General features: G+C 42.0%; 3 protein-coding genes across 6 annotated transcripts in view; 2 read left to right on the top strand and 1 right to left on the bottom strand.

The window, feature by feature from the left end:
- LACTB (lactamase beta) overlaps positions 1-5,200 on the top strand; it is a 22,218-nt gene extending 17,018 nt beyond the window's left edge. The window contains exons 6-7 of one of the 3 annotated variants that reach the window (XR_009455619.1): positions 1,427-2,032; positions 4,874-5,200. Coding sequence is in view for 1 of the 3 variants with exons in the window: in XM_019477506.2 (XP_019333051.2) it covers positions 1,427-1,958 (532 nt within the window). In the remaining 2 variants the exon portion in view is untranslated. Of the gene's footprint in view, positions 1-1,426; positions 4,738-4,873 lie in introns of those variants that run through there. The other 2 variants (XR_009455618.1, XM_019477506.2) reach the window with 2 other exon arrangements.
- A 1,336-nt stretch (positions 5,201-6,536) lies between these two features.
- RPS27L (ribosomal protein S27 like) lies at positions 6,537-10,927 on the bottom strand. 2 transcript variants are annotated; one of them, XM_006277300.4, is made up of 4 exons: positions 10,837-10,927; positions 10,065-10,173; positions 8,918-9,028; positions 6,537-7,814 (listed from the first exon to the last, which is right to left on the bottom strand). In XM_006277300.4, the coding sequence occupies exons 1-4, from the start codon at positions 10,840-10,842 to the stop codon at positions 7,786-7,788; spliced, it is 255 nt and encodes an 84-aa protein (XP_006277362.1). In that variant the 5' UTR covers positions 10,843-10,927; the 3' UTR covers positions 6,537-7,785. The 2 variants fall into 2 exon arrangements, with proteins under 2 accessions (XP_006277362.1, XP_059570755.1); XM_059714772.1 differs by lacking the exon at positions 10,837-10,927 and adding an exon at positions 10,542-10,680.
- A 10,622-nt stretch (positions 10,928-21,549) lies between these two features.
- RAB8B (RAB8B, member RAS oncogene family) lies at positions 21,550-61,872 on the top strand. The gene is made up of 8 exons (XM_014597363.3): positions 21,550-21,723; positions 45,839-45,899; positions 47,403-47,463; positions 51,619-51,696; positions 52,842-52,931; positions 55,043-55,108; positions 55,849-55,899; positions 57,996-61,872. The coding sequence occupies exons 1-8, from the start codon at positions 21,600-21,602 to the stop codon at positions 58,086-58,088; spliced, it is 624 nt and encodes a 207-aa protein (XP_014452849.1). The 5' UTR covers positions 21,550-21,599; the 3' UTR covers positions 58,089-61,872.
- The last annotated feature ends 9,257 nt before the right edge of the window (positions 61,873-71,129 follow it).

Genomic DNA, 71,129 nt, shown 5'->3' with positions numbered 1-71,129 from the left:
TTGTTCATTCAATTTCTCCTAGAAGAAACATGCACTCTCTGGGAAAAGCATCTTTCAGGTTGACCCCTAGAAGACCTCCCCTGCAAAAGAAGTTTCCTCACAAGAATGAACATGTGTACATTTTTGCTTCACTCCTCTGGCATCTGGGTGAAGCAGGCAGGAGCTTCTCCAGTGCCTTCTCCAGACTGGGGAGATGCCTGTCTGGGGAAGGTTTGGGGGGAGGGAGCATTTCCCTACAGCTAATCTCTTCCCATGGAGGATTTGAGCTGCTACTGCCCTCCCCACAACCTTCCTGAGACCAGGAACACCCCAGTCTAGAGCAGGTTTGTGGGGAGGAGGCATTGTCCCACTGTTCCACTCCCCTCCCCACCTTCTGCAGTGTCTGTGCTGGGGGAAGTCTATCAGCTTGTCCCTGCATGGGTCCTGGCTTTGAACATGCTGTACAGGGAGAAGCCAGTTTTGCTCTTCCACCATATAGTACCAGCAGAGCCACATGCCTGCAGCCCCACATGCAGATCACCCTGGTCTGGGGAATGTTCAGAGTGCAGGGGAGAGAGGGCAGCTGCAGGTTTGAACCCCTGTATTGCTTCCTCACCCTGAAAAGTCCCTAGAAATGTCCACTGCTAGAAATGAATGTCTGTTTAAGGCCTCAAAGTCTGTTCTAGAGGCTTCTGCAATTCTGGTTGGTGCTTCCTCCATCCTTGTGACTCTTTATCTGCTACTAAATCCAGGCATAGTACATTAGTTACAGAAAAGAGAGCTGGCATTTTTGGTGCAATTTGCTTTGTGGGTATGTTAGACCTTGAAGAGGAGTAAAACTAAGCTTTAGATACTGAAATGCATCCTTAAAATGAGCTTGCCATACATATAGCACTCTTAACAAAGTTCAGTGTTTGTTGGCCTTCCACTTCTGTTGGTAAATATGTTTTGGAAATAAATACAGTCTTTGGCTACTGTCAGACCTGTGGCTCCATTCACTTTGGCGTTTCCCATACTTTTTCATTTACTATCTGTGTGTACACACATTTATCCATAGAACTACAATCCACATCCCTTACCTTTTTTTCCTAACCAAGCTTCTGTATTGCTGTGCAGAAAGCTACTACCTGACTTCCAGTTTTCTGCCCAGACTGGAGCCATCTGCTGCATTGGTGGGTTTTTGCACTTCGGGTGAATAAGTTTGGTCTTTTGGATCCCTTTCCAACCCATCTTTTTAACAACTGTAGACTCCTTGCTGCTGGAAATACACTGGTGTCTAATCTGGCAATTCCCATTCTTAGCATTAGGTTTAGACTCTGTCTTGCAGTTTCTTTTAGTGTGAGCTGTATTATAATTAGACACTGTTGCCCAGGTAATAAATAAAAGTCAATCTAAAAGGAGTTCTCTTTGATATCTGAGTGGTAATAAATATTTTCTTTAATTCTAGGTATTATGTTTACAACAAAAAAGGACGTCTGGTCAACGCCCCCTATGTGAACAACTCCTACAAATGGGCTGGTGGTGGCTTTCTATCTTCAGTGGGCGACCTTCTGAAATTTGGAAATGCCTTGCTGTACAGTTATCAAGTTGGGCAGTTTAAAAACACTGTCAACAAACTACTTCCTGGTTACCTCGAAGCAGACACTGTTACAATGATGTGGACCCCAGTGTCAAACACCGAGGTATCATGGGACAAGGAGGAAAAATATGCAATGGCTTGGGGTGTTGTAGAGAAGAAGCAAGAATGCGGTTTTTGCAGACAGCAGCGACGCTATGCATCACACACAGGTGGTGCAGTGGGGGCAAGCAGTGTCCTGTTAATTCTTCCTGAAGAGTTGGACTCTAAGCTCACAAATAGTGAGTTAGTGGCCCCACCTAGAGGAGTAGTTGTTACTATTATCTGTAATATGCAGTCGGTGTCCCTGAACACCACTGCCTTAAAGATTGCAATGGAATTTGATAAAGACAAATGGGCATGATATTTCAAGTAAAATACAAGAGGTCTGAATAATTTAACTACAGTATTGAAATATGAACAAGCCAATGGAAAAAGGTATGTATGAGCTCCAAAATTGCTAGGAATACATGTCTCAGAGACAGAGGAAGTTGTTTGACTTTTTGGGGGGCAGTGCTACATTGTGTGTGCAGCTGGAAGCAGAGCAGCTCTATAGTTCTTAGTTTATGGGAAAGGAAAATGTGTAAAATCACCATTATACTAGCAGTATTTTTTTTTTCACATCAAGCCAAGATGCAGACTAAGATTAAGTAAGCATCACTGGTCTTTGTCAAAAATAGGAGTGGTGCTTACTCCCATGTTTTAGGCTGTGAGACATGCAGTATCAAGTAAATACTTTCTTTTAAATATAAAAAAACCTCAAAATAGTCTCTCATGTTATGATGCCTTGATGCTAGAAAGACTATTTTTTCTTGAAACTTTTGAATTTTAATGCTTGCCAAAGCTGTGTTTTTTACTAGTATTCTAAAAACCAAAATCTGTATTTTTCATGATGGTTTAGAAATATTGAGTGTAAATTGGTATTTTAGTGATTAAAAACAGACACAAACACTAAACTTCATGTGAAACAGCCCCCAGGGTAAGAGAAAATTACATGCTCAATTTCTTCAGAAGTGCACTTTCAAGCTGTAGCATTCTCATTCTTCAAAATTTTCTTGGGAGTTTGAACAGAAGTCAGGGCAGAATGCACCTTTATAGATAAACTTGGGGCTGACTTCAAAATAGCTGGGGCTGCATGCCACAAGTCAGTGGACCTGGGCTACATACTGAGCAGGCTGCATGCTGTGGGGGCCACATGAGATGCGTAGGACACCTGCCATATGCAGTGTGAGCCTCCTACTGTTATGCCCTGGAGGCAGTGAGCCCTCCACTACCATAGCTTGGATGATTTACTCCTTTTCCCCTCTCGCCTGCTGCCACTACCATGCAAGGTGAATTCCCCCGTCCCCGCTCCACATGAGCAGCACAGGTTCCCCATCCAAGTCACCCTGCTGCTGCTACATGGGCAGCAAGCTCACAGCCTTCTACTGTGCTGCCCTGCCCAGAGACCCTGCAGCAGCTGAAACAGTGAAGTGGCAGCTGAGAACCTGTGGGCTGTACTTAAACCCCTTATGGGCCAGATGTGACCTGTGCACTGCCAGTTGGACAGCCCTGGATTAACTAATTCAGAGATGCATGAGCTTTTGTAAGCAACAGCTCACTTTGTCACCCAGATGGCATCTGACAATTTGGGTTACAAAGTGAGCTGTTACTTACAAAAGCTTATGCATCTCTGAATTAGTCTACAGCAGGGGTTCCCGATGTTTATGTGCCCAAGGGCACATTCAGATTTAAAAGAGAAAGCAGCAGGCACCAATATGAATATTAAACTCCTGGATATGCGCATGCACATAGTTTTATTTGGGGAGGAAGCAGTAAGCACCACTCCGCCAGTCAGACTAACTTGGTCTCATTTTCGTGGCCGTTGCGTACAGCCTGTGAAAAAAATGTTGAAGTGTTGCTGTTCTGAGTTTGGTTGACAGTGATAACACTTTTTGTTGGAATAATGATTTTTACTGATCATGGAAATGTGCACGGGCACCTGAATAAACCGTGAGGGGCACCATGACACCTGTAGCCACTGCGTAGGGAACCGCTGGTCTATGGGGTACAGCTCTGCCCTGCCTTCTGCCTGAGTTCAGAATAATACAGCTGACAGTCACACTCTGAAAGGATAAAACTAAGTAAAGAAAAGATCACATTATCTTCTAGAGATACCTTTTTCCTTCAATCTGACTGGGAGCAGAAGACAGCATATGAAACGAATCTGCTCACCTAGGGTCTTGATACACTTTGTGGTAGTTCACAATTCAAAACGTTTAGTATTCTCTTGATTTTGCTTATCTTACAAAGTCAGTAGTAAAAATTCCATTGCCCCTATGAAGAGTAATTCCACATCAAACTTTTTTTCTTCCACGTCATATGCTGTTGAGTGAGCCTTGCTCAATAGTAACCCCTCTAGATAAGCAAGAAGCATTACTGAGAGGTTTCCAAAGGGCTTTCATATACTTAAACTCCTCTCTGCTGTAGGGGCTTGAGGATTATTGGATCAGGAAATCTGTGCTCTAAAACATTTTTTGCCCTTCTTTCCAGAAGGGGCACTGAAGAATAGCTAAGTGAGCTCTCCCTGTATTTAGTCATCCCCTTCCTTAACAGAAAACAAAAACTACATGCTTTCAATATCACCAAGCAGTTTTCCATTTCAGAATATGGACTGTGAATATCACCAGCATGGGCCAATACATTCCTTTTCTTGGCTATTCTAATAGCCAAGGTTATTCTAATAGCATAAAAGATGATCTGCTAAACTAGCTTCTTGTTAACATTAGACATTTTTGATAACCAGCGCTGTTTGTTGAAAAACAATTTTCTGTTCTCTTACACAAATACCACTAAACTTATCCAAGCCCTTTCACACCATGCAGATTTCTGATCTGTTTCTAATGTCTGTCCCCTTGCCAGCTTTTTATCATTTTAAGTCTTTTTCTTATTTATACAGATTAAATGTGTTCACATTTTCTAGCCTAAATGGAGATGTTGGACCTCTGGAACTGCTCAACTAACTTCTTGTTTTTGTTCCCTTCATGTGCAGCTTTTGAATATATTTCTTCCCAGGCAGTCCTTTGCTCTACTTCTGAGTCAGCAGGTCATCTTTGTACAGTGCCAAGCATGCTGCCTCATCTCAATAAAAGAATTGAATTTGACTTTATAATTGTTGAAATGCTGTTTTAAAATATATTTTTGCTGTGGCACGAGTAAATTATTTTTATAAAATTATGGATGACTTCATGACTATTGCAGAATTGAGGGGTCACTCATGTTCCTGTTGTTCTAATGTAGATGTTAATTCTGGACAGATGGCTGTTTTCCCATGTGCACAGACCTGTGTTGGATGCACACAAACCATTGCTAACTACTGCCAGGAGGCTACTCCATGTGTTCTTAGGTAATTATTCGGTTGTAGCACCACTGTTGCTATTACTGATTTTTGGGTAGATCTGTTGCAGCCTAACCTGCCCTTGTATGGTTCATTGGCAATCAGAAGATTGCAGAAAGAGGAATGGCATTCATTTTGTCCCAAAACTGTTTTCCAGTCTGATTGCACTTTTCAATCTGAGAGAAAATACACACCCTCACCTTCCATCATAAAGTTCCTTCAAAAGTAAACACTTGTATGTGGTATGTCCACATTGCTTTAGAAATTTTGCTCCTCTACATTGAAGGATAGGATGTTATAGTTGGACAAAGATGAGCTTTCCTGTCTCTTTCCCCCCAACTAACTGTAGTTAATTTCTGCAGTGCAGTGAGGAATGTGCATCCAGCGGTTAGCACAGTTCTCATTATACCTATGATAGTTGCTGCTTTAAGTTGTGACAAGCAGAAGTGTATTGTAGTTCTTCGTGGATAATTGGAAGAATGATCAGTGTTTTATATAGATCCCTGACTATAAAGGTAAAATGCCTGTTCAACATGTTTTATGAATATACCAAGCCATCTTCTACTTTAAGCAATACAAGCTTCCATTTCAGTGAGCTACTTGCTGTAAGCAGGGTTACTTCATTATAGTTTTCATAGCTAATCCAAACTGCACTCTCTCTATTGATTTAATATGTAGTCCTTTCAATATTTTAGAAGTGTGTAACTGGTTACAAATAATTGAAATGAAAAAGAAGACTTTGAGTTGGTGCAAGAAACTAGCCCCATTATGACTTGAGGTAGAGTCATACAGTCATTTTACAAATATTCACTTACACACAAAATTTCACACAAGAAAAAGTCTCCATTGTAAGGATACTGGAGATGTTCCAATTATAACCTGTTACAAATCAGAATATTCTTTTATGGACCTATTTAGTGTCTTTTGAATATATAACAGCAAACATCATAGCTTCTGTTTTGTAAGCACAACTTAACTGAATAATTTGCCCTAGATTTGTTTACATTTTGCCAGGGTACTTGAACAGGATATAATGTAAATATAACCCATCCAACAAACTCTAAAGGTAGTGCTTCCACTGTAGCCTGCTAAAACTTGTTTTTCTCTCTGTGGTACTCTGGAAATGGTATACTGTTTAACAACTCTTAAAAGCAACTTGACTTTCTTTTGGGGTGGAAGGGAACTGTATCTACTGAACATAACACTGGACTAGTGCCTGATCTCATTCCAGTTGTATTTAAGTTAGTATGTTGCTAAGCCTACTGGATATGCAGTGTTAGAAAATTTAGGTACATGGTCATGAGAATGCCTCTAGCAAAATGGCTGAAGACAACTCTAAAAATAAACTATTAGTGAGTAACGCTGAACTCCACACATAGAAGTTTCTTTTCTATTGCCAATGAGAATACTGTTACTTACCACTAGTATAATTTCAGAAGTTGTTATTCTTTTCACAATCCTCTTCTTTGGAGATAACTTATCATTAATAACCTTCCTGTATAATACTCCAAAATGAGAAGCATTCTAAGAAGCATTTTAAAGCGGTAAGACATGTTACAGACAAACTATATTTTCAAACAATTTAATTAATTTGAATCTGACAGACTTGGTTTTTACAATCTACCATGAATACAGTATCAGTTGTGAAAGAAACAATTTTTCAATTACCCTTATATCAGTAAAAGATAAACTAATGCATGTAATGGCTTCCCTTTTTATACAAGCAAAACCTTTTATTTTAAAAAATATATATATTTTAAAGCCCAGATTTGATGACATGGTAAACTCATAGGAGCAAACCCCCCTGAAATGTTAATTCAGATATTCTTGCATTGCAGCTTTGAAATGGCTTGCACTTTCTTTGAAACCAACTTAGCTACTTGTTGGGGTTTTTTTTACTCCAAAGGGCTCTCCAACTTCTATGCTTGGTAGGTATTTCATATTATAGTGCTGAAAATATTACACATGAACTTGTTCCAAAATCATTTTAGTTCCACTCTTATCGATTTGAGTCATCTTATGATATGCTAGTTCTAGTCTCAACTTGCTGTGCAATAAGTGTTGTGGTATATGAACCTTTTGTATGCAGAACACTTTTCTTTAAAGTTTGCTTTCGATAAAAAAAATACGCCTGTTTTTCAGTACAATGCCAAAAGAAATTTTTGAATTTTTAGAATGGCAGCAGTGGGTAAGAGAAAGTGCCACACATTCCAAAGAACTCATAAAATGGGCTTGGCTCAGCTCAGCTAGCTTCATTTGAGAAATGGTAAGCTGTCTCAGACCATCTGTGCATACCCACAGTAAATTAGTGGAACTACTGTAATGCTGAAAGTCAGTGGGTTGAAGTTGCTTTGTATAAACCACCTAGTAATTTTAACTTCCAAGTTTCACAGTAAAGTGACTCTGGTTAAGTATGAGATGCATTCTTATAGCAATCCCCAATTGTAACTAAACTAGTACGCCTTTCATTTCTATAGCTGATGGAGCAGCCGCAATTAAATCAGTTAATAATTAAGAAAAGGAAATGTGTTACAAGTCTAAAGTTCTAATTCTCTTCTCATTGGGAATGGCACCACCCATTCAGAATATGTTGTATAATAACAAAGCTATAAAAATAGAGCTCAATTACCCAGGGACTTACAGGAAAAAATTGCACATAATTAAGACATGTATTGAAAAACAGACTAGCTAGTATAGCACTGATGGGGTTTTTTTTGTTTGTTTTTTAATATCCAACAGTTGTTAACCAGCATTTCTGAACAGATAAGGCTTCCAGAAACACATAATGTGACAGTCATGTTGGTAAAGGGACCAGTTAGTGCTGCTTTCTTCTAAATGAGCAACCTGTAAAGAAAACATAAGGATATCAAAGTGGGTAGTCAAGTCATTAAAATAGACAGCATTAGAACATTTAGTTGCTCTGGCAATTTGAGTTGTTGAATTAACATCACAAAGGGATTCATATTTTGTCACTTCTCAACGTTCAATACACTTAGTCTCCACTCTGAATTCTTATCTAATTTTCATGGCACGATTATATTTTATACCTGATCTTATAACAAGAAGACTTACTAGCACAATCGAAACTTAAGTTTCACTACACATGTTTTGAAGATTAGCTCTTTTGCTCTTGTAGGATCACAAGCCCTCAAAGTAACTTTTCTGGCAAGGTGGGTTAGTCTGCAGCCTAGCCTGCCTCAGTCTCATTAATGTAGACTGTTGCGTGTACACATGTACATACAGATCCACCATATCCTTAGTCACAAATGAACTTCTGGGATCATGCTTTTATTTGAAAAGAGATAAATATAACCCAGATGCATCTTTTACATCTTAGCTGCATAGAGGTACTTTAATAGTAAGGAGTTCACACTGTTATTCACATAACTCAACCAATAATTTGCTCATGTGTAATTTGTCAAACACAAGACTTATTCAGATGGAATGATGCTCAGAAAATTGTTTTCTGGTACGACTTCAAGTTGAAGGCCACCCCGGACTGGAATGCCTAATATAACATGTACCCACTGTTGATACTGTGGGTTATATAGCTAAGCAACTTAAAACCCCATACCCTTGAGCTCAGAAGTCAATAGGCCAAGCTTTCTATTACTATTTAAAAGTAAGTACAGATCAAGGGGACAGGAAATAACTGAAATGTGCATGTTGGTTGCTTCACTGCCTGTCACCAGCACACAATCCTTTTATATTGGGGAAGACAAGTAGAATGCTGTATTGCAATGGTCTCTGCAGCTTATCCAAAGTCAGCTTTCCCCAAACATACATTCAAGTGCTAAAGGATGTGAAAGATAAGTTATTCATTTTCAGTCTTTCATTGTTGTTGTTTTTAAAGCAAAGACTGGAACTTTTAATGTTCATCAAATTTAGTAATGCATGGTCTTTAAGGGAAGGAATGTTAAAGCCTGAATGTTAAATCTTCCTTTTACCTTCTGTAAGCCTGGCCTTTCCTCCTGTAGGCTGGCACAAGACAGTTGAGCATCCTACACACAGAACTACTGTCTGGGCATGACTGAACACTGTGGTGATCTTGTAGCAGCCTAAAAGACAGCAACATTACAGGTGTAAGTTTTTCTTACTGTACTGTACCTTGATTAAATGCACAAAACTGCACTTGTCATTTTGATAAAGTTGAGTATTTTGCAAGTAAGTTGTTCTCTTCTGCTTTGCTTGTAACTGATTAGGGAAAATAAGTGAAGTAACAGTCTTCACTTGTGGACACTTTTAATCACTGCTCATATCTTGTCCTTGATACTGTAGTAGTAAAAAATAGTCAATACACTTTTTCTTGTACTAGTTTAACAATTTCAGCTAAGGATGCAATTTCTTTTAACCATCATTAGATATACTTCTGTAGCATACAAAAAGCACAAACCATGCACGAGGACTCTACTGTGCAAGACACGTGAACTCTGACCATATATCACTACAACCCCCAAATGTGGATGCAATTATACTGGTTTAGAAAGATGAATATATTAGCATAGCTTATTTGAGAAGTCTATCCTATATCACTATGACTACACTTATGCAAACAGTTGGACTAGTATTTCTTAATCATTATATTCTAACAATGAAAAATGTGTGTAGACCAGCTCTTATCAGACTACCTGCACTTAAGGAACAGCCTGTCACTCAAGCTATTTATATTCAAATTTAATGCAAATATTATTTCACTCTAACAACATGCAAGAAAAAGTCACAGCCATTGCGAAGAGTGATATAGCTCTTGTGCCTGTTTTCATGACAGAACAAACTAAAAGCCTGATCTTTCCAATAAAAGTGCCTAGAAGGGAAAACTTACATAACCCCATCCCATTTTCTTCCTTAACCCCACAATCCTTGTACCACACTGAGGTACAATTATAGTGAACCTTTGCTTATAAAAGCTATGAGTATAAATAGAGACATAGGAAGACAAGGTTCTTTGGCTGAATCTGATATCTTTTATTAGACCAGCTTAAATAGTTGGAGAACAATTTTTAAGCAAGCTTTTGGTTCAAAAATCCTTTTTCAGGCTAAGTAAGTTTCAGCAGTTGATGTGTAAATAGAGATATCACGCCCCTGAACACTTACCTGGACACTTCACATCCATGAAATAGGAATTTGGACTCTGGACCAACCGTTTCTTTTTGTGTTTCTTCTTTTCCTCCTCCAAGGAGGGGTGCACCAGATCTCTAGCCAGCTAGGGCAGGAGAGCAAAAACACACACCAAGCATTAGACCAGCCCAGTCCCGTGGGTTGGATGGGGACGTTCCGGCCCCGCTGTGCTGCTTTGTTCTCAGTGAGCAAAGGCAGCTTGAGGCACCAAGCTGAAGCCCCTACGTCCAGCCCTGCGCGGGGGAGGCGTCGGGACCCTTTTTCCTCAGGCTGCCAACGTTGCATTTTATGTTAACGAAGTACAGCGAGAGCCCCCACCCGCCTGTCCTCCCCCGCCACCTCGTCCTACGAGGGGCCCCGCGGCGCTGCCGAATGCAGCCGCGGGGCCGCGACAGCGGTCCCGGGCCGGGCGTGCTGCCGCAGCGCCCCCGGACGGGAGCAACCGTCTCGCACCGCCTGGGCCAGAGCGGATATTGCTGCTCCCCGGGAACAGCTGCGGCCGCGACCAGCTCCGCACGGCCCAACGCAGCCGTCTTCAACGGGCGCCCCCGCGGCCTGCCGCGCCCCGCAGCTGCTTGGAGCCCGCGACCGGGACACGACGCAGCTCCCGCCGCTGACGGCCCCGGGCTCCGAGAGCGCCCCGCCCCACCCTCCGGGAAGCACTCTCGAGAGGGGCTGGCGATCCCCCGCCCAGCCCCGCCCCCGGGGCGCTCGGCGGGGGCTCGCGCCACGCCCGTAAACAACTCACAGGCATGTTTCCCCGAACGGAAGCCCCGGCCGCGTGAGCCGAGAACGGGCCGCGGGGGCAGCCAATCAGGGCGCGCCCCGCCCGCACGCGCTCCTCGCCCAGCGCTTCTGCTTCCGGGGGGGCTCTGGAGGTGGAGGCGCTCTGGGCGTGGCGAGCTGTTCTCTATGGTCCTCCAGGGGTACTACCCCCCCCTCGCCGAGCCTGAGTGAGGTAGCGCGGTGTCCGCCCTGCCCCTCCCCCCCGGCACACCCGCTGTCGCACCCGCGGAGCCCCCAGGCCTGGGCCCAGCGCCAACCCCTGCCAGCCCTGCTTCATGAGAGACCTGGTCTGTCTCAGCGACCCTGGGGCGCGCAGGGGGCACACGCCGAGCATTGGCTCTGCAGGGCGGGCAGAACAAAGGCCGGAGCCATCCCAGCTTTCCACTTCTCTCAACTGCCGGGCGCTTCAGAAACTAGCGGCGGGGCGGCTGCCCCAGAATGGGAAAGGCCTCAGCAGCGGGGAGCATCGATGGGGTGTTGCACCCCCCGCTTCGCATTGAACACGCGTGAGGCTGGCGAGCGCGTAAGAACATGGCTACGCAGCTGGCCGTGTGCACCAAGGAAGAGCAGCGCTCTGTCATCCGGTTCCTGTGGGCCGAAGGGGTGCCGCCCAGCGAAATTCACCGTCGGATCGTGGCGCAGTATGGCAAGAACTGCCTTGCCCAACGGAAAGTCTACGAGTGGGTAGAGAAGTTCAAGCATGGCCGCACATCCGTAGTAGATGAACCCCGGGCAGGGCGCCCCAATACAGCCACAACAGAGGACAACATCGCTAAGGTTGACGCGGCTGTGCGTGCAAGCAAGCGAGTGAGCATTCCTGAACTAGTGGCGGAAGTTGGTGTAAGTGCTGGCAGTATTCACGCCATTTTGCACGATCACCTGAATTATCAGAAAGTATGTGCCCGCTGGGTGCCAAAGCAGTTGACGGATGTGCATAAACGACAACGTGTGGAAGTGTGCACCCAGCTTCTGCAACATCTACAAGATGAAGGGGAGGGGTTTCTCTCACGCATTGTCACCGGGGACGAGACCTGGGTCCACCATTATGATCCCGAGAGCAAAAGGCAAAACATGCAGTGGAAATGCACATCATCACCACCGCCCAAAAAAATCCATACTCAGCCACCCTCTGGCAAGGTCTTGCTCATCCTCTTTTGGGATTGCTTGGGGCCACTCCTTGTCCACTCCATGGAGTGTGCGGTCACAGTCAATAGCAGCACCTACTTCCATGTTCTCCAAAACCACCTAGAGCCAGCTATTCGGATCAAACGGCCTGGAAAGCTCAAGCAAGGTGTTCTTCTCCAGCTTGAGAATGTGAGGCCGCACAGTGCACAGGTGACTCTCGAGACTTTGCATGGACTCGGCTTTGAAATCTTACCATATCCCCCATATAGCCCCGATCTTGCACCAAGTGATTATCATATGTTTGGACCATTGAAAGAGGCTCTTCGTGGGCACAGATTCACCAGTGATGCAGAGGTGCAACATGCAGTGCAGGAGTGGCTGTCACAGCTACCAGAAAGCTTCTTTGAGGATGGTATCAAGAAACTTGTGACTCGCTGGAATACTTGCGTTGCAAAGCAGGGTGACTATGTGGAGAAGTGATGTGGCCCAGTAAATGATCATTGCACATAAAACTGTTTCATTTTGACATTGCCATAAGTTTCTGAAACACCCTTAGAATTGGAGTTGGAAACAAGAGTGTTATCTGTTGAATCCCAAGTGTCACTTCTAGCAGTATACCTGTATTCTTTTGGAGGTACCCAAGTTAAGAAAAAAGATGTAGTTACAACCCATCATTTATGCCTTTTTTTTTTTTTAATCTCAGAAGTGAAAAGCTGTCTTCCTGACAGCTGGAATTAAAAGGCAACTGTGGATTTCATGTATTCTTGAATTTCTTTAAATGGCTTGAAAAAAGTTGAATAACTGTCTCACAATAGCCACACTTGTTTGATCCTTGATTGCTGTTGGATTTGATTGGAAATAACCCAATGGAATGTGAAAAAGAGTAATTTACCAAATGTCCAGTAAGGGACATAAATAGACCTTATAAAACCTACATGGTATCAGTGATCATCCACATCTTTCAGACTACACTAAAAAGTGTCATGAGACATCAGGCTTTTCTTTTATATACTCTGTTTAAATTACAGCATCTTTAAAAACCTAACAAGTGATCCAGTGAGTGTTGTTTACAACACAAGTTGTATAAAGATAATATATGCTCAAAGTAGGATAATAATAGGACAGAGAGGAGTTCTAGAAGCACTCATGGAACTTTGTAACATCATCATCAGGAACTTAATTGCCATCTAGATTTTATGATGCAATTAAATATATAATCATAGAAATATATATTTCCTTTATTACTAACTTTTGCCTTGTATTTGTTGCAGTCTAGTTAAGAGTATTTGGTTTTGAAAGATTTGATTTAGGTCATTTCCAGATGCTTTTGTTTAGTTGACTTACTAGAGTTCAAAGAGATGCTAATGTTTCTGGTTCCTTGAATTTTTGAGGTGTGTTAAGTCAGTAAATGAACAGTTACTTCATTACTGTTCATCCTTTCAACAACTCTATTCTGAAAGGTGAGATGGCATCAACACTGTTCTGCTGTATGAAATATCTGAACCATGATGAAAACATCTCTAACAAAAGAAAAGTCTAAGGTATTCCACAGGAATGCCACGTTTGTAGTTTCACACCATTATATAAACTTTCAACCTTTTAGTGTTCTTCTGTAGCGCACACTGTCTTATGATGACAGTGTAATAATAGGCAGCCTGTAGTGGTTTTTTTTTTAACCATTTTGTATCATTAAAAAAAAAAATCATGAGAAGTGAAACAAATTTGCTGGTACGTGGAATTAAAAGGCACTATATTAATGAACAGTGGTGATATTCATGTAGTTAAGGGCATTTAAAAACTTACTTTTATTATAAGTCCTTTAACCTGACAGGGGTCTACTAATACTTCTAATACTGATACTCTGCTTACCGTCTTCTGAAGAAAAGAACAGGCAGTCATTACAGTACAGAACAGCTTGCTCTAATTCTTGCTTTGTACTTTTCTCCTCCCTTCCAGTCTTGCTTGCTAATACACCCAATTTAATTGTAGGCTTACAGTAAGAATGTAGTATACCAGCTGGTTCAGTTCCTGGAGGACAGTTATAAGCCCGTTTCACCCAGACAATACTATCATTATGTCACACTAAAGAAATTAGACAACTTTTGAAATGTCACCCTCTTCTTCTTCTATACCGGCATTCCCTTCTTAGATTGCTGTTTCCCATTAAGACCCTTCAGGGTCTTATGAAAGATTTGATTCATAGTTTACATTAAAAACAGGTTTCTAGGGAAGGAGAAGTGTATGTTCATGATCTGAAAGCAGGATGTGTTTAAAGTCACATCTCTATTTTGGCTTTACTGAGAGCTTCATTTCCTAGTGCTGGCTGATTGCAGCTTAAAGTGACCTGTAAAAGAAGGAATTGGTGATTACACTGAGATCACCCTCCTGACAAGCATATTTTTAAGTCCTGCTTCTTGGGAAAGTTATACCACTGAGACAAGGTCTGAGGTGCAAAAGTGCCTGCCCAGCATCAAGTTAGTGCACCAATAACCCCTCACTGGCACCCACACTAGGGACAGAAACGCACAAGTCCAATTAAAATCTAACAAAGCAAATGAGAGGCATGTATTTGGTAACAAAAGAATGAACAGTAAATTATAATTAAATATTAGCTGACTGTTAGGACAACCATGGAGGTAGACTGGCACACTTGCATGGCAGTTCCCTTTTTTTTTTTAAAAGTGATGAAGGTTGTCTTCTATCTAACACCTGCACCTGAAACTCTGACCATGTACATCAGAGTGCCCCTTTGCCGTGCTATCCCTGATTGCATGGAATCTTCTTCCCTTGTAGGGTACAAGGCAGCACTAGAGTATCTTGCTCATGCTCCGTGTCACTCAGTTCTGCTCTATTGGCTGCCCTTTGCTCCTCTATGGTGTCAGAGTACATGTCAGATCTTGATTACAAAGAGTCTTGGATGCTGCCTATAATATTATTTTTCCTGCTAAGAATACATAGGTAATAATTAAGAAATAATGCATTATTATTCATCTTATAAAAGCTTGTTTAGAGTAGGGAACTTTGCATTACCTGCAATTTCTGCAGCCAAAAGTCATACTAACCAGTTCATTTAAGTGGTGTCCTTGCTTTAGAGACTGTCTCTTTATGGAGCTGTGTGTTACAAAATCCATCTTTAAATTGATTGATTTTAACTTTCAGTGATGCAAACTAAACTGTTGGAGTCTCTGAATCATTTTAAGTTTAGCTAATATTGATTTTGCTTAGGTTGGCAAAGAAATTTTGAAGCAAGTTTAAAATCAGTTTAGTAACACATATTTAGTCAAATCAGCACAGTTTGTCATATTCAAAGATCCAAAGTAAAGTGTTTCCTTCCTGAAGACTGGGCAGACTGAAATATATGCACATTTAATTAACTTCATTTTGTCTAAGGAGTGCTACATGGAGGCATTTAGCAATGCAAAGTTCTTTAAATATGCATATAGAAAGGTTCACAGTTATAAGGCATTTAATGAAGAGCACAACTCTGTGTAAAGACCAACATTTTTTTTAACATAGAAAAATTAATGCAAGTAGAACTAGGACCTGGGGAAGGTACCAGCACAGGGCCTAGAAAGAGATCAGAAGGCCCTAAATGCACTTACTACAACTCAGAAACAGATGGCAGATTATTTTGAAGAAACATTCAACAGAATTTCCCGGCCCCTCCTGTCCCCTCTGTGCCACGCCACATGGGTCTCAGCCACGCAGTGGAGAACTGTGTGCTGGGAGGAGATGACCTGGGCCAGGCTGGCTCCTGGAACAGAGCCAGCCTGGTCTGGCCCATCCAGGCTGCAGTGTTCCAGGCTGCATGGCTGGGACCCATGCAGTGCAGCATGGAGGGGATGGGCCAGGCCCAGCTGGCTCTGTGTTGCACTGTGCAGGTCCCAGCCTTGCAGCTGGAACCACATTGGGATGGGATGGGATGGGATGGGATGGGCTGATCCCATGCCACGGTGTATGGATCCCAACCTTGCACTCAGGAACCGCATGCTGCAACCAGGATGGGACAGTGGGGGCGGAGTCCCTACCTCCCACCATATCCCCAGCACACACCCACACCATGCCACAGCCCCACACACACTCTCACCCCCCACCATAACCCTACAACCCCCATACACAATCCCCCCCTCACCATATCCACACCCCCCACCCCCAAAGTCCCGTGCCATTGGGCTGTGCTGGCTCTGTGCCTCCACATGGTGCCCCTGGCACTCTAGCCAGATGCAGCACATGGAGGCACAGAGCTAGAGTCCTGCAAGTCCCACAGAGTGGGGTGATCATGGGAGGTTTCCCGCCCCCACCCGCCTGCCTGTTCTTACCTGAATTTCAACTCTTTGGTGAGGGAGGGCTGGGGAACAGCCACAGGGTTGCCAGGGCAGAAGTTTCTGCTACCCAGAAGCTTCCAGTCTCCAGAAGCATCCTGGGGGTGGGGGTGGAGCAGGGTAGGGCAGGTCAAGTTGGAGTTGGTTGGGTTGCAACCAGAGCCAGAACTGCTTGCTTCTGCAGCTGATGACTTACGCTACCAGTGCTTTGTTGGCTTTCAGACAGGCAGCCACCAGCAGGTAATAATTATCTACATTTTAGAAGGTCCTGGCAGGCCATATAAAATGGCCTGACAGGCCAGATGTGACCCACAGGCTTTATTTTGCACGCCCTTGCTCTATGGTATCAACCACCCTATGGTTTCCTGTTAGTTAACAGACATATTTTGTATTAGATAGAAAAAACATGTTCACATTTGCCTAGAATGTGGCACACAACAAATTTTCTTTTTTCAATACAGTGCTTTGGCGAAGAATAGATCACAGACTAGCATCTTTATGGGGCAAACATCATAGTAAGTTGATTACTAAGGCCCAACTACCTTGATAATGTTCCTTCAAATATCATTAGAGAGCCTTGTGAAGATTACAGTTTGTACAGTAGCATGTTTTATATATTAAACAGAGGAAGAAAAAATGTAAATACCAGTTTGAATCCATGTCTTATTTTTAAAGTAATTTTTAAGTTGGTGGCTAAGTAAACATCTGTCTTGAGAGTCTGGCAGATTGGTGCTTTTCCAGTTCCAAACAGAGTACAGTATTGCAAAGCACTAGAGTAATTAAAGAATGACGGGATTTGCATTATTGTTCCATAAAACTACTCTTGCATAGCAGATGGTGAAGACAAATGTATTGCTCCAGAGACATATGGAAGCCTGTCTGCTCCATAAAAACCCTGGTAAATATTAACCCCCAAATTACTCGTCATTGCTGAAATAAAATGCTGTGGTCATCTTAAAAAGGGCCATAATTGAGTGATGTACCCACTCAGACCTCTGAAAATAAAAATGGATGGAAAATCTTCAGTAGTTAGTTTTTAATTAGAAGTTTCACATAATCTTATTATTCATGCCAGTCTAAAATAATTTTTTTGGTTTTATTGCTTCAGTACAAGATTAGGTTGTCAGCATCATTTATATTCTTATTTTATAATAACTAGTCTAACAGGCCATCTTAATGACACACAAATAGCCCCAACTATAACTGACACTGGAAGAAACAAATTAAGAAACATGTTCCAGAATTTCAGTCTGAACCAACTGTAGCCCTTATGAGGGAAAATATCTTGCTCTGCTTTATTGGTTTTGCTTTCCAGATGACATCCTGATCTCCCTCCAGTGTCACATGAGCAGAATTAAATTTCTACTCAAATTGCTGACATGGTACTGAGTCATGGAGGTCACGTAATGTTACAAAATTAAATCTAACATAGTAAATCAAAAATGTGACACACACAAGTGCTTGTTGAACTAGACTACTAACTTTGTAGATATTTTAACATCAATAATGATCAGATTTGGGTTCATAGTTTGAAACTATAACATTCTTTTACTATGTCAGTAATATCACCATGCTGCAATCTTTACTTAAACAGGAAAGATCTGGAATCATTGATCATGGTTTTTTAGGTTTGTGTTGGGGGTTTTTTGGTGATTTTAACTCCTGTTATTATTCTTTGTTCATTTATATCTTGACCATATGCTGCAGTTCATAATCCTATAGTTAGGTAGATGATGGAGTATTTTAGCTCTATTTTAAGACTCCAACATTTCCCCCGTCAAATGATAGTTTAATATGAAAAAGTGATTCAATATTTGGTGTATGTGATTTCTGGTAGTTGTCTTGGTATGGCCGAACTTTTAGCACCGTGCATCTTGGGTTTACTATTGATTTCAGAAACAGGTCATTGGTTTTGTCCAAACTGACCACTTTAAACATGTTTGAGATTACTTTTGGCACCTCTGATTGATCCTTGTGGCCCCAATCCCATTCACCATATACCTGAGGGATCCTTGTGGCCCCAATCCCATTCACCACATATCCTGAGGGATCCTTGTGGCCCCAATCCCATTCACCATATACTTAGACCCACAGAGACCTGGAGAAAGTTGTGTTGGGAGACCATATGGACATGTGGTACTGTGGAATCCTCACTTAGAGCTTAGTTAAACTTTACCGTTGAACACTACTGTCCTTTAACAAGGGTACTAGGAGTCCTGCTTTGTCAATGGGAAGGGAAGTTAGGGCGTGCTTGGGAGTGGAATCTTGCAGCAGCTTGTCTCTTCCCCTGTGGGCAATCCCCTAATGGAATTGTTTGGAGCACGGCTGTTCAACTTCTAAGTGGCTAGAGACCTCCACACACCCTCATGCTCAGCTCCTGAGCTGTGGACTCCTCTACTGCACTGAACTGCATTGGGGGGGAGGGGCTGGTCCCAGGCTACAGGTGCACCAGGGGCTAGGGGTAGAAATTGCAAGCGGGAGGGAGGAGGGAGGGGGAACCTGCAGACCTTAGCCACTGTTGCAGCTGGAGTGATGGGGGTGGAGCTGAGTGGGAGCCTGGGACTGCACAATAACCTTTAACAGGCCACATGTGGCCACAGCGCTGCCAGTTGGACAGCTCTGGTTTGGAGCCAGCTGCCCCAAGGTGCTTTTCCTGAAACTTTTCCTGAAACTTTTCACATGAAAAGAGTACAGTATGTCTTAACAACTTAGTGATGTGGAAATCTATTTTTTCTGTCCCTCAAGCCTGCTTTGTTTGTTTTATAAGCTAAATTAAAGCAGTAACTTCTTTTCATTGTTTTAAATTGATGGCATAAATGTGTTATTTTTGAGAAATGTATTTGAAATAAATAAATTTGAAATATTAATGAAAGATGCAGATAGAAATACATAATCATACTGCTTCATTCCCAAAAAACTGTAGATATCAAATGATGGGGAGAGAGGTCCATGCATACAAAGGTATAAAAATACTACTGTGTTTTAACAATACTTGAGACTTTGAAAAAATAATCTCTATGTTCTGAAAACAATGGTTTTTTTTCTTACTTTGAACTGACCAAGCACCACTTAAGATGGGGCCAAAATTCAAGCAGCCTTCACTAAATCTCTTTTGGCACCAGTAGATTATATACATCTAGCTGAAGCATAGTGTTGTGCCTTATTTACCAGACTACAACTTACCTCACTTGAACATCCCAATATTTGATCACACCCACAGACTTAGATTTCAACATGCAGGATTTAATATTTGGCAGTGCAAAATTGATCCCAGTACCTCACAAGATCAGACCCTTTGATTGCAGCTGCCAGCCAGTTTTCCAAGTGTTAAACCGAGCATTCATGTGTCTCTGCATACAATCTTGGATATCAAGTAATGATTAGAGTAGTTATGTAAGAGAACAAAGGCCAGCATGTTGAGAAATCATGCTTATGGGTAATATCACAGTTATATAGGTACGTAGTAGTGGCCAACTAGTGATCCTTTTGGATTATGGTGTATATGTGACAGGTCACCGGGACTGTCAATGTGTCTGCCTAGGCAGGAGTGTGGAGGCTGCCCAGACCTTCCTTCCCGGCTTTAGACTGTTGATGAGACAATATCTAAAGGCCAGACTGAGTCTGGACATTCAGTGCCTCAGTGGCTGTAATTATGTGTGTCTAGGAATTGAATCCGGGTCTCCTAGTTGGCAGACAATGATTCTATCTCCCATGTGGCAAACAAAGATTTCATTAGCGTGTTACATTACTAACATCTGATAAATGAGAGTGTGGGGGGCATATTTTTGATGTTCTGCACCTTGGTGTTTCAAAGTTGGCATCTGAGAAGTTAAACTGCTGCTTAGTGTTCCAGGGGATTCTTTAAAAAAAAAGTTCAGTGTGTGAAAAGTAATGCACTCTTAGATAGCTAATGTGCCTGAGACTGAGCACCCTCTTCAAGCATTATTTATAGTATTCTTAACGTGCAGATAAAAACACAAGCAGTCCTTGCAGTACTTATATAGGTTTCCCTTGCTTTATGCGGGTTCTGTATGCACGAATTCGCTCTTCTGTAATGATGCTTTTTATACCAAAAATTCGTTATATGCAAGGTAAATTCACTCTTATGCAATTGGTGTGGTAGAAGCCTACAGTCAGCTGCTTTGTACGGTGCATTGTGGGAATGATGCACACAAAAATACAGGCTCCTGTGTGGATCTGTGCTCCTCACTTGTTGTCTGCAACACGTGTTTCTGTAGTTGCTCCATTATGATGGTGCCCTATGCTTGTGTGTACAGTCTGCTGTTGGCAAGTACCAAAATTGTCTTCTAAAAGTGGTAGAAATGGGTCTGGGGGTCAGTACAGGTGAAGTCTTGGAAAGGTATGCCTATTTGTTACACTGTAAAGTGGGTTCCCTTGATGCAAATTCAACTTATGTGCCATTTTCCAGGAACTCATGTACAGCATAAAGTGAGGGAAACCTGTAGACTGTATTTGATATATCAGAGCTTTGTGTAACGCTGCTGCGCACCATGACCCATAGGTCTTCTATATGTTGTTTTCCACACTGGTGGATGGTGAGCAGTCAGAGTCAGGCTTGGATATATGGATGCTGCAGGTATTCTAACTAACGTTCAGGTGCTCTGGGACCTGTGGATGAGCAATATGAAAATGCAATCAGCTATTTGGGGCAGGAGCTGTAGTTGTCACTGGGGCGTGATTCAGCCCAGGGCTACCGCTCCCCCAAGCACATGCACACGTTCAGCTGCTTCCAGAGCTGCAGCTGACTCGCTCCAGCCGACGCCGCGCAGCGAGAAAGCCCCCTCCCGCCCTGAGAAGGGGGGCAGGCAGGGCTCCTCCGTCACACGCCGTCCAGGGATGGAGGACTACGAACGCCCCCCGGTCCCAGCCCACTCCGCTCAGCAGCGAGCGAAGAGCGCTTCACGCCTCTGGGAAATGCGTGGCTGCTCCGTGGGGACTCAGTCCCGCTGCGAGCAGGTCCCGAAACCGCGAGCACCGTGGAGCGTCCTCCGGCTCACACTCCCCGGGGGGCGCGGAGCAGGCAGCCGGCGAGCTCCTCCACTCAGCCGCGGCCACAGCAGTCTCCTGGAAGCGGCCAGGTCTTCACCGCGGAAACCTCATTTCCCGACAGGCAGTGCGCGCGTCCGGCGCGTGATGATGAGTTAGGGCGCGATCTGCGGCCATTGGTCGCGTCGTCGTTGTGGGCGGGGCGAAGCGGTGACGCCAGCTCCCTCCACCCCCTCCCTGTTGGTGCCCGGCGAGGCGGAGGCCGAGGAAGATGGCGAAGACTTACGACTATCTTTTCAAGCTGCTGCTGATCGGGGACTCGGGCGTGGGCAAGACCTGTCTGCTCTTCCGCTTTAGCGAGGACGCCTTCAACACCACCTTCATCTCCACCATCGGTGAGCGCCGCGGGAGGCGGAGTTGGGCGGGGTTGGCGCCGAGGCCCCGACGCGGGAGAGGGGCTGGGCCGGGCCGGGCCGGGCCGGGCCGGGCCGCGGGGCTCGTTCTGGCGGGGCGGGTGGAAGGCACCAACCGCTGCCCTGGCGGGAGTGGGGGTGGAGGGCGCCCCGCGCTCGGCCGCCGGCAACTGGTGGGCGGGGGCGGGCGGGGCCGCAGGTGCCGCGGCGCTTCCTAGTTCCGCGCCTAGGAAGGGGCAGCGCCTGGGCGAGCGGTCCCGGCCTCGCTGCTGGCTGCAAGTCGCCCGGGGGAAGCCTCCCGGCTCCTTCTCAGCAGCTTTGCAGGCCCAGGGGGACTTGTCGCCTCGTCGGCCGTGGCCTTTGCCCTCCCCTCGGGGCTTCCCCAGAGCGGGCTGTGGGGCGGGAGAGCCCGCCTCACAGCCCGCAAGGAAACAAGTGGCCTCTGAGCGAATCGGCGCCCCCAGAGTGGCTGCTCTCTGGCATTGCAGCCCTGGCTCTTTCCAGCCCCGTTATCTTCAGCTATTCGCCACAGTCAACAGTTGGAGGCTTCTCAGACTCTGATTCTTTGAGCCATCTTGTTTCCTTCAGAAGGGAGATGGTGGCCTGCTGGGCTGCCTCGCACTGCCGTTTGTTGTCTCGACCCAAGAACAAAACCGGAGTGTGCTGCGTCTGGCTCTTCCGGCCAGGCCTGAGGAAGAACAACTTGTGTTTGAAAGCTGATCTGACTATCCCAGCTACGTGGTCGGTCCCATAAAACATACCACCTTAAGAAATCCATGCAGCTGGTCTGGGTGATGCTTTTTTCTTTTTTTTTTGCTTGTCCCAGAGCTGCTCTCATGACTACTGCTTGTCTGTTCTTTTGTAAATGTAAACCATCAGGAAATGGAAGGACTGAAACAGTTTGAGCTCGACACAATTCATTTCACTACCTAGTAAGAGAATCTGAACGACTTGAGCAGTTAAGAGTCGCATTTGATAGGTTTTTTAATCTCAGTTCTGCTTGCTGAAAATAATGCCCACAAAATTTTAATGTGTACATGCATAATTCATATTTCTCGATTCTGGGGTAGCTATCTTGTGGGGTTTTTTTGTTTCGTTTCTTAAAGATTGTCTTGAGTATAACTTTCTTGTTCCAACTCTCTTGTTTAAAGAAGTTTCTTTCTTTGTAGGGGAGTCTTTATTGCATACGGGTACTTTGCAGTTGTGAAAAGTAGTGTCTATAAAACTAGATATCTAAATAGATGGTCGGTTATCTAACATAGCTCACTGTTGTGGCCTGTGTCTTCATATTGCACATTGACCTATAGTTTTAAATGGAGCAAAGCAAAGTTTAACAAAGCACTTACTTCATTAGAGACCTTCACTGAGATGCTGGAAGGCATAAGTACCGATCCTGCAAATGCTTCTCAGTAAGACTAAGTATGAATCTGCATGCCTATAGGCTTATTTTCCAGACAGAAACAATATATGGATAAATATTTTTTTCAATTGAAGCCTGTAGTGTTCATGCAAGTTGTTACCACTGGCAGGGCAATAGCCACCCTGGCATCTAAGAGTGAAATGTGCAGTCTGAGTTGTGCTCTTATCCATTCTAGGACCGAATATAAAGAAGAGAGAATAGAAAATGCAGGTTGTGCATCTGTGCTTCGTAGTTAAAGAGGATGTGAAGTGTCTGTTAGTAGTGAGTCATCTTTTGTTACCTTGAAGACTTGATAGGTTGCCTGTGATATTATGACAACTGAGAGAGGAAGTACATTCTGACTGAAATGGGAAGTGACTCTTTAGACTTGTTTTCTTTTAGTTACTTCAGCTCCCGTGGTAACATTTGGGGGAAAAAGCTGTCCCTGTTAAAGACTAAGCACTTATCCTTAAATTAAGGGAAGAGAACAAGTAATCTATATCAGATTTCTAAAAGTTCTCCAGGGAAGAGCAGAACTAAATCTCCTGGCATTTCTGAAGTTACAAAATATGGCGCACAATCTTTTAAAATTTGTTTTTAAGGGGCCAGAAGTGGCAACTTTTTGTTAATAAAAGGCTTGATTTTAAGTTTGTCTGAAGTAGTACTTCACTGTGTATTTGGTTGTATAAGATACCTTTTGTTATAAAGATGCTAATAAGTTTTAGATAACTCCCATCCTTCCGCAGAACTTTTTGCAAGTGTGGTATCGATTATGTATTGTATATGGTATAGCTAGAAAGAACCAGCCAAATCAAGCACATCTTGTTGTGGGTTCTTTTTTCTTCACCACCCCTTGTTTTGATACTTCATGACCTTCTGCTTAGTCCCTTGATATTTAATTATTGTTTTGGCCACACATGATAGTGCTTTTCCCTTCTTGACTAGTTCCTGTTCTTTTTGTTTGGGGTTATAAAAGAACATCAGCACTAAGCCCAGCTAACTAGGGGTGTAAGTTAAGACCTGCTGCTGCTACCCTGGCCAACTTTTGTGGTTTTACTAGTAGCATTTTCCTCTTCTTGCAGTTTTGTTTCCTCCCTTTTTTTTTTTTTTCATGAAAGATCTATAAAAAGCGAAACTGGTTATAGAAAAACAGTAAAATCCTCAATTTGTAAAGTGCTGACAAGTGCCTAAATAGAATCTTTCATTTTTTTCAGTATTTCCCAAATGTTAGTTCTAGCAGTTTTAGAACAGCCTATGACCAGTTTTGTATCCTTAAGAATCACTATCAGTTTGGTACTGAAATGGATGGTGCACTTTCATAAGCTTTTATGTTTGTATAGCATTGGCTGGTAAACTTGACCTGCTTTACAGAGATGAACAACACAACTAATGTGTATTGGCCAAAGAATTCCCAAGTGCTCTTTTTGTTTGACATAATGCCACTAAAATGAAGTGAGCTTTGAAGTGGAATGTGGCACAGTGTCACAATGCTATATTCAAATGGGAGCAATTTAGTTCCAGTATAGTTTTTGTAAGTGAAGTGTCCCTGGTTCCTAGGGCCAATATCCTAGTTTGAATGCACTGGGTTTGCTTGGATCAAAAGGTATCAGAATGTTGGCCTAGCATGTCCTTTGAAAGATGGTTGGCCCAACACTGTGATTGACAGTGCATCCACAATAACATGGGGAGGGCCCTGACTTTCCTTAATCTCTTATCACAGTCCTAATAGAAGTGACATTGCTTTAACTTTGGACGTCATGGAGCATACTCTTGATGTGATGTTTTCTCTTTACTGTTTGAATTAACCCAAAGTTTAATTTTATTTAGGCTGTTTTAGGGCATGGTGTGGTAAAGCTTGTGGGGCTTTTCCATATCTTGGCATTTGATCATGTTGGCTTTTTCTTTTTCTTTGCTCCAGTTTCTAGGCATGCTCGGCTCTCCTTGTTACCATGATGACAGTGTAGGCTAGCCTTGGGCTACTTCAAGATCTCTTGTCTTAATCTTTCCCAATTGCATCATCCATTGTTGCTTACTAACTTCAGTCTCCACTCAATGGAAACTTTTTTTTTCTCTTGTACTTTGGGAGTGGTAGCTTAAAGTCCCTTGTCCTGCTTTTCTCACTCCAGGGTTGCAAACATTGCAGCCCTAGATCCACAGATCATGCTTTCCCCCCCACATCACCACCTCAAAATAAGGAGGATCTTTAGGCAGGAAACCTTTCAGCCTACCCAAGGCTAAATTAGAGCTGCTGCTGCTGCAGCAGCAGCTGAGGGGCAAGGAAGAAGTTGGGAATGTGGTCATGTCTACTTCATGAATACTAGTTGTGAAAGTGAACGGCCACTGAATTTACAAGCTTGTGTTTCATCAGTTTTTATGGTTCTTCCAGGGTTTAGTTACTGTGCCACAGACATCCATGTTTTATGGATACACTTGTCACATTGATGCAAAACATGCTTATGTTGAACCCAGGTGTATTGTTTAGAAGCTTGCAGCTGTGACTGTTAACTTCATGCCACCTTGTTGGTTTATTCTCTTGGTGGACAAAATCACTTCTCTTCACTCTTCCTTGAATTACTTTATAAATGCCAGCACTTAAAAGATGTGCTTATATCTCAAAGTGCCCCTCCCCCAGTGGAAGGGGGACCACTGATCCATGGACTGGGTTAAGATGGTACTCTTCCAGAGTAAAAACACTCGATTTTTACATGGCTTTAAATGAGAAATAAAACTTAGTTCTGTTTAGTTAATTGACTCAGTTTGCCCAGCCCTGCATATGAAAAACAAAGCTTATTTGAAGAATGCAGTGCACTGTGCTAGTTCTACTTATTCTGGAGTAGCAGCTAGTCATTTACTTAGTTAATTTCTGGTGCCCAGAACTGAGAAATATCAGTTTACTGGTCTACTTCTAGTTAGTTTGTTTTTCAAGCAGTGTTAGTTAGTAAAATTGGATCAATTTTATAATACCAGGTGATAAGGCGTAATCTTTATATCTTTCTGGTCCCTCTCTGTGTAAGTTTTTCCAGGAGAGTAAGATCGTATTTTTTTGGCTGATAGTAATTCATACTTGAGCATGAAGAATTTCTGACTGCAAAATTGTGTCACATTTAAATCTTTATCCAAGATGATATTGACGTTTGGCAGGAAGTCATCCAAACTATGTTGTGCCATATCTAATAGCTGAAACGAGTTGCTTAAGTTACTTCAGTAACTCTTCCCCATCTCCCCTGGGCTTCATTTTGCCAAATAGGAAAACCCAAAAAAAGTCAAGCACATCTAATTGGACCTTTACTTGCTTTGGTTTTAAAATACTCTGACAAACACAATTATTGACTTCCCTTCTCCAGCGAAACTGCTAGCTTGGAAACAGATTCTGTGCCATGCTATGAGTACACTCTTGTTAAACTGTTCACACCTGAATATTTTGGTACAAACTTCTGAAAGGGTGATAAGAGTCATTGAACTGTTATAAGTGATAAATATACCCCAAACCAGGGAGATCCTCCACTTAAAATGATTATGGTAATGATGATGATTATGATGAAAATGGAGGGTAGGAGCCTTGAGGAAGAGGAAAAGTTCAGATCAGTTATTCCAGATGGAAGGACTCTTTAGGAGGAATGGAGTAGCAGACAGTGATAGATGAGCAGAGGCAAAGACGATGTAGGGGTGAGCTGTCTACTAGGTCCTGCCATCTCCAAGGCAACTAGAAATGAATGAGAGCCAGCATGATGCCTGGGTGGGTAATTAGGTAGACAACATGCAGGAATCAAGCTGGGACTTCACTGCCAAGAGGACTGAGGCATTCTGAAGGTCTGGGGAGAGACAAATATGCAGCTGGATGTGGGTTTGGGATGCTGCTGAGTCAGCAGGAAAGGGGGAGGATAAGTCTCCTTACCATTTTGATCAAGAAAAGGACTTTTTTGGTACTGTCTTCTAAAGCAGCGTTTCTCAATCCGTGGGTTGTGGCCCGAAAGTGGGTCACAAGAATGTATGAAAGGGTTGTAAACGAACTTAAACAATGGATCAACAAACTTTAAAAAATGTTCTCATTTAAATGAGAATCAATGTGGGAAATCATGGCTTTTTCCTTGCAGGAGTCCCCAAAGGGCTGCTTGGGGGAGGCCCCTTCCTCACACACTATGGGGGTAGCACTTGGGGTGGGGGACAGCAGGTCAGGAGTGAGGGTCACTGGGTCAGGACCGGTCACGAATGGGTCTTAGTACAAAAAAGTTGGGAACCACTGTTTTAAAGGATGCTGAGGTGTCTTAAATTATATTGCCTTGGATTTTTAATGTTTAATTCAAATTGACACTAGCAACTAGTTGATGTAAGAAACATCTTCGGCTTTGACTGTTACTAGTGAGCCTACTTGTCCTTCTTCCTAATACATTACAGAAAGGGGCAAATAAGAGTGAAATTGTTTGGCATGTACTAAAAACGTTGTTGCAGCTTTCTTTGCCATTTATCCTGTATTTTGGTTCATGTCTCTGATTCGTGGTTTTGACTGACAGATGGAACTGTTTTGCTTTTGTATCCGATTATTTGACTAACAGGAGGGCAAATTAGAGCTGCTTTCATAGCCTGCTCTGAATAAGGAGTTGTAAGAATGTGCATATAGGAACAAATGCTCAACTTGTAGTTGAGTAGTGTATGCTGAGAGAGGCGCTGTAAAGCATTTAAAAATCTGTCCCTTTTCTTGTGTGTGGTGGTTTGTTTCTTTTTAAATAACAATGGAAAATAAATGCTGTAGCTTGACAAGTAAAAGCTGCTTTTCTTTTTTTTTAACTATTTGGGCTGATTTTCTTTTAAAAATGCCTTTTGTCTACTACTATTCACATGGTGAAGAGCATATATCACTTGAACCACAGCATGTTGCTTTGTTAGGATTTGAGATTGCAGTGCAAATTGATATCTATTTGTGCCTGTGTCTAAGTTTCCTCCAAGAACAATATGTTGCTTTTTAACACTAATCAAACACTTAAATGTTCTGTTAGGTTAAAGACCCAGTCTCTGTAATTGACCCGTTTCCATTTTTACTGTGGCATAAATTGACAAAAACACCACTGACTTCAATGGGGTTTTGAGTGTAAAGACATTTTACAAGTCATTTGCGGTCTTGATGTAACACTTGGCTTCCCAACTTGGAATGCTGTTAACAATCAAACAAATACATAGGAGACTAATTGTTTAGTCTGCTTTAAGTTCTTGCTCTTTCCATACAGGAAGTAGCAGGTGACTATTTATTTATTTATTTATTTATTTATTTATTTATTTATTTTCCACCACCCCCCCCCCTTACTTTTTATTGCTTTGTCAACAACAGTGTCTAATTAGGCAAGCTCAATCCTGTGATTTATACAAAGCTTTAAAAAAACAAACAAACCGGTTTAAATTCTCTGCATGAAACACTTTTTGAGTTGTTATAAAGTTATGAGCTGAGTTTGAATTGTGTGTGTGAATGTAGATATTAGCTTTGTGCCTGCTACTTTGATTCTTAAGCTGAAGACCAGAATAAAATAACTGGTAGTAATTTTTACTGCTGTCAAAAGATCCCTTTGCTGTGAGCAGTGCTCAAATTAAGCAGAGTCCAATTGTAGCCTTGGCAAGATCTAAAGAACAGCATAGGAAGACTTTAATCACTCATTGGAATGATACAGTAAAATTTCTGTTATCCAGCATTTAATTTACCAGAATACTTAATTAACCAGAATTTCAGCGCCATACTGCACTGCTTTTCTGCCTGCTGCACTGCTCTGAGGGTGTTGAAGCGGAGCGATATGTGTACTTGGCTTTCCTGCCTGCCATGCCGCTCTGAGGGTACCTGCGCAGGGTATCTGAGTTTGCACACCCCTCCCCACTGCTGCAGCAGCCTGTGGCTGGGCTGCCCTGGTGTTTGGGGTGGCTGACTATTATGGCATTTTTATCTGTATACTAATTTATTCTTTATACAGTATGTTATACTGTGATGTATTGTACACTAATTCTTTGAAAATTTTCACTACAAGTATGGCACTGTCTCAGATAACAGGAATTTTTAGATAACCTGCATCCCCCATTCCTCATTCATGCCAGATAACAGAGATTTTACTGTATATAAAAACATATGCGGAAGAAATTAAGTCTTAAGACGTTACATAAGTCCTATTGTAAGAACCAGGTGTTTAGAAGTGCCGCCTTTTTTGCTGCCAGAAGTGTTATGCCATTGCTTTGTTACTTGTTGTCTGTGTATGGGAGGATATGAATGAACAACAGGGTAAACTAAAATGTCAGTATAGTGTTTGTCCCATATATAAAGAAAGGTGTAATACCTAACAGTAAACGCTAGGTAAAGGAATTCTTGTGATTTTGAAGGGGGTGCAGTATTAAATACACAAAAACCCAACCAAGTAAAATGCATAATGGAGGGAGAAAATGAAGCCAGGAAGAGAGAAAATGACTAATATTGGATGGACCTACAATAATAAGCAAGGCGTCTTGAGAATCTGTTAAAGTGGACTGGTAAAATAGGTGGTTAAAAGAATAAGCCTATTTGAAAAGTTCTAACAGGCAGGGTAAACCGGTATCTTTCATCTTGGTTCACAGGCCTAGTTACTGGATATCAGGTGTATTTTTTTTTTTTTTCAAGTTCTACTGAAGCTGCTTCTTGTGTAGATAACAAACCACTTTGGTTTCATATATTAAAACCTAAAAAGATAGTGTTTGTTTTAAGTATCTTTATTAGATTGGGCTCTGACATGTAGGAGCCTTATTCCCTGGCAGCAAGCTTATAGCACCCTTGAGTTAGAGGTTTTTTCCTTCCACTTAAGCTATTCCTTGTCATCTATAGTGTTCCAAGATCCCTTTAATCTCACTGATGAGCATCTTTCCAGGTAGCAGTTTGTCTTTGGTTCCTCACTCTTTTTCTGAGCCTTATTTAAAACTTCTCCTGAAGTTCTTCTTTGGTGTTTGCTAATTGTGGTTATGCTATAAGCTTCTAAATCCTTCTTCTAATGAAACTACCAGTATAACATTTTTCCTGTCATGTGACTGTAGTAAGCAGCTTGACAAATGGCATCTTAACAAATGTATGGTTCTCCTTATTCTAGACCTTACAAAGGGTGATAATGAGCTTTCATGGGCATAAAGTGATTTGGTCTGCAAGCCTTAGTACATTTAACACTCTAAAGGCAACTGCCAACTTGAGTAACAAAAAGTAAGGGTGCTTTTTTAAGTGTTCTTGTTATAAACCAATTCTGTTGGTTAATGTACACTTTGTATGAAATAACTAGTCACAGTGAAAATTAATGGTCTTGGGAAAATAGCTCACTTACTGCTGTTGGGCAACCTTTAGTTTTCTTCATCTCAGTTGACTACTGTTGAGGTGTTCTGAACCTAACTGTGATCAAAAGTCCTAAGTGATACTTATAGTCAAATAGTGAACTTGTTGGAGTGTATAACATAATTGACTCTACTGCACACTGTCCACTCATTTCGAATCTGTATAAAGTAATGTGCTGAAGCCAGGTAGTCTCTGGTTCAGCTAAGTGTATAGAGAACAGTCTTGGTTTTCTAGACGGGGTAGCTTGGCTCTACTAGGCTGCTTTATGTGCTGTATGAAGTCTGATAATGAGATCCTGTCTGCACCTGCCATCTGCTTTTTTGTTGTTGTTCCCTTCTAGCAAGGATGGTGTTCGCATGTCATCCTGCTCCAAAAATCTGCTGTTATGGCTTCACATCTTGTACTGTGACCAGGAACAGAGATGCTTCAAGCTGTAGACATAGTTTTTTGAAAGCCAAATTGAGAGCATAATTTAAAAAAAAAAACAAAAAAACCAAAACCAAAAGCCCTACCTGGTGTGTGTTTGTCTGTGAAATAAAGAGAATGGAGGAAGCAAGTTTGTTACTGAGATGAGTTTGTGAGGAAGGCTATCTCTAAAAGGGGCTTCTGCTAACTTAAACTTCTTCTGTTTTAGCCATTGTTTTGGATGCCATGGACAGTTCCTAATGTAGTGGAAGTCCTCCTAAAATATTATCCTTTTTTAGACTTTAACTGAAGTTTTAATTCTGTGCAGTCTCTTGAAGACTGTAGATGTAACTCCAGAAGAAAGGCAGCTGTTCACAGATTAGATGCACTAAATTTGTGTGTCTTACAAAGGCTATTTCAAGTCCATACATATTGAATGTGAATTTGAGAATAGTGGTTCTGTCTTAATTTCTCTTGCACATTTTTTCCACCTCTACTACAGTTCTGTGCTGTTGCTTGTTTTTGGAGGATCTTGTGTTCTATGGACTTGGGCAGCTCTGTCCATTTAATTCTTCTCTCGTACTTCAAAGTGTGCGCGCCGGGTCTGACCCCGGGTCGCTTTCGTCGCTCTGCACGCGGGCTGTGGCCAGCAGCCCGGGCAGGCCGGGTCGGAGAGGGCGGGCGCCAAGCTAGAATTAGGCACAGACACGTAATGGTTGATTTTAAGATTATTTTACTTACACCGAGATGGTCGTGGTATAGGCTGAGAACTTGCTTGAGTTGCGGTTACAACAAAAAACACGAACACACGTGGAGGTTGCAAGGCTTCACGCAGACAGAACACAATCACGTGGAGGTTGCTAGGCTCCACGCAGACAAACTCCGGATGTCCAGGACAAGCTCGCATAAAACTCGTCGTTACGTCTTATAGTAGGCTCCGTTCGAAGACGGGAGAGGTGGGCGGTGGATCAGGCCGCCAAACTCCTCTGAGCGACACACAGGGTTTCTGTTACCCTGCCGCGCACACCCAGAGTCCCCACGAGATGGATGCGGAGTCCTCTTCAGCTTGGGCGGAAACTGCTCAAGCCTCTTATACGGCTAGCAGGCCAATCGCTAGCCGCCACGTGTGAATAATTTAGCACTAGCCAATTGCGGGGCACGAATTTGCATACGACGAGCGGGAAACCTTTGCACTGTGCATTTCTGTGTTGCAGAGGAAATGCACCCTGCAAAGATCGCTGCAAAGTGGCGGGAACACTTCCCTGCACGCGGGTTCTCTGCGCAGCAGAACTCCTCCGTGCAACGAAGCTGTATACCCACGGGGATAATTCTTAGTGCCGAAGCGCACACAAAAAAAATCAGACCTTTGGGTCATGACACAAAGTAATTCAGCATAATTTGAGCAGTGGTCTCATTGCTTTGGAAGTCCCATAGGCCTTCGCTCTGGTCCTTTAATCTTGGAGCTTCCTGTCTAGCTTCCTCGCTCATCTTAACAGCAACAACTCATAAATCCATCTTTCCATTTTTGACTTATGTCTTAAGACTTTCTTTTCATCTGGCACCTTCTGGACATGCTTGAATTTCTTGAGGCATGAGGTGAGTCATTTGGATATACTTTTGTTATGCAGGCTGACTATTGCTCTTAACTCATGTCAATGGCTTATAGCATGGATGGGGAATGTCCAGCCTGTGGGCTGGATCTGGTTGGCTGGGGACTCCATTTCCCAGCTGCCCTGCCTGTATGGCTTGTGCCAGTCTCCATGGAAACCCCAGCCTCAGCTGCAGCAGCAGCGCATGCAGCAGAGCAGCACAAGAGGCTGCTCAGGAGGTGCTGGGAATGTGGGACGGGGCAGCTTGGTCTGGAGCCAGGGCAGACCCACCATCTGTAACCTGTACACTCTGGGCAGGGGCACACATGCAGGTGATCATGGCTCCTTGCAGCAGCGACAGCCTGTCTGGAGCCAGGGCAGGGCCACAATCCCCTGCATGTGTGCCTCTGCCCAGAGTGTGTAGGCTATAAATCATAGCTCTAGAGCAAGCTGCTCCTCTCCCGCATTCGCAGCAGCTCCGGAGCAGCCCCCTGTGCTGCGTGCTGCTGGCGCAGTTGGGGTCTCCATGGAGACCGGCATAAGCCATGTAGCAGGGGCAGATGGGAAATGGAATCCCTAGCTGACCAGTGGCCCAGAGGTTCCCCATCCCTGGCTTATAGGCTATAATACAAGAGCTATGTGCAGTGCTGAACATGTTTGCATAAAAATCTGATTTAACAATATTCATGTCTATTCCACCATGGGCAGAGCTCACTCACTGTTTGTTGGCAGCTCAGTATAAACGCTGTTTAGATGCAAACGGTAACTCGTTCCTCAAATTCTTTACTCATTCATTTACTGAATAATCATTTCAGCATATGATGTCAGATCATATGGGGCCCTTTGTTTCTGGGAATTAATCTAAAACATGCACAAGCAAGTATGGAGAAAATGCTCATCCTTGAAGGTGCAGGGTTGATGCCATAATAAATAAATCAATCTTGGATCAAGGTATGTGATCCCATGGGAAATTTGAGAATCAGAAATGAAAATGACTAGACAAAACACTAGGAATCAGAACTCATGGTAGAGGCAATATCTTTTATTAGATTTAATTAGATTTTTGCAAACCCCCCCCCCCCCAATTCTGATTCCTTTTGCCTCTAAACCAGAGGTTCTCAAACTGGTCCGCAAGCTCTATTCAGGCGGTCTGCAGAAAGGTGGCCTAAGGCTAAAGCTAACATATATTACCCCCGACTTCCCAGAACTTTGCTTAAAAAAAAAGGCATATCTATCACACTAGAAAAGTAAGACTACTGATATTAAAATATGAGTTGTGTGCTTTGATTTGTAGAGCAAAAAAAAAAGTTTAAGTGGTCTGTTGAGACCCTCAGCAATTTTCAAGTGGTCTGCAAAAAAAAAAATAAAAGTTTGAGAACCACTGCTCTAGACCAATATGGCTACACCCTGGATACTAGGCAAAACACTAGAGCACAAGCCTCCTTTCATCCTCCCAGTTTGAGCAAAAAGTAGAAATGGTGAAGAATAAATTTTAGATTATTTGTGGGAGGCAACTTTCATAGTATAAGCAAGGAAAGACTCTGTTAATAGGCAAGACTGAGTTAACTTTTTCACCAGTTTTTAGGTTTATTTTCATAAGCAAAATAGAATAGACAGCAGAGATGCTTACTGTACACTCTACAGGTCAGTACTGTAGTAATGATACCTGGGCAGATTCTACAGAGGATTGTTTAGAGCCCTTGTGCCTGTCTGAGCACATGCTCATATTGTGTAGCTTTTTAAAATAGATAATAGATTTTTTTTTTGTGGGTAGAAGAGGAGGCCTGGAAGGGTTGGGGAAGGAGGAGAGGAACATGTGGCCAAGTTCCTTCTGAAGCAGATAATTTTGCTTGTCAAACTTAAAGCTCCCACTTTCTTTGTGGATTGCATTTTAAACTTGGACTTGGCTCACCTTTTTAGTGTCCCAAATTCTGCTGTTAAATGCCACTTTGAATAACGTGCAAACTCTGTTGGATTCAAAAGGGCCTTGTGGTAGGCCATGCTGGCTGTGCTCATGGCTGGGAGCTTAAAGTGACTTTTGGGGAGGCCTCTAATTCTCTGAGGAGGAGGCTTGTATGCAGTGTTCTCTGTGGCAGGTATCCAGGTTGTAGCCATGTTGGTCTAGAGGCAGAAGGAATCAAAACTTGTAGCAGAAGTGATATCTTTTATTAGACCAACTATATATTTGCAAAAAAAATATTTGCAAGCTTACAGGCATCCTTCATCAGGCATAGGAGATTGAAAGATTGTAACAGTTCTCCTAGGTAGAAGTGTGGTGTTCTTGATAGGCACCAGTATGACTAAGGAGCCGAACCTTAAGCTAACCAAGCACTAGGTGTGTGTGGGGGTATTGTCCTGACCAATTAATACACGTATTGTACACTAACATGTCTGCAGGTTAAGTTCTTGGCTGAGGGGAAAATTATCCCAGTTAATGGTGTATTGGTTCTGTTAAATAGATTGCTATATATGTGTGTCTTTTTTTTTTTTCTTTAAATGGAGTCCTTTCCTTCACACTTAGTAATGTGGCTATTGCTAGATTACCTGAGGACATGGGTACAGCAGCTCATTTAAAAAAAATCACGGTGTCTGTTGTTCTGATCTGGTTAATAAGCCTTAAGTGCTTAGAAGCAGAAAACCTTTTTATATTATACATACACAGCACTTGTCTTCTTTATTGCCTTCATTATAAAGAGAGATAAATAGACATCATACTCAATCTTTTAATATTTCTTTTATGAAATTCAGGATCCTTTTTTTTGGAAGGTGAGAAGAATCTGGCCTGCAAGCAAGAAGGGAGGATTGCCTTCCTGTACTGCAAACTCCTTCTTTGAAACCATTCTTTTGGAGGTGTTGAGGCTGTTGAAATAATTGCTCTGTTTAGGTTGTTCTTACAGGCTTCCCACTTTCTCAGACTAAGTTAAGCTCTGCCTAAACCACAGGGTTTGCTGCTGTTGCTGCTGCTTTTAGATCCTTGATATAAACACAACTCTTCTGACACCAGGAACATTTCTGCCAGCACCCCCTCCAGTTCCTTTTTCTGCTGAAAACTGCCTTCTGCTGACAGTTGTGTTAGTGCTAGGGTATTTCTAGCAGGGATACTTTGGCTGCAGTTTCTTTTCACACCGGTTGGTGATATTAGCATATCTCTGAAGTAGAGAAGGACCTAGATTCTTAGTATTAACTGCTGCCATGCAAGGTTAAGAGGAAAAAGTTCAGATCCTCTGAGGGTGGGGATGCAGTCACTAATCGGACTATACTGGTTGATTATGAAATACTTGATTGCTGTTCGCTAACAGCGAACATGGTTTCTGGAAGCAACTCTAGCTTCATTCCGCTTTATTGTTATGTTAAGGGGCACCAAATCGCAATGGGCTGAATAAATTTGGTGGCCAGTGCATGTTTAACAGGCATGCCAAAATGTGGTGTATCCTAGTGCTGCTTGAATAAATCCTTTTGATCCTTACCCCAGCACTTACTTAAAGTTTGTTCTTCTGGTGTATTTCTGAAATGACTGGAGTCAAAATGGTACTGTGCCTTTTAAGCTGTGCTCTCAGAGAAAAATTGCTGAGATAATCTGAAAATATCTTGCAGATGTTTGGAGTAAAGCCAAACTTACAAGTACAAAATGATTAGACTTTTGCTCTTTTGCATTCAGCACTGTCTGACACTTGTATGTTGCAAGTGTACTCCACCCTCATTGTTGCATTGTGACCATATCTCCCACACAATCACTTTCTTATGAACGTCCTCATTAGGCAGAAATCTTGTTAGGAGAACTGAATATAAATGCAACTTTGAAGTGTTATCTGTCTAATTTCACAGTATAGTACAAATTGTGTCTAATTGGGCAAACTAAGATGTTCCCTCAACATTTATAGAAAAGTTTTTAAAACTTGTAGAAACTTACCAAAAGTAGAATAATATCTGCTTCAGAGAATAAACTGGAGCAGGGATGAGGTTTGTTTTTACTTGCAGACATTCCCTCAAGGGAACATAATAGACCTCCATACACTACTTCCCCGCTACATGGGAATGGCATGCGGCAAATAATGAGTTCCCTGAAGATAACTTTATTGTGGTGTTCTCTAGACAGCACTACCAGGTGCTTAGAGTTTAATTGGAAGGGTATCAGAACTTTTCAACTCTGCATACAGATGGGCCTTTTGGGAGAAAATCACTTGCAGAGGCATCTGCACATGATTAGTGTTCTTGCACTAAGTTGATCCATGTAAAAGAGCACCTTGATAGGGATTTAGCATCTTGCATGCAGCTCAAAGTGTTAGTAAAACAAATGTCACCAGCACCAATTTGTTCTAAGATTTGTGTTATAGCAGTATGTCACTGTGTACAGTCCTGAATTCAGACCTGTCCATTTAAGTGCTGGTTAAACCATAACAGTGGAGGTGCTATAATATCTGCTATCCAGTTGTAATGCATTGATATATAACTGCATATCTAGTCATTTGCTGTTCTCAAAGCAGAACTGCTAGTGAGCAAATAGTTCTCTGCCTCAGGAATGCTATAATAGTATCCTGTCTGTACAGGAGAGGGTGGAGGGAAGGGGCCATGTTTAAAGCAATTGTGCAGAAATGCTGACGGCTAGGTTTGTCATTGGTATGCCACTATCTCTTCCTTGCATTCCACTTGCCACTTCTCAGCAGACTAGGGAATAAGGTCATTATTTTAAGGGGAAAAAAAAAAAGCTGTGTGGGATTTCTGTTTCCCATCGCTGCTTGGCTCTTGTAAATACGCAGGAAAAAACATAAGCTTTTAAAAATACAAATATGCTAACTTAATTTGTTCAAATATTGCAAATATATTCTGTGCCTGTTAAGCGCAGCTTATTGAGTCCCTGGTACTATGTTGCTCCTAAAGAGTTATTTATGTTTTTAGAGCATGCCATCTTAATATAGGGTAGAGGAAGTATTACTTCTGAGTGGTTCTTTATCAGGTATTGCTGCAAACTTGTGTTGACTGCATTCAATTTGAACATGAGTATTTGACTAATAAATGTTTTACTATTGAGTGAAGCTACAATGCAGATAAATCTAAGGATCCATCAAAACTTTGGTTTGTGTCCTGTATGGTAAGATGCACCCTTTGGCAAGGATCTGAATGGTTGAGATGAATGAGTGAGGGCATATGGGCCTCCAGTTTCAACAGCAGTGTGTGGCTCTACTAGTTTAAATTTCCTGTTTCTATCAGTCAATTGCAAACTTGCTAACCTAGGTAACATACAGAATCCAACCTTGCAGGTTAGAGGTGGCAAACTTTTTCTTCTTTTCTATCCCTGCCTTAAAAATAAAAAAAATTGTATAGGGCTATGCAAGGGACTGGCACTGAAGGAAAGGCAAATTCCATTTGGAGGCTGACTCCAGCCAGAGCAGTGATCTGTCTTTTGTAAGGATCTCCTTTCTACTGTAACCCGTCTTCTGTGGTAAGAAGTACCAGTGTTCTTCATACTGGGGAGGGGTGGGGGGGGACTCCTTTGTTTGTTTTTTGGTTGTTTGGAGGTTGTTCTTTTCTTTTTTTGTGCCATTGATGCTTTGTACTAATCCCCCTAAACAAAACAAAGAAACCCCACCCAAAAAAAACACATGTATGAGTCTGAACAGCAAGAAAAAGAAATTATCGTCAAGCATCTTATTAAATGGTGTGACTGTTTTAAGTTAGGGAGCTCTGTGCTGGATGGGTAGATGATCATGCATGGGCAACCAATGAGAACAGTATCCTAGTGCACTATTTAAAAAGAATGTTCCCTGCACAGTGAAGATCAATGTATAAATATCAATGAGCATCATGACTAAAAATGAGGTTTCCCATTTGGCAGGTAGCATAATACACCTATTGCATGATGGCAGTCACACTTACTGAATCCTATTTGCTGACTTGGACTCTACACAGAGATAGCAGTCTAATGGTTGGATTTGTGTAGCTATTTCACTTGATTCTCCCTACCCAAGCAGTGGCTCTGTATCTTGACAGTTGAAATCCCTGCTCAAAAGCAAATGGAAATGCTATACTTGTATGAGTAGGACGCTGGATTAGGTGATTTGATGACGTCCTTCCAGTTCTGTTTTTCCTATGATCCAACGTCCCCTGTTCTAGATATTTTCAAAGTCCATCTGCGCACCCCCTGCCAAGGTAAACTGCTGTTGTAATTCTCTCTGATAGGGCGGTTCTTAACTGTTGCTGCTCTGGAAATAGTTGAGAGTATTTGACCCTTTGCTTGGGATGCTAACATGGCAAGAATATAATGCACCTTGTAGTAATTGTGCCATAAGACTATTTTCCAACCAGAAACTGGTTTCTTGTTGCTTTTCTGCACCTGCTCAGCACTTAAGCCATGGCTGCTTTCTTTTGCTGCCTCAACTTGTGAAGTAGTAGTTTAGTTCTCTAATTCAGTGGCTTTCAACCCTTTTTGGATCAGTGTACCCCTGGCGGCTAGACGCAGGGGTAGGGTATTGTGTGTGGCTGAATGCGGAGTGGCAGCAGCTGCCATGTGCGAGGTTCCCCCACATCTGGCGGGGCGGGCGGCACTTGCATGGCAGTGCAGGATGGTACATGGCGGCACTCTGTCCCCACCTGCCCATACATGCTCCCTAAGGCCTTCTCATACCCCTGGTTGACAACCCCTACTCTGTCTTTAAAATCTGAGTTAGAATTAAAAGTTTTACTTTGCACATGTCCTGCTCTTGTAATTGTGAAGTATTTCAGCATGTAGAACATGGAGATCAGCAGATACTGTGACAGGGGGGTGAAGTTTCCTTGCATCATAGATGGTTTAATTTCCTGCCTATTCTGACTTCCCATAACGACTGCTCTGTAAAACAAGCATGTGACGAGAGAGTTTCCACATTTAGTAGACTTGATGAAATAGGAAACAAGGATTAAATCAACTTGGGTCAAATGCAGACTAAATTGACTTTGGATCATGTGGCTTTCTCATGGGCATGTCCCAGCTGCTGTGAATGGTAATGTTGAAGTGCACAAAATTAGAGTGAACCACTAGATAACTTCCTATTAGAAATGAAGACCAGGTTTAAACCATCTGCATTGATTCACTTTTTAATCTTCTTGAGGGCTTGTATTACTCTGATACTGCTGAAGTTTGCTGGTGGACTTCAAGGAAATCTGAATAGGTAAGACCTTTGGGCGGGGTGGGGGAGGAGACACTGGCAACCTCCTCCCAAAGTTTCTGTTCCTTGCATAATGAAAAAATCAAGATAAGATGCCTCACCAGGAGTGTCTTTCTTTGCAAGTCAGCTGCATGAGCACTGGGTCTGATTACTCTACCTCCCAAGAGCTGCTCTTGTCCATTGTGCTACTGGCATTGTCTTCAGTCTCTCCTTGCCTATATCCCCACATGTGCTATCCATTTGTCTCCTGTACTGGCTAATTTGAATTTGATGCTTGGTGCCTAATGTTCAGCTGGCTAAAACATTTCAACAGTACTCTGTTAGACCCAAGGTAACCCCATTTTCTATTTAAAATAGAATAGGGTTTGTTTATGGGACCGGTTCTCTTTCTGACATTCTTATTTCTGTACCAGAACCCAAAAACTGTGGCACTGATCTCCACAGTCAATGCCTCGCATATAATCCTAGTTGAGAAATAGACTTTCAATTTCAGTAGAGGGTGTCCTAAAAAAAAAGGCTGGGTATTAATTCATAGCTTGGGTTATTATGCACATGTGTGCCCAGACACCATACTTTTCCCACACCCAACCTTCCAGTACATATTTGCTTGTATTTTTTAACCTAGATCCTGCAAACCTTGGCTATAGATTTAAAGCCAGAACTGCTTTTTAGCCGGGACCATCCACTTCAATTGAGGGCCAAGTCAAGATCTGTTTAGTGCAGCCAGTCCTTCTCTACGTTTCTTTCACAATTCTCCTCTGAACATTCTCCACTGATTTAGAGGAAAGGGAGCGTGTTCATAAAAAGAACAATGTAACATACCCCAAATGCAGGCAGATGAGAGCAGAGCAGAAATGTTCAAGATACTAAGGTGGACAGAGCAGCTTTGGGGTCAAAATTCTCTGATGCTTTAGGTCAGGGATCTTTTGGCCTGGTGGGCTGGATCCAGCCAGTGTTCTTGATTTCAGTGCCCAGGTAGGCACAGTGGACACCATCTGGCTGCAAGGAAGGGGTGTCCCACAAGAGAAAGGATCTTCTCCTGGCCCCAACCAGCTGCACAGGGCTTGGGAGGTGGGTGCGGGGGTGGAGTCGGGGGGAGGAGGGGGTTCGGGGGGGGGGGTGGCTGTACATGGTCACTGCTTCCTTGACACCAAATTTCCAGATCATGCATGCTCTGCAGGCCAGATGAGATGGCTCTGGGGTGCATTTGGCCCATAGGCTGGAGGTTGAGCACCCCCACTCTAGGTTAGTGCAAGTGCTCAGACATGGTTCTCTAACCCCAGCCCACTGCACTACAGAATTTTCTTGAGGCTAGTTTATAGCTTGGAGTGGTTTGTTTGTTTTTGTTCTGGAACTTCTGGGGGGTTAATTACTTGGGAGCTGCATGCCCCTAAAGGTTTGTTAGCCATGGACTGAGGAGGCAAAAAAATGTTTTATAAATATTGGTATGGCACCTCTTTAAATTGGATTGTGCAGCATGTCTGATCTGTGGCTGGCCTTTGGCAATCCCCACGCTCAACTTAAAGTTGCATCGGCTTGGGGCAGCCCCAAGTCTAAAAACAGCACATGTAGCTGGACTGCACATGGGTGTTGAAAAGCCAAAGACACAAGGAAGCAGGACTGGGTAGACCCTCCCTGACCCCAGATCCCCCATCTCCAGCTTTTGGATGTCCACATGCAGCATTAGTATGTAACTTTCAGACCAAGGTCCCCTTTGTCTATTCTGACACTCAATTGAGCATCAGGATCAGGCTGCCCTTGCATCTGGAACAAAACCAACCTCAGCCAGGTAGAGTCCTGGCCTCAAGTCATGCAGTTGGGATCTGAGGAATTTTATACCCCATCCCAAACATTGCACTTCCCACTGTGCGTATGTGGCATGGGAGAGGCCAGGGTGTTTGGAATGGGGCATAAAATTCCTCAGGTCCTGTTGTTTTAATGTTTGCCAAGGACCTAAAAACCTCTGTGTGAGTGAAAGGGAAATGGCTCATAGCCCAGTATCAACCAATTAAATGCTGTAGAATTGCCATTTCATATGCAGTACTTTGAGTTAACTTGGTAACCAAAGCATTGCACATGCCTAGCCATGCAGTAAAATTCAGCAGGAAGTGGTAGCGTATGTCATTTGACTTGTACTACAAATGGGTGCTGCTCACCGCTTCCTGTTACTGAAGTGAAGAAACAAAACTTCGGGACTAGTCCTGTTTAGCTTCTACAAGGCTGCAACCACTTACTTTATTATAATCTTGTACTTAACGGAAACAGGTTTATCCCCAGTAGTGCTTCCTGACTTGGCTCTTCCACTCCTTTACTTTGAATGAACATAAACTTATATGTGGCTGCTTTTTCAACAGTTTGTGTCAGCTTGCACAGAACAATTTTGCGTGAAGAATCAATGATTTTTGAACAAGCCAAACTATGGTGGTTGTACCTTTTTGTGGTGCCTGGGGAAAGCCTAACAATAAACGCAGCCAGCATGTACTCAAAGCGTGGAGTCATGCACATATCGTTATGTATATGAACAGGCTATGCAACCAACTGATTTCCTCCGGGGACCTTCCCAGGAGGGACCTTCTTATTTGGAGCTTATGCTGACATGTTGCAGTTCAGTCTTAATTTCATTGGGTTATGATGCAACCATCTTCAAACCACATGAGTCTCAGAACGCTTTTCACTTGATATGCTTATTCTAATGAACGTGAAGGCTGAGAGCTGAGGGAACTTTAAACTCTCTGACTCAAATTGCAGTTCTTATAATACAGATTTTTAGGAGTAGCTCTTGCATTGTGCTTTTATAAGCTTAAATTCCAGCATCTGAAGTATTATACTTTGAAAGACGAGTTTCCTTTTTGTTGCTTTTTATTGATATTTCCATGCATGTGTGTTTGCTTTTAAGGGGTATAGGTTGTAGCTGTGTTGGTCTAAGACAGGGTTCTTTGTGTGAATCTGATATCTTTTATTAGACCAACTTAAATAGTTGGAAAAAAATGTTAAGCAAGCTTTAGGGTTTAAAAACCCTTCGTTAGGCTGAGAGAGTCTCTTTAGTTGGTGTGTGCTCTTCCTGGATTCAATGAATAGTAAAGAAGCCAGAGGCTGAGCTGGTATGCATGCAAGATGGGCAGTCGGTAAAGATGTGAATTGAGGTGTCAGTGGGTGAGATGGACTGGGTGCGGGGGGGGGGGGGGGCAGAATGAATGTAGTAGTTAAATAGCGGAGAGGTACCTGGGGAGTCGGATGTCAGGCAGCTTATAATGTGTCATAAATCCAATGTCTACATTTAGTCTACAAAAAAAAAAATCATATCCTTTTCTTGTTATAAATGCTTTACTAGTAAACTGGACAGTCTGGTTATATGACCTTAAACAATGATAGACACTTTACATTGAGCATACATAGAATATTAAGAGGAAATATAGGGAATAGGATTATTGGTAGTTGTGTGTTTTTTGTTTTGTTTGGTCTTCCTCCTCACTTCGCCCTGCCCCCTCCCCGCCCCCCCCCCATTTTGGATATTTGGCAAACCTGCAAGTATTGGGACTCCTTGGGCCCTCAAGTTCCTGAACTAGCAGAAAAGAAGTGCATGAACAGGCACTTATGATTTGGGGTTGAGTGATTTGGAGCTAAAGTCATAACATTTTAAAGTAATTGGCAAAAGTTTAGGTAGTATTAAAATACTCATGTGATTGTTGTAGTGACAACATGTGTTCTCGCCAACAAATATTGTCTATGCTACATGTACTCATTTATCACACTCTAATGTTTACAGCTGAATATATTTTGATTCAATAAAAATTCCCAGCTTCCCAAGTTAGGGTAAAGTTGAAGTAATTGCAAGTTTCTATAATGATGTGTCGTTTTAAGGCTGTTACCAAATAACAATCCAAAACAATTATTTCCTTTGCTTCCTGTTTTGTTTGGGTTTTTTATCTGTGTTTAAACACTTGACAGTAGAGACCAGATAGTTTCCAGTTATGGCTAATGGAGGAAAAATGGCAACTGTTCAGTATAAGAGAGAGGAAAAGACTTATTTAAACTGACCATAGCCAAATGAACTATTTTAAGGTGGAAGAGGGATGTGGGCTATCATAAGGCTTAAAGGGGCATGACCTGGTGGGTGGGTACTTTATCTCTTTTGTGAGCAACTGGATCAACCCAAGGCAGTGATTCTTAACCAGGATGCCATGGCACTGTGGGGTGCCTTGAGATCTTTTCAAGGGTGCTGTGGGATGCCACACAGTGTTATTAAGATGGTTTATAAATGTGATTTACAAGATAAACCCAGAGATTTCAAATAGAAACCCATAGTTGTGGTCTTTTAGTGTTCGCAACAGAAAAATGGCAATTTTTCTGTAGGCAAAAAACCCCCAACAAGAACCTAAAGAGCTGGTGTTTTTCCAAGAATTGTTTTAAGTCTATCCAGGGATCTCTTGAGTCTGGTAAGGCTGAGAACCACTGCTGTGAGGTTTTAAGGTAGACATCCTTGAGCATCAGATGTGAACACGTGACATGTTTGCTAGTAAGTAAATTGACTTACTTCTCTGGTAAGTGGAGCAGAGACATGGTACACAACTTTACACTGATGTAAGTCACTTCACTGTGCGGTAGAGTATGTTGCCTTCTCCCCCTGACCCCCCCCCCCCCCCCCCCAAATTTACTGGTTATTGGGTCTGCTTCCTAGCTATCTTAATCTTTAGGCTAGTGTTTGCTCAGTGTAAACCCTAGTGTCCAGATGTTGTAATAGTGCCAACTACAGGCAGCTACCTCAAGTGAGTAAAATCCATTGTGAATTACTCTAATAAGCAAGAATTTCTGAACCAACTAGCAATTTGGGCACCCTAGCATTGGGCGTGCAACAGTTATTAGTCTGCCTAACTCAGAATTATTGATCTTTGCTTACATTTTCAAACTTATGCTTTTCTATGGCACTGAAAATGCCATGAAATGGCAGTGCATGACAATGCATGATGAACAGATCCAAGGGGGTGATACTTCCCCTCTATCAGGTGCTGGTCAGACCGCAGTTGGAATACTGCGTTCAATTTTGGGTGCCACACTTCAAGAGAGATGTGGATAACCTGGAGAGGGTCCAGAGAAGGGCCACTCATATGATTAGGGGCTTGCAGACCAAGCCCTTTGAGGAGAGACTGGGGCACCTGGACCTCCTCAGCCTCCGCAAGAGAAGGTTGAGAGGCGACCTTGTGGCTGCCTATAAGTTCATCACGGGGGCACAGAAGGGAATTGGTGAGGCTTTACTCACCAAGGTGCCCCCAGGGGTTACAAGAAATAATGGCCACAAGCTAGCAGAGAGCAGATTTAGACTAGACGTTAGGAAGAACTTCTTCACAGTTAGTGGCCCAGGTCTGGAATGGGCTCCCAAGGGAGGTGGTGCTCTCCCCTACCCTGGGGGTCTTCAAGAGGAGGTTAGATAGGCATCTAGCTGGGGTCATCTAGACCCAGCACTCTTTCCTGCCTATGCAGGGGGTCGGACTCGATCTATTGAGGTCCCTTCCGACCCTAGCATCTATGAATCTATGAAGAAATTACTGTTAATTTTATCTGTAGCATGCAAAAGCTTTTATAAACTACTGTTTTACAGAACTAATTGATTACACTAAATTGGGATGTGACAGGGAATAGCATTTTTTTTTCTCTAGCTTTTACAGGTTTGTAGATCTATTATTGAAAAAAATATTTTTCTGCTCCTAAGTTGATGGGTTAAATAATAGAAAATGTCTGTCTTGGTGACTTTATATTATCAGTGGCTTTAACGTGCACTTGATTTACTTCAGTAAATCTTGTCTACTGACCAGTCTATGTAACACCTTGGGTTACATTATGCTCACCTATTCAGTTGAACGTGAGAGGCAATAGGGAGGCTGGCCACAATTTCAGGAAACTGGTCACCCAGATTAGTGGCCATATCATTCAAATAAAGTGTTTTGGGATTGTATCCTTGTCTGATATACTCGAGCATAGTAGCATGGTTCCTGTTGCATCAGCCTCTGGTTTATTCTCCATGGTGTCTAAACAGTCAGGGTACTGACTTGGGCACAGTCAAATCTTTGTGCATTTGCACCACTCTATAGTGATCTGAAGTGACAGTTGCAAAATACCTGTTTAATCTTTTGTCTAACACAATCTTGTTTAATCTTTTGTTTTTGTTTTTTTGAAATGTCCAGAACAAACTTGATCCTGTTTCCTTTGCCTTTGTTGCTAAACTAAACCTATCTTTTTCTCTCCCAAGGAATTGACTTCAAAATCAGAACAATAGAACTAGATGGAAAGAAAATCAAGCTACAGATATGGTGAGTGTTTCAAAATAGTGTAAACAGAATTAAGTCCTTTAATTGGTGTTGGTTTGAATTAACACATGGATAGCACATTGAATTCATGTAGCGGAGTGACTTTAATAATAGCAAGGCTATACAGTGTCTGGCAAATGCTGGTTCATTAGCTATTTCACTGAATCATAGAAAATTAAGGTTAGAAGGCACCTTAGGAGATAATCTAGTCCGACCCCCTGCTCAAAGCAGGACCATCCCCAACTAGATCATCCCAGGGCTTTGTATAGCTGGGTCTTAAAAACCTCCAAGGACAGAGATTCCACAACCTCTCTAGGTAACCTGCAAGTATTTGCCAACGTCTTTTGAGTAGAAGGGTTCTGTGCTCTTCATACTTAACACATGTTGGCTGTAATGCTGCTGGTAAAATGAGATGTTGGGGAAAATATTTTAATTACTTTTTAGACAAGAGAAATACTAATTGCATCAGATCAGGCTAAGCAATTAAATTTTCTGTCTTTTTTTTTTAAGTCAGATTTGACATGGAGATGTTTTGTGGGGGCTTTTTTTATTTTTAATGAATTGATGCCCAGCCAGACTACTTGTAAATGGGTAGCGGGGTTTGCCAATACTCCTTTGGTTTGAGGAGTGGAAGGACTGATGTCAGTTGGTGTCTGTCTGCTGCTATCAGAGGGAATAGTCTGGTTGCCTCAACCTGATAGTCCTCAAACACAAGCCACAAAATAGCATACATTCATGTATAAAACTTAGGGTTCTTAATTTGCTTTGGTTGATGTGTGATGAAAGGCTCTTGAATGAAAAACTTTTACAAGTCTGAATCACTATGGCTGAGTGAGTAAACCTTGTGCCTGACTTTTTTTTTTCCTGTTATTTTTGAACCTCCAGTGTTCAGTGCTCTCTGCATGTAGTTGACATTCATAGTCTTCTGGTCCTCACACAGTTGCGTATCATGAAGCACAATTTAAGAGTATAGCTGTCCCTGATACAAAGTTGATGGTTCTTAGCCAAATCAGTGAGAGTATGTTGTACAGGAAAATTGCTTTAGAGTGTTGAGTTTCTCTTTCCTTTTGCAAGCATACTATGCTTTTGTTCAATACTATGCTCTTGTTCACAATCTCTTTACTTGGTACCTATCATAAAAAGGTCACATTGACTGAGACTGTAACTGTTTACTCATAGGTTTGAGATGATATGCCATTTCCTCATGTTATAATGGTTATCGATACTTTTTTGAGATCGGAAGTTTCTCCGTAAAACTTGTAAATTATGTTATTCCTAATATCCTGGAGTACAAAATACTCTTTACTTTTGGGGTGGGAGGGGTGATGGTTTGGGGAGGGGGGGGGGGTAAAGTTGTTTTTTGTAAGTTTTTTTTAAAACTTGTTTTAATTATTTGTAGTTTAAAATAGTTAAACTAACAAGTGATTTTGTTTCTTGTTTTTGTTCTCTTCCCCTCTGCTTTCTCTCCCCCCCCCCCCCCCCCCCCCCCCCCTTCCCAAATTCTAGGGATACAGCAGGTCAGGAAAGGTTCCGTACAATTACAACGGCATACTACCGAGGAGCCATGGTGAGTGTTTAAGGGATTTTCCTCTTTATAATGCAATGAACTTTATTTATTTGTTTCTTTGTTTTTGGTAGAGCATTATGACTTATAAAGCAGGGAACTAAGTTTCTTCAAGCTCATTACTATTAAGTGATGTCCTGCTCTTACATTTAAACTAAGCTCCTTTTGTTCCATCTCTGTTCAGTTTCTGCAGGTGTAATAGGTGTAACTTCAAGCTATGGGTGCATATAGGCTGTTTATGGATGTAGGGGGACACCCCCCCCCCCCCCCCCCCAGTTTCAGCTCAGCATGCCTCTGCTCTAAGTGTAGTGCTTGCCCAGAAGATGCATTGTGTTAGTTTGACCTGACTTGCCCAACAACTATATAGATCAGGTGCTGCAGTGAGGCTTTTTGGAGCTTTTATCTAATAACTGATTCAGTCAGTTTTAGATAAAAGCTCCAAAAAGCCCTGCTAAAGTGCCCAGTCTATATAAGTATTGGGCAAGCTAGGTCAAACTAACATGCTTCCTCTTCCAGTAAAGCACTGTGTTATTTGGTTTTTAGTTTGGCTGTTGTTTCTTTTGTTTGTTTTTCTCTTTTTTTTTTTTTTTTAACCTCCCATGTTAGAGGTGCACCAATACATTGATCCATATCATATTGGCACCGATTTAAAAAGAAGATTGACCTTATCAGCAATTGGCTCTTTTGGCTGATGTGGCCAATAATGTCACTGATAAATGCTGCATTCATACACAGCTGCAGCACAGCATGCAGGCAGTCAGGAGCGCAGCCTGGCAGCTTGGAGTGTGGCATCCAGCTGGCAAGTCTGTTTGTGGGGTGGGGAGAAAAGGGGTAGGGGGAAGGAAGGGGCATGGGAGTGAGGCAGACCAAGGCTCCTGCAGTAAGGGAGGGAGTGGGGCTTGGGCAGGTGCTGCGCAGCTGGGGACAGAGCTGTGACTTGTCTGCAGGTTACGGGAAGGGTGGGGGGCAGCTCCCACCACTGCATGCACCCCCACAGGGGGTGGGGGCACATGCCCCTCAGATCTGTGTGGCGTGAGGGCAGGCTGCCGCTGTGGGCTGAGGCCAGGGGCTCTTCCTGGCTGGGCCAGGGCTGTTCTTGAGCTGGGCAGGGGTGACCCTGGGAAGGGGGACTACAAGGTGGGCTACAGCCACCCCAAAATTTGCCATAGCCCCCTCCATTGCAATGCTGCTGCTGCCCACCCTTGCCCCACACAGATCTGGGGTGCACACAGCCCCATGTCTTCTTGGGGTGCATGTATTGGCAGGAGCCCACTCCTCCCTGGACGAGCTGTGTCTCAGTCCTCTGCCCCAACACCAGCCCCACTCCCTCCCTCACTTGGGGCCTCGGTCTGCAACCCCCCCTTTCTTTCCCTCTTCCCCCACAACAGACTTACGAGCTGGATGCTGCTCTACGAGCTGCTGGGCTGCATGTTGGCAATTGGATCGGTATCATCCGATATGGCTTGTTAAAAATTGGCCATTGGTATTGGCCCAAAAAATCTCTATCTGTGCACCCCTACTCCATTTCTGTAAGTGCCCTATGTACAGTCAATATTTTCATGTTATCATGTTGCAGCAGAATTGGTGACCTACAAATCTGTTAACATTAAAAGTAGTCTATTCTGAATAAGGCTACCTCTTTTAGCTCCAACTAACCATAACAATCGCACTTTACTTTATACATGAGGTTGACCTATAATCAAGCCCCCTACAGTCTTGACTTTTATACTTGCAATACTTTTCTGCATGCAGTAAGTACTAAATCAGTTTTCTGTGCAGTTTTATTTCAGTATTTTGTGGTGCACTTAATTGTTTGGATTCTTTACTCTGGGGTTTTGTAATGGCATTAGCAGTTCAGGTCATGGTCTCTGTAGTTATTGTATTGGAGGGTGGAGGAAGCTGTTTGTGGAAGAGGGGGTGTATCTGTATTCAGACTTGACCTACAGTTGGAGCTATTCAGTAGGTTTAATTAAATCTCTGTGCTTGCTGCCTTTTACCACCTTCATCAGGCTGAGAATTTGGCAGCTAAACCCAAACAGGATGTGATGTGTAAGCTGCCTCTGTTAGGGTACAGACACATTTGCACAAATGTAGCTTGTATTTTACAATGGTGTAAAAGAGAGAATTATAGACAAATGATATATAGCCCTATGCAGATATAGGCCACTCTCTACTGTTGTTTTTAACCCTGTAGCAAAGCAGCTGAAGTCATGCTTTGGGGAGGGTGGGGTGTTCCAAGTCTAGTCCATTTCAACGACTACTGCAGCCAGAGGCTGGTCCGGTATGCATACAAGACAGGTAGTCCAGACCTGTCCCATTGTGTGGGGCTCTAGCTCCTACTCCTGGCTGTCTTCTACCTGGGTACTTCTCCACTACTCATCCCCCTTCTCTCACCCTCTTCCCCCCCCCCCCCCCCCAGCCTCTCTCACCCATTGACTCCTCAGTCTACATTTTCACTGACTACCTGTCTTGTATGCATACCAGCCCAGCCTCTGGCTTCTTTACTTTTCATTCCACCCAGGAAGAGCACACACCAACTGCTGAAACTTCCTTAGCCTGACAAAGGGTTTTTTGAACCTGAAAGCTTGCTTAATAATTGTTTTCCAACTATTTAAGTTGGTCTAATAAAAGATATCAGATTCACCCAAAGAACCTTGTCTGCCTATGTCCTTAGACCAACATGGCTACAACCTACACACCCCTGTAACATTACATGTTTGATTTTTTTTTTTAAGTATATCTATTTTTATCTATAACTTGTTAAAATGATAACTTCTGAAAGATTCTGTGGGGCCCTTGACAGCTTACCAAAACTCTAAGTTGCCCTCCAGCTGAAATTGCCTGCCCCTGGACTATTGTGTGCATCTTTTAATTTTGTACCTGCTCCCCCACCATCTAGTGGTCCATTGCTGTAATAGCAGCTTGCCCTCTGCCACCAGGACAAGCTGGTTGTCTGTCTACTTTGCTTCCTGCTGTAACTTACCTTGGTATGCAAAAATGATGCAAGTTACATTGGTGTAACCTTCAAGTTTCTGTACCTGTAGTCAGCCCTTTGATTCTAAACAGTTCCTTACAGACAGGTATTGGTTGCTAAAGCTACTTACATTGATCACAATGGCAAGATTTGGAAATTTGAGGTGGTTGTGCTTTGGTTAACTTCAAATTGTCTATTAGATAACTACTTCTAACTACTTGTTATCACTTAGAATGCACAGCTAATTCTTGCTGTATTCAACTTTGCTACCTATCCATAGCAGAAATGTAGCCAAATGAATTCATAGCCTTGGGAATATAGGTGGCTCTTTGGGGAAGAGGGGGAATAGTGATAGTTTAAAAAAAATCTTTCAAGCTGACTTTAGGGGCTGGAAAAGGATTAGGTGTGAGCTGCTATTATGTTGTTGTGAATGCGCATGTGCATATATGTGGAACAGCATGTACATGAACATCTTTGCAGAACAGCAGAAGTTGCCTGGGAAACATTTAGCATCATTTGTTGTAAAACCTCATTTGTCCCAGACAAGTGAAATCTTACAGGGCTGTTGTTTATTCTGTATTGCATTGTGTGCACTGAAGTATTTGTTTGAAAAATAGCCTGCTTAGCCCAATATTCAGTTTTATTCTAGAAAGACAGATTGCTGGCTGTTGTTCTAATAGCAAAACATTTTAATACTAGATGACCTCATGAGGTCACTTCCAGCCCTACTTTTCCTTTGATCCTATAAACTCTTATTGACTATGGTTTAATCCAGGGGCAAGCAATTATTTCAGGCAGAGGGCCACTTACTGAGTTTTGGCAAGCCATCAAGGGTTGCATGACAGGCAGCCAGGGGCAGATAAATATTAATTTTCTAAATTTTTGGGGGGCCCTCCAAGTGGATAGAATGGCCTGGTGGGCCTCATCTGGCCTGTGGGCTGCATTTTGCCCACCCCTGATTTAATCTGTTACATGTTTATTAATATGTAGTTATTTATTCTGTTAAAGCGCTAGGTGATAATAGAAGTGGTATAACTATAGATATTCCTATACACTTTTGAACTGAGAAAGATGTTCACGTGAAACTTCCAGAAAGCACACAAGAGTATATGTGGCTTATTGGATGTTTAGCAATTTAATCAAACTGATAAAGGTTAGCTTTGCTAATTGCCTTTTTTCCTTAGGGAATTATGCTGGTGTATGACATCACAAATGAGAAATCTTTTGACAACATTAAAAACTGGATAAGAAATATTGAAGAGGTAGGTGTGTTCTGGGGGTGGCATTGGATCTCTCAATAGTTTATAGATAATTAGCTTTAAAGCAATCTTTCTTAAAAGTAGTACAACTTGTGTGGCCAGCTGAAACTGAGCACTGACCAGAACAGTAGTCTTTACAGAAGCTAGTTTGTCTGCCTTTCCAGCTCAGGGTAAACTAGAAGTCTAGACATGAAAGTTTAATTTGAAAGCAGGTATTTAAATGATTTTGGAATTGTTTGCTTCAAATTTAATTTCCATTGCTGTTCCTTTTTGCTTTGGGTTATAAAGAGTCAAGCTTCTGCTGATATTACATCAGACTTGTCATTAGCAACCCAGGACTAGTAAAGTTTACAACTCTGGATCTTTGTTCTACCTGTTGACTCACTGGACAACCTGTGGCCATTCTGGAGGCTGCTAAACAGATCAAACTAGGAAAACTTGCATGTCTTACAAATGTTGGTGCCCTAAGCACTTAAAGAGTCTTGGATGAATCTTTTTTTCAGAAACTTTTCTTTTCCTAGTAATGACATTTAGATTAGAACATTTACTTAAAATGAAACAGTAATATATAGAATACCATATTTATCCAAATCCAAGATGACTTAAAACTACTCCACAATAATTATTATTTTCTATATAAAATCTAAACTTATTAAATTAATTGCCCCCTTCCCCACCTTGCTGTGGCAGGGAAAGCAACAGGAGTGGGTGAGGGGCCAGATCCCTGCTCTTTGTTTTGCCTTCACCTGTGCCTGCCCCCCCCCCCCTTCTGCTCACCCCCTCTTGTCTTGTCTTCTGTTGCAGTTCTGTTCTTCCATCTCTAGAGCAGCCAGTAGCGGCACAGCCCCAGCCCACAGTGTGGTCTTGGCCCAGCCTGGGAGAAGTAGTGGCAGCTTCTAGCCAGGCAGGGCCAGGGCTGGAGGGGTTATAGCAGAAGAGGAAGTGCAGGGGAGGCTTGCACTTAAATCCAGGATGGGGGTTTTCCTGCTGTGTGCCCCTCCACACCCCTGCTAAGGGGCGGGGGAGGGAGAGGAGACATGGCATTTCATCTCAGATTTGAGTAAATATGGTCGTTTCTGACAAGTAAAGCATTTATGTGGGTTTTTAGCAATTGTGCTATGTTTACAAGAGCTTATTTTTTCCTTCAGCATGCATCTTCAGATGTAGAAAGAATGATCCTGGGTAACAAATGTGATATGAATGAGAAGAGACAAGTCTCAAAAGAAAAAGGAGAGAAGGTAAAATTTGGTTGTGGCTTTGGTGGGGGTTGGAGATAAATCTTACTACTGGTCCTGAATTCTTTCTGTTTCTTTGCTTTCCAGCAACCTGAAAAATATTATTCTTTAAACTTCCATATTTTGGAACATGATAGGATCTCAAGCTTTTTGTGGTACTTACATTGAAATCATTTCAGCCTGAATATTGTCTAGAGCAAGATAATCTAAACAATGTTGGGAACGAGTTTTAACACCTGTGGGTGGAAGAATTAAGTCATCCTCCTAAATGTATTATTGGAGCATACTCTGAATTATTCCTGTCCTTGTAATAGGGAGTCTTGGTTTTAATTGGCCTCACTAAGGTTGAAGTAATTACCTTGGCTGTTCCTTAATGGTAAGATTTTAGTTGCATATATTAAAACACTGTGAATGCAATTGAAGTGTTATGGTTGACTGTCAGTGATATTGGCAGGGGGAATAGTTGGTCAGATAATGTATAATTGCCTGTAAATGCTGTATGCTGTTCTACTTTGCCTTGATCTACTTAGGGGTTCTGCTTTGGGTGAATAGTGTTAAGGCAGTGATACTCAGTTGTCAGACTTGGGAACCACATGTAGTTCTTTGGCAAACTAAATCTACTCTACTCCAGGCTTGTTGGACCTGGACTTTATTGGTGCCTAGTTAGCACTGCCCAATTAATGGCTATCTCCTAGTCCAGTTCCAAATGAGGTGGGGTTTTTTTGCACCCACCTGGTTAACAAGCTGCCTGAGTGTATCTGTGCTGCTCTGACAACCTGGCAATTGATTTATACTTTGACTAACTAAGGAGATCCCACACAGAATTAAAGCTCACGAATCCAACAGTTTTGTTGTTTTTTTTTAATTAAAACAGACAAGTAACAATTAAGCACAGGCAATGCAAATAACAACTTCAACAAGTATTAACCTTTACTGGAAAACCTGATAACCTTTATTACACCAAGAGTAAAACTTTTTATTAAGCACAGGATATCTGCTGCCTTAGATAGCAACACATGTTGGATCACGCCCAGAACTATATGTTTGCGGCTTACCTTCAGCTTTTAGAAAAGGGAGGAGGGAGAGAATGGCGGATGAGGGCTGCTGCTTAAGTGCAATGCATATCGTGGTAACCAGTCTTGGCCACTCTCACAGGAGATGAACAGTGGTGGGAGTAAATGGAGCCTTAGGAGTCACCGTTCGCTGGGGGTGATAGCCAATTCTACAGCGGCCTCACTGTTGAGGGTATGCTCTGCCCGCTGAACCTCCGTGGTCACAGTGCAGGCTAATGTGCAACACCACACAATGATCACCCACACCAATGCACCAACACACCACAAGACTACTTCCACTTTGTCTGTCTCTCTGTCTCCAAATACACACTAACAGGCCCACGCTCCTGCTTGCCCTTGCCCAGTGTCACTCTCGCAGCAGACAGACCCACTCATGCCGAGCCCTGTCCAAACATACCCTTATGTAATAAAGGTGCTCACAGTTCTCTTGGGCTCTGCACACGGTACTTCTTTTGCACTGGGCACTCTCATCAGAGTCCTTTAGGTGTTCTGCAGGCAGTAGGTCAGACAAGGTTCACCTTCTGACCTACTCAGGGGCTGAAGGATATTACCATGGGCTTAGGCTCAATCTTTGGCCTAACGAGCTAAATTGTGACACATGCTCCAGTTGAAAATAGAACTATGGTACATTGGTTACAGTGATAGTAAAAGATAGCACATGTGTTTTGTAGTATTCATGACTGTAGGAACTGCAGGATCTCAATTCAAGAGCGCTGTGTAACTTGCTACTTCACTGTCTGAGTAATACTGAATTAATGTTTATATGGTTGGTTTTTAAGTAGCAGCTGTTTGAATTTCTGTGCCATGCTATGGGTTGTTTTTCATTAAATGTTACACAGCTATTCAGGAACGTTTACCTTCTGTGGGGGTACATATATGTGCTTTCTTGTCAAATTTTTTGGTTTGGTGTCTAAAGCCCAAGACCTTGGCTGTCATGTTAATGGAGTGACTGCCACTGCTCCATTAATTTACCTAAGATACTTAGTCATGTTGCAGTTTTTACTTACAAATATTGAAAACCTTTTCACGTATGTCTTCCAGTTAGCAATTGATTATGGAATCAAATTTTTGGAGACAAGTGCAAAATCCAGCATAAATGTGGAAGAGGTAAGAGATATTGGCATCCTATTTATGAGTCTCTAACTTCAAAATTACTGTTGCAAAGTAATCGTGTTGTATAATATTTGAGTCCTGGGCTTGACCTGATGCATACCTTTGTACTTACACCTATACTCCTCTCCCTTCCTGTGCTGCCAATTTTATTCCAATTTAATTGTTGTAGGATCCAGCATAACACATCACATGTCTTCTGGTAATGTGGGACACTTTAAGCAGGTGTTAACAGTGACTTAACAGTGAAGACTGACTCTTAGTCACAGTGAAGAATTAGTCTGTTACTAATAACTAATAGCTGCATAGTAACAGTGTCTAGCCACCTCAGTTGCAAGAGCTTTGGAACAGTGACCCCATGCAATACTCATCAGCACTGGAGGCCAGATGTTGGGACTCCACAGGCTGGGTATGGTCCACGAGCCATATCTTTGACTGTGGTCTAGTGTAACAAGCCTCTGGGTTGTGCTGCAACAAAATAGTGCTCTCTCTCCTAAAATTAAGTTTACAGGCTACTTCTGAATGTCTTGTACAGATAGATGAGATGAAGTCTGCCCAATGCCAGCAGAAGGATGGGAGAATGCTGATTTAAATGTTTTTTGGTTACTAAATATTCATATTACAATAAGACAAAATACTTCTAATTTTAAATGCGTTATTTTCTAGTTAATTGGTACTTGAAGTGTTTTATGAGGAGTGACACCTTATAGTTAATGTAACCTTTTATTTGGTTTCAGGCATTCTTTACACTTGCACGGGATATTATGACAAAGCTCAACAGAAAAATGGTTTGTACCTCTAAACGTTATGTAAAAATAAAATGTTTTGTGATCCATAGTACTGCAAAGCTTTTCAAGGTTCAGGCTTAGAATTTGTCCAGTAATCTTGCATGCAACTGCAAGTAGCTGAATGTATCAGTTTTTGCATAAATCTGTGAGCACAGAGTTTGGTAGGTGTTACTCCTATCATGGTTCATTTTTGGAGACCTATTAGAGCTGCAGTAAAATCCACTTTTGTAGGTGCACATTCCAGCTGTCTTTATCAGACTTCCTGTTAGGTTTTAGGAACAGAAAACTGGCTTCTGCCCACTTGTGCTTCATAGCTTGTGGCTACTCTTACGTTCTACAAATTCTACAGGCTAAATTAAGGATTCCTGTGAATCTTACTTCACCATAGTGTCACCTTCAGAAAGCTCTAAATTGAATAGCTGGTTTGGCTTTAGATGCATTCCACACAGCCTTTCTAGTTGATCATGTTTGTCCACTGTAGTTGTAATGCAGGTTTATACTAAATACAACATGTAGTTGTCCAGACCAATTTTCATAATAATCCTTTAAGTTATTTTGAGAATTAGGACATGTGCATCAAGCAGTCTTATCTTCTATCACCACATGTCCGCAGTATGGAGCTAGTTTTTAAAAAAACGGCATTTTTTTTCTTGGACGGTGTTGTACTGCAGTGTCTGACACCTCTTCCTTTTGGAGTAGGAGTACCTACTTCAGCCTGAGAGAGGTTTTGCAAAGCCATGTACACCTGACAATAAGATAGTGAAACTAAACTTGTGTAGGCTTAAAAGCAGAGGCTGCAGTTTGCTTTATTGAGCCTTGAATTTGAGGGTTGGGATGGAGCCTGCATTTAATTGATAGGAATTGGTTGCCCCTGTTTACAAGTGGAACACAGAACAGTAATTAAGTTTTATTAACTACTGCTTCAAAATGTTTGTACAAGTGTCCTTTTAATAAACAATTGGGTTGACAAAGAAAATTGTTATTGGTGGATAAAGAACAGGATCCAGTTAGGAGGGTTGAATTCAAATTTAGGATTTAATACGAGCCATTTAAAAAAAAAAAGTATGTAGTTTAAAAAAAAAAAACCAAACAAATCTTGTGTTAGTAACCCTGTTTGACTGCAGTTGATGGTTTTACACTCCGATGGTCTTAACTGTACTCTGGGCCTCACCCCCACCAGAGTTATTCTTATCAGTCCTACTCCCCATGTTCTGGCACGGATCCTCCAAAAAGCCTACCTGTGCTCCATCACTGTTATAGTCAGCTGACAGGACTCAGCAGCAGCACATACCTGGGGTGATTGGGTCTACATAGCACTGAGAATGCTCTTGGCAGGGTTCTGTGCTTCCTCTTAAGACACCAGAGGGTGCTGTCATACCTTGCTTGTCTTGTACTACACTTAGCTTCTTTCTGACTAGGCAGCTTCAGTCAGCTCTGACTGCTTAGTTTTTACAGATGGCTCAGTTTTGTTTTGTTTTTCTTGGGAAGGGGGGAGGGGGTTGTTTTACTTCCACGGACAGGAGTTTTTAGCTTGAATTTTTACTGACTCCATAAATGTACAGACAGTTGGCAAGCCTGAGAGGTTCAGGCTAGGCACAGCCTATTTTATTTGTTAGACGCATTTGACCAAATCACTTACGTCTTTTAAGCCATTCACCAAGGGTGGATCTCGAAACACCCCTCAGCTTGTCTTAACACCGATACCTCCTTGCCACCTTTTTGAAATAACTGTCTTGTCATGGATTATTCTGTGCTTTTGTGCTCTCTGTTTTGAACAGTACATATAGCTGTACATGGATAGTCAAAATCCTTTAAAGTGCTGTATGCTTCATAAAGCTTTGTGATGCAGCCCTTACATAGTTGTTTGTTCTTGAGAATAGTATTTTTAGGTAAATGTGATAATTTGAACTGTCCCCTCCTCTTCTCTCTCTTCCTTCCCCCCTCCCCATTAGAACTTTTTTTCTAGTAAAACTGCCTCTAATTAAAGTAATCAATCATTTACCGTGTGGGTGAAATTAGGAAAGGTGAGGATACTGAAATTATTTCTCCACCACCCCTCATAGCATGGCTATTAACTACATATTGCTTTTTTTCAGAATGACAATAGTTCATCAGGCGCAGGTGGACCAGTAAAAATAACTGAAAATCGATCAAAGAAGAGCAGCTTCTTTCGATGCACGCTACTTTGATGAACTTCTAATGATAGACTGCAGCACACTTAGAACCTTTTCTGCTTCTTTGAAAGCACAGGGTCACAGCCTCAAAAAAAAAAAATACCACCAAGCTGCTGCTGAGAGCTCCATTGAACGCAGACTGCACTAAACAAAATACCAAGTGGATTTTGCTCATTTAGCCTATTGACCTGCCAGGCTCCTCTTTCTCAAATGTGGAAGCAGTGAAGTGGAGACACAAATGCAGGAGTTTCTCTTTTCTTCATTATGTTCTGTTTGTATTGCCTGTTGCAAAAGCTGCTAATTTCTTTTAACTTTGCACATCCATATTAGCCTTTTTTTGCCTGTTATAGCACAATCTTACACTTATTTGCACAGTTTGTCTTATAAGTAAAATTCTTAACAGATTTGTGCATTTTTTTTACACATTTCTTGTAAATAGAAAAAAGGAGGTATCCATGACACACTCCTATGTGCACATGCCTGTTGTCATTATTGATGAGGTGATGGGGGGTTATTAAACCAATTGGCATTTAGGCACTTGATTCAGTTTGTGTTTCACAGATGCACAAGTCTGTTCGTACAGAAGCTACTGCTTCTACATACTAAATACAGGATGTTGCTTTTTAAAATTATTTTCAACAAACACTCTTCTAGGTTTAAAATCTTCAATATAACCACAGATGAGTTCCCTGTATATTGCTTAAGTGGCTTTCTGGGAATCCACTCTCCAGTGTGTAAAATGAAACTTAATGGTGACTTCCCACTGTGATTTTAAAGATATTCCTTTCATGCTTGAAAACCTTAACAGCAAAGTCATACACAAGTTGGCCTTTTGCATAGTTGCTTCTGCTATCAGCAAGGAATGTGACACAGTAAGGCTGATTGTAGTATCTGGTCATACTGAATACGTGAAGCCCTTTTCATTCTGCTTAGGCACTTATAAAAGTTCAGCAGAAATTAGTATAGTGCGAGGTTTTTTTTTTTTTATGAGTGTTAGAAACAAGTTGAAATTTAGTTGCCTTTCTCATCCAACTAATATTCTGCAACCAGGCTATTCTACCACTCTTATCTCTTGATGAGTAAATAAAATAGGTGCTTAAGTCTTTTCTGTTGATGTGCCAAACTTGGATCAGTGTAAGCTTTAACTACAAACTTGAGTGTCCAGCATTTCGGTTAGAAAAGGTAGATGTATTCTCATTGGCAAACTGCTGATTTTTCTGATGTGCTTTTTTGTCATGGTAAAGAGTGGTTAAACAGTGACTTGGTTGTTATCACAGACAACTCTGCTTCAATTTAGGGTGTTGCATGTCAAATTTTCCTTTCTGGGTCTCAATTTTTTAAAACTAATTTAATGGGCCACAGGTATTAAATCTAAAAGACTTCTAGCATCCTGGATAAGCCTGAGAAACTTCAATAAAGGTCACTTTGATCACTCAGAATTTAAGTGGTTTTCCACCAGTCTCCACTTCATGTCAAAAGTAGTCTTCTAATTAGATTTGACTTCTGATCTGCTGGTTTTCCTGCCCTTTAGTTTTTTTGTAACACTTCTTTTGATGTGGCAGGAAAAGCTCAATAAAAAAACAAAAAAAGCAACCCTAACTTGTGTGGCCTATGCTTAGCACTTTTGGGGGAGAATAGAGAGGAGAAGGATGTGCTAAAGCAATCCAGTTTTCTATATGTTAAGTGTTTTCTAAGCAGTAAGTGTTATGACACCTATTATGAATGTTGTTAATTTTCAGAAATTTACCTCTGACTTAATTTGGTGTCCATAATACTTTGATTTGTATCTCAGGGTTGTCTGCAAACCAAAACTGATGTTCTGTTGTTAGCAGCTTTTACAGAATGCTTTTCTTATTTTTTTTCTGCCATCTTTCTGCTTGGTTCTGTGTACATGCAATATTTGTCTCCATGAACTTCCTTCTGAAAGAGCCTGTAAGCAAGAGTCTGAAGTGCTTCTTGAAGCAGCAGCAAATTGGGGTATCTGCTCTGTTGTATTAGAAAAAAAAACTTTGCTATTTTCTTACATTTAGCTATGCTAAACTGTACATAAATTTGAGGTAAGACCATAGGAAATTCACTTTATGCATGATAAAATGATGCAGTAAATACTTCACTTTACTTAATGTTCATATAAAGTTCATCTTTTTCTATTTGTAGAAGGATTTAGTGACAACTTTGTCTGTTCCCTGCTGAAACTGAATAATTCTAGTTTTATGTGAAAACGTTGTGGTCTTATGGATAAGGTGAAATACTTTTTTGCAGCAGTATTAAGTGGCTGAGTGGCTGCACTTTATCAGTGTGCTAATTTCTTGATTAATGGTCGACAGCCTTTGCATATAGTCTGAGTTGTCAGACAAGGGAAAATGTGCTGTATACTAGCATGTAAATCAAATGTATGTTTCACTGGGAACTTTTTTTTAGCTATATTTTGCTTTAGGCAAGCAGATAAATGATAAATGGTATGTTCTGCCTGGGCATCAATTACTGGGTGCTGCAGGCTTTTCTAATATCAGTATGATTGTTTTGTGCAGTCTTTGTAACTTTGCTCAAGACTATATAATCTTATTTTTGAAGGACTCGTAACTATACCTCAGTCAGCTAGCTAGTATTCTAATGACCATTAGAACAAAAGTGATGCAACTGTTAGAGATTTTACAAAACAGCAAATTCGCATCATCTTGGTTTAAAGGCTTTCATTGGGTCTTTTAAGAAGAAGCAGGCATTCCTGGATTGTGTTAGGAATTAAATATACATCTGTCAGGGTTTTCCACTCCTTCCCCCATCAAGGTCTGTGCACAGTATGTTCACTTTTTTAAATAAATGGAACTTAAACTATAGACTCAATGCTTCTCAACTCTAGCTTTCAGTCCCGTGATCAGCAAACCAAGAACAAACTGCTTAGCTTTTGTTGAGTAGTTATTAAATGTCTTGAAGTTAATTTCAGAACCACATGTGAAACATAATTCACCTTTCAAATGTGGGGGTTTCTAAGTACATGTTAAGATTTGAAAGGTCTAGGTTTTTTACAAAAGGCAGATTGACTGTTGCAAGTGTATTTCCTCCTTTAGTCTCTATGTTGGGTAAACCAAATTATCTTTCACAAGCAAAAAAAAAAAAAAAAAAAAAAGTGGGAGGAGTTGAATACATGCTCAGTAAGGAATTCTTGCTGGCTAACTACTTGAAGGATATATATAGATGGTATATAAAATGCATAATGTATTAATTCTGGAAATGCATTTGGCATCTGATTTATGCAATTGATGCTTGCGTGGTTAAAATTTAAGGACTAGCTGTAGGTATTAACTCTGCTCCTCCATTTCCTCAGCTGCTTGTGCAACATCCAATATTTTAAGTGTAACTTGCATTTCAACCTGTCAGTCAGGATTTTCAGCTTTTTTGTTTCCAGTGAATTTAAATATTTTAGTGCATTCCTATGGCCTTACACTTTTTTTTGCAAATGACACTTTTACTTGGGATTACAATTATTTTAATGCAATATAGTTACTAGAGTCCATCTAAAAAGCACGGCCCTAAGAAAATGCTTAATTTTTCAAATAGAATTGTTCTACCATGTTTGTTTTAATTTAAACACATTTTATCTCTGCTCCAAAGGTGTAATGTGAAAAGCTCCTGCAGATAAAGTGGAATTGTCATGTGTTTAACTTGTAAATCTAATCATTAATTGTGTACTGATACTGTGTTTAAAAAAAAAAAAGACAAAAAAACCCCAAAAAGGTTTTATTATTCCATGTGAACTTTTTTACAACGTGTCTCAAATAAAAATTACATAATGAAGGTATCCAGTCTTTTTTATATAATGTAACTTTATAAACAGGTGGCATTCTCACTCTGCTTCCAGCATGTATGTCTGTTTCAGAAAGATTCCAATTTAGCTCCTTCCTGGGAATACCTCTTATGAATTAGCTTGTAGATTTCCATTTTCCTTAAGTATATAGCTTGCTGCTGTGTGTGACAGTGAGGGATCCTCTTAAAAAACCCTCTTCTGAGTCCTGTTGCAGAAGAACTCAAGTTCTCCTAAGGAAACCTGGTGACCATATCTGAGAAATGGATACAGTCTCCAAAGTAAACGCTAAATGTCATTAACAAAGTAGGGATTGAAACTCCGTGTAATGGTGACAGACTAAAAATGAAAGTCCTTTTTAAAACGTAGTCTCCTATTCGAATAGAAGTACATTTGAATGACGGTAGCCAGACCAGAAGAACCAGTTTGCCCATATGGCCTGGTAATAAAGGAAAGGGCCAGTTTGTGATGGGCTGATCAGACAGGGTGCAACCAACCACTTCCAAGTGTAAAGAGACCACAAGCAAAAAGTAAGGCTGCACACAAGGAAATGGGATGATCCTACGCTACCTAAAAGTCTTTGAACAAATCCCATGGAGTTCCCAATTTTATTTATTTATTTATTTAATCTCCCTTTCCTTGTCTAGAAAATCTTTGCATTTCCTGTATAGAGTGAGTGTCACCTGCTTTAACCTATTTCATCCCTGCAAAAGTGAACTGTAAACCACTGGCTGTATGGCTGAAGTTCAGTGGGAGGGGTACATAAGCAATAAGGTTTATAGAGAGGCAATCCCTGGCTCTCGGGATGTAGGACACTTGGTTTATAAATATTCCAGTTTTCACAAAGGGATAACTGTCCAGGAAGCATGATGGAGGGGCCAAGGAAAGACTATGCCCTGGGTGTACTCTCATCAAAGGAAGCTTAAACTTGCTTTGCAGTGAGGTTGACTGAGACTTCAACTCTTTGAAGTCCTGTCAACTACACCTGTTTGGCAGTGGTTTCACATGAATTTTTGGAACTCTTTGCCACACTAGACAAGGCCTGAATCCCAACTCCTTTAACATTGGTTTAGGTGCCTCAGAAAAGATTGCATTGGTGCTTCTATTTCTCGTCTTGAGACAGACGGCTCTGGAGCCTGACATTTTCTAGCTGGCAACTTTGAGAAGTAATGTATTCATTGCAATTTGTTTAACGTTCAGGTTTTTTCAGACTACTTCACTTGTCTTTACTCTGCTAGAGTCTATGGCTAACATGCCCATCTCTCTATTTAGAGAAAAATATTACTTTCTTTTTCCAAACTTCCAGTTTGTGTGTATTGATTTAGGAATCCTCCTTCCCCCCCCACCCCCCCAAGGTGACAAGAATATTTTTAGCATGTTTCACTCTGTTCAAAGCTGTTTACAAATCCGTTCCTAGAATCTGGATCTCTTTTTTTTTTTTTTTTTTTTCTGGGCAATACACAGCAGGTATCTTTCTGTAGCTGTTAGCGCACATTTTAAATGACGGCTAGAATTTTTCAGGAGCTGTGTATGAGAACTGGAAAGCAGTGTCAGACAGCTGTCTCAACTTCACCTGCATCTACTTGTCTAAAACAGCAATACTGTATGCTCTATGGCTTATGTTCTGCATCAACAAAAAGAAGAGGCAGATGTGTCATTTGGGGGGGGGGGTTGGTTTTGTTTGTTTTGCTTGCTTGCTTTCTGCTGCTCCCCCCTGCCTTTCCCTCCTCCCCCCCCCCTTAAGGAATTTGTTTATAACACTTGAAAGTGTGAGTGTGAAGGGCTATTGTCGGAAGTTGCAGGAATGCTGCCTTGCTTTGATACCTGGAGTTGCTTTTTTGTTTTTATAAGTCCTAGGTCTTGGTCACCAACAGGAAGTCATCCTTTAGCTTAAGTAAACATTCAGCAAAGTGAGATTTAAGTTCTTCTCTCTTTCATTTATCTAATCTTTCGAGGCTAAGTTAACTTAACTTTTCTTGGTGAAAAAGATTCACAGAAGTTTAGGGCTGGAAGGGGCCCTGTGAGAGCATCGGGTCCAGCCCCCCTGCTCCAGGTAGGAGAGACAGCCAGGGTCAAATAACAAATTCATGGAAGTTTAGTGGTGGAAGATAATCCTGCCACCTTCAAATTTTAAGGTCTGGCTGAATAGTCTTTTCTCTCCAGCCCCTAGTTTTTACAGAAATCCCTTACAGCAGGGGTGCTCAGCCCCCAACCCCCAGACTTGCTCATGGAGCTGTGCCATCTGAGTCCCAGGGGCCACACGGGGCTGAACAGTTGGTGGGGGAGGAGTGGCTGTGCTCTTGCTGTCCAGTTTCTAGAGGTGTGAGAGCCGGACCCCTTGCTCCATCTGTTTGGAGATGACTGGGGCCTGATATAAGCCCCCAGGGGTGAGCTGGCGATGGTACAGGGCTCGGACCTGCAGTCTGGGACCCACAGGCACCAAGGAAGGAGCAGCACCACACTAAGTTGAGCACCACTGCCTGAGGCAGCTGGGACCTCCCCTTCCCGCGGCAAAGAGACGATTGAGCCCATGGGAATCGGCACCCGCTCGCTTCTCGCGGCCTGGCTCCCGGCCCCGCTTGTTGCGGGGCTGCCCGCCCCGGGGCCGCCTCCCTGCGGTGACCCCGCCCCGCCCCGCCCCCAGCTCCCCCCGCGCCGGCCCAGCCTACCCCTCCCCCGGCCGCCACAGCGCCTGCACCCAGCGCGGCCGCGGCCTCTGAGGCGTCTCCCTCACTAATATAAAATAGCAGTGTAAGCCCAAGAGACATTCTAGCAAAACTTTCCAAAATTAGCAGAACAGCATTTCCCCCAAAGGACATATCTTTAATGTGAGGTTTTAACACTTGGAATAGGTGTATATCTGGGGCCAGGTTATCTAGTAAACCTTAATGTTTCCTACATTCTGAGTATTTAATTTTCTACCTTTATTGTGGGGGTTTTAAAGGAGGGGGAGAGAATGTGTGTACAGGGCACGTGGGCTATGTTTTTAAAGAGGACACTAAGTTTAATCACATCTTGAAGGATTCCAAGGCAGGCTTTTCTTTTCTGACCTAGGCTAATATTTTCAGAAGCACTTAATTAATGTAGAAGCTAAAGTCCCAGGCTCCTAAGTGTGAACTGCTTGTGAAAATGAGTTGGATGCCTTTATAACGGTGGTAAGCAGCCTTTTCAGGTTGTGGGTCTGAATGACTCCACTTGGGCCAGAGTGAAGCTGCAATTAGGACCTGGCCGCTATTGCTGGGGTTTTTTTCCCCACTTTCACAGCTACTGCCACCGCTTTTTCCAGTTAAAGCCTCATGTCCATGGGCCAGATTAGATAGGTCCTTGCGGCATAGGTTGCTGCCCCCTATATAAAATACATCCATTGTTTTATTTCTGTGTGTACCTTGAGCTAAATTCTTATTAGACATTTAATCCATTTCCGAATTAATATACAATGCAATTTGGATTTAGTTAGTGTTTGTGCAGGGCATTGAAAATGTAATAATAATTTTAAAAGTAAGTGATAATTATTGTTAGTTTATAGTCTTACAAAACTTTTGTCTCCCAATCTGTCGGATTAACTTTCCAACTGTTGTTAAACACCTTCGGTAGGTTATTTTATGTTTATTATTTTAATTGTGTTCTCCATAGTTTTCTGTCTGTAACTGTCCTGACATAGCTTATGTCTCTTTAAGTTGTTTTCTTGTTTCACATACAAGTTCAAGAATAAGATCTAACCAGTTTGAAGTAGTCAAAATAAAAAAAGTAGATTTCAAAGGCATTAAAATATCTTTTTAAATATAATGTTTATTTCAGAAAAGCTAAAGAGGGCTTAATGGGCATAAACCAGGAAGAAACCATACCCATCTCAATCAGACAGCTGTCCTATGGTAAATTGAAATTTAATCCAACCCATTTAATATGTACCTTAGATGTCAAGCTGAACAAAACAGTCTCTAAATTGTTATAACTAGAAAGACTAATTTTGGGGAGCTAACTATTTTTGTGCTGCTCATTTTTGTTTTGTATAGTCTTAACATCAATAGACACCTAAGTTTATTTTATACGTTTTCAGTTTATGAAAAACTAAAGGTGCCCAGTGGGTTTGGGCCCTGTGCACCTTGATCCAGTCTCATAGCGGTTGGATCCTGCAGGCAGACACAACACGAGCAGGATGTGGAGCCTGGGGCAGATCAGCCTACGTGGGGCCCCGTGGCCCCAGATGCAAGGAAGCTGGCAGCACATTCAGCAGCAGGGGAGGGGAGGGAGTGCCAAACAACCAGATACGAACCTGGCGGCAGCGCGGAGTCGCTGCGCCACTCCGCCTGGTTCTGTGGAGCACCCCAAAGCGCAGGGCCTGGGGTGGTCACCCCAATTCGCACCCCGCCTAGGGACGGCCCTGCCTGCAGGCACCTGAATCTGGCCTCATACTGCTCAGATCTGGCCCTGTCCCCTCTTGGTTATGTTCACCCAAATTGGGCCTTATCCCACCCCAGATTTGTGTACCCGGTATGGCATGCCAGGTCAGGCTGTCCAGCCCACCAGGCTCCCCATGGGTACAACAATTTGGCAGTGGGGGAGCAGCAATTCATGCTGCCACTATTCCCCCAATGTCAAACATTCAGACCTGTGAAGAGTCATGCAGTTCAGATGATGCAGCTTTACTAGCTGGGGGTTGAACACTCCTGTTGTATAGTATTCACTGGCCTGTTCCTTCAGGATTTTTCACTTTTTTGTGTCTCATTTTATTACTTCCTTGTAACTGGATATGCCTTCCATTCTGAATATGAGGCGAAACTAAGTAAACTACATGATTTTTTAATTAAGTTCTGTAGATATTTGGCTTCACATGCAGATACACTAACTAGGATCTTAACTAAATAATTCCTCTGCTTATGTGAAAATTCCAACCTTTAATGATTGCAGAACAGCAGGCCAAGAACAAGATAGATTTCTGAAAAGTGTTTGTTTTTATAAGAGTGTAGGTTGTAGCCATGTTAGTCTAAGGACATAGGCAGACAAGGTTCTTTGGGTGAATCTGATATCTTTTATTAGACCAACTTAAATAGCTGGAAAACAATTATTAAGCAAGCTTTTGGGTTCAAAAACCCTTCGTCAGGCTAAGGAAGTTTCAGCAGTTGGTGTGTGCTCTTCCTGGATGGAATGAAAAGTAAAGAAGTCAGAGGCTGGGCTGGTATGCATGCAAGACAGGTAGTCAGTGAAAATGTAGATTGAGGAGTCAATGGGTGAGAGACAGGCTGGGGGGTGGGGGTGGAGAGAAGGGGGATGAAAGTGGAGAAATACCCGGGGAGTCAGATGTCAGACAGGTTATAATGTGTCTCAAATCCAATGTCTATATTTAGTCCATGATTTTTAGTATCCAGGAGGTTTTTATAAGTATTGTCAGTGAGCTTTGCTTGCTGGTGTTTTCAGAGAGCTTGGTAAGGTAATTCTTGCTTTTACTGGCTGAGCAACAAGTAGTCTTCTAAAGGAGATATTTCATCTCAGATTCGAATAAGAAATGAAAGGGCCATATTTGAGGTCAGATTCCTTAAACATATTCTCACTGTTGTGCTTTTAGCTCTAATAGAGGAAAAATAACTATTTTCTGTATCAATGTAGTCATGACTAAGGAGAGAAGTAGGCTCTTGGCTTCAATTAACTGGATATATTAAAAGTTGGTAGGAAGATCTGGGTACTCAGATGTGGCATTGACCAGAACTTAAAACCATCCATTTGCTGTCCCTGTTATCATATGAAGGGGTTAAGGCCCACATGTACCTCCACTGACTCTACTGTGTTTTCTCTTGGGGGGGGGGGGGTTCATGTGATTGGCAAAAGCCTTATTTTTGTTAGTGTTAGAGATTGTTTTGTGTTGCTGCTAAGTAGGGACTTGTACCTGTCCCTATTGCAGAATAGTTAGTTGTCCTCAGATGTGTGAGTAGATAAGAAGCAGAACAGAACTGCAGGAATATTGAAATATTCTCCCCTTAATTCCTTTAAAATCTGTCCATTTATTTATAAGTATTTTTGGTGCTGGAGGATATGAGAGCATTGTAAGGTATTATAAATGTTAATTTGCTCTGTTTGTTACTTTTCTTATGGCCTCACTCAACATTAACACTAACTTTTCAGTTGTTTGGAACTTGACTATTCTTCTGAAACATCACAGGGCAAGAAATGTTCTTTGTATTTTTGTTGAATACACATAGGAAACTAAGAACTAGATAGTAATATATTAATGAAAAAATGTGAAACTTAGTCATTCTTTAACAAGCTTATCTACTGAAAGATTTTCACATAGCATGACATGCTCTCAAGAGAAGAAGTGATACTGAACGTCATACAGCAGAGCCTTTTAGAAGATCTCAGGATGCATAATAGAACTGTGAATCCATTAATGTACAAAGTAAGGCTAAATTTGGCACATTTACTAGCATCACAAATTTGTTTCTATTCACTGTATAGAAGGAGGTATTTTTAGCCAATTATATTAGCATTGAGTTCGGAGCCTCAAAATTCTGCGTATTGGTTAAATGAAATATGACAGCTATGTAACTAACTAACTGTTGGATACCATGTTACTGTTAACCTTTGGATAGCTCCTTAATTACTTCTAAAAATATACTAAAATATTATTTTTCTCTGGAAGCATTAATTTATCTGTTTTGATTAGGTAGTTACACACTATAACAGTACAAAAAACTTTATGGAACTATAATGTATAAATAATATTATAATGGAAAAGTAATTGTACAACAATGAAGTTCCAACTTGCTAGTTGCATAAGAGGAGGTCTGAAATGTCAGTCTTAATTCTAAATTTTCTTTTGCTTCTTTTTGTATGAGACCTGTTACAATTAAGTACCTGAACTTATCTTAACTGTCACCACTTAATTTTTCATTATTCAGTCACTAGATGGTGCCATCTTCAATTTCATTTCACACATTTGTGAACATACATTATTTAAATACATTGTTTATTTTGTTTTAAGAAAGAAGCTTCTGAATTCCTTTCTGAGGAACACTTTGTTCAGAGAAGAATAATGTATATTTTTAAATATTTTGCGTGATTCCCTGAAAGCACCTCTTACTTTTAATAGATACTGTTACTTGACAGCAATTATGTTTTTGGAAGATAAGATTTATATTGATTTTTTTTTTCATGAAAAATGCAATTTTTATATGTATTTGTTTGATGTCCTTCCTACCCAGAGATCTGGAGGAACATCCCTTTAGTTGGCAGGTTCACTTTAATTGAGTTTTATCCTCACTGAGGATAGCTTGATTCTTTTATGTTATATTAAGAGTGTTAATAAGGAACCCAAACGAAAGGAATGGGGGAAACTTGTGGCTCATTCACATACTTTTCTCTGGCCCTTGGACACCATAGGTCAGGGGCAGGCAATTATTTTGGGTGGAGGGCTGCTTTATGAGTTTTGGCGAGCTGTCGAGGGCTGTATGGGTAGCCCCACCCCATGGCCGTCCCTGACCTTAGCCACTGGAAGTCCCTCCCCTTGCCCCTGGAAGTACTCCTTTTGGAGGGTAACCTTGGAACCTGACCCCTCCCACAAGGAAGGACCGAGTCCACCCCATCAGGCTCCAGGCATCAAAAGCTGGCCACCCCCCTCCCCCCCATCACTGGTCCCAGCATGACCTGGTCCTAACCCTGATTGAGAATGACTGTCCAGCACATTTTTGGAGAGCCTGGAATAGTAACCTGATATCAATTTGTGCCTCTGTTTAGTGGCAGACATCTGTTTCCTTTAAGGTGCAAGAGCTTGGGCAGCCCTCCTGAGCAGGTGCTCTTAGGGCTTCAGAGGCCCGATCTTGTGTGCCCCAGAAATTCCCACTGGGGATCAGGATTCTCAAGTGCTGGGAGCACCGGCCCAGCTTCCGCCTATTTTGAGAGGCATACCAGTTTGATATTACAGTGCTATCCTGGTTGTGGAGCCGCCAATCACTTGATTGGTGGCCTCTGCCCTGGGACTTCACCAAAGCCAGTTTTCCCTGCTTACAGAGATGTCCCCTGGGGGTGTGTCTCTGTAGGTGGGGAACACATTGCCTGCTGTCTTGCAGGATCAAGAGGTGGGACAATGGGCAATGTGCCAGGATGCATCCCAGCACAGCTGCTCCACTTCATTTGGTGACACTTCTACCCTGAAAAGAAGTGGAACAGTAATTTACAAAGGGATGATGCACACAAAAAATGGAATTTTTTTTCCTTCTAGAGAGTGCAGGGTTTTTTATTACCATATTTATACCACACATGCTATTTTCCTTAAAATTACCTTTCCAAAATTGGGGTGCATATCTTAAATAGGGAGGCTGATTTTTTTGTTGCCAGAATAGAAGTAGGGAAGAATAGAAGCATGCAGATGCTGTGCTTTAGTGGTGGCTGGCAGGCAGAAGGGATGGAGGCCGGTGATTACCCTCTCAGAACCATTGAAGAGTTTGCAGCAGCTATTGTCTGAGAACTGTAGCTTGTTGCAAGAAGCAGCCACTGAACTGACCCAGACATGTGAGCTGCTGCATGCAATCTGTTGCATTTTGATGAGGCTTGCGGTGTGGAAATAACACTTGGTTATTTACGGGAATTTATATAAAGATTATTTACAGTAAAAAAGAAAGTCTTCTGCTCTTAAACGGGCCTGGGGCCTAGTCTTGTTGCTGTCCTGTCACACAAGGAAGTTCCTGCTGCCTCACCCAGACAGCTATGACTCTGCAAAACTCCATTTTTTCCCTATGTTCTGCCTGCCAAACACAAGATGAGTGTTTGGGGGCTTGTCACATGTGAGAAAATATGGTGTATGGCACAGTTCAACTCTGAAACAAAGTGCATAAGAAGTTCAAGGTAATTGGATCAATATTGAAGGGAGTGGATGAAATGACATGGTCAGTTTTGTGAAATGCATCTTTATTTGAAGAGATATTACACTTGCATTAGACCTAAATTTAAATGAGTTCAGTAAACAAGTCACGTTCCCAAGATGATTGTATCCAGTCTTGATGTAGGTTAAGGCTAGAGAAATTTGACATTAATTTAACTTTGCATTGTTCCACATGTATTCTTGTTCTCTGCCTCTGTACAGACAACTTAATAGTCTCTTTATTTATGGTTCTGGAGTATTGAGAGGCATGTATAGTAAAAGATATCTAAAGAATCTTCAAAGGACATTGTCTATAGGAAAGTCCAGGCAAGCTAGAATGTAGAAATGTTGTAAAAATATGTTTACACCTTTGCAGTGCAGAGGTTAGGACTTATAGATTCAT

This window comes from Alligator mississippiensis, chromosome 11 (assembly GCF_030867095.1).
Source record: "Alligator mississippiensis isolate rAllMis1 chromosome 11, rAllMis1, whole genome shotgun sequence".
NCBI classification, from domain to species: Eukaryota; Metazoa; Chordata; order Crocodylia; family Alligatoridae; genus Alligator; species Alligator mississippiensis.
This window is presented reverse-complemented; position numbering and strand designations above follow the sequence as displayed.

What these genes read in the sequence shown, in the direction of transcription:
- RPS27L (XM_006277300.4), bottom strand. An exon ending in CATGGATGTGAAGTGTCCAG is followed by an intron (nt 9,029 to 10,064) that starts GTAAGTGTTCAG and finishes GCTGTCTTTTAG; the next exon opens with GCTGCTACAAGATCACCACA. An exon ending in AAAGGCCAGGCTTACAGAAG is followed by an intron (nt 7,815 to 8,917) that starts GTAAAAGGAAGA and finishes TTTTCTTTACAG; the next exon opens with GTTGCTCATTTAGAAGAAAG.
- RAB8B (XM_014597363.3), top strand. Translation starts at nt 21,600, where the DNA reads ATGGCGAAGACTTACGACTATCTTTTCAAGCTGCTGCTGATCGGGGAC. An exon ending in CACCTTCATCTCCACCATCG is followed by an intron (nt 21,724 to 45,838) that starts GTGAGCGCCGCG and finishes TTCTCTCCCAAG; the next exon opens with GAATTGACTTCAAAATCAGA. An exon ending in AAAATCAAGCTACAGATATG is followed by an intron (nt 45,900 to 47,402) that starts GTGAGTGTTTCA and finishes CCCAAATTCTAG; the next exon opens with GGATACAGCAGGTCAGGAAA.